Source organism: Capra hircus (genome assembly GCF_001704415.2).
Source record: "Capra hircus breed San Clemente chromosome X unlocalized genomic scaffold, ASM170441v1, whole genome shotgun sequence".
NCBI classification, from domain to species: Eukaryota; Metazoa; Chordata; class Mammalia; order Artiodactyla; family Bovidae; genus Capra; species Capra hircus.
In genome coordinates this window covers 40,319,306-40,380,253 of record NW_017189517.1, presented here as the reverse complement: position 1 = coordinate 40,380,253, position 60,948 = coordinate 40,319,306, and the positions used below count along the sequence as shown (strand labels likewise).

Sequence of the window (60,948 nt, the reverse complement as noted above, 5' to 3'; positions counted from 1 at the left end):
ACTGTGGAAAATTCTTCAAGTGATGGGAATATCAGAGCACCTTACCTGCCTCTTGATAAATCTGTATACAGGTCAAGAAGCAATAGTTAGAACTGGACATGGAACAACAGACTGGTTCCAAGTAGGGAAAGGAGTATGTCAAGGCTATATATTGTCACCCTGCTTATTTAACTTCTATGCAGAGTACAGCATGAGAAACGCTGGGCTGGATGAAGCACAAGCTGGAATCAAGATTGCTGGGAGAAATGTCAACAACCTCAGATATGCAAATGATACCACCCTTATGGCAGAAAGTGAAGAGGAGCTAAAGAGCCTCTTGATGAAAGTGAAAGAGGAGAGTGAAAAAGCTGGCTTAAAACTCAATATTCAGAAAACTAAGATCATGGCATCTGGTCCCGTCACTTCACGGCAAATACATGGAGAAAGAATGGAAACAGTGACAGACTTTATTTTTTGGGGCTCCAAAATTACTCCAGATGGTGGCTGCAGCCATGAAATCAAAAGAGGCTCGCTCCTTGGAAGAAAAGTTACAAGCAAACTGGACAGCATATTAAAATGCAGAGATATTACTTTGCTAACAAAGGTCTGTCCCAAAGCTATGGTTTTCCCAGTAGTCATGTGTGGATGTGAGAGTTGGACTGTGAAGAAAGCTGAGTGGTGAAGAATTGATGGTTTTGAACTGTGGTGTTGGAGAAGACTCTTGAGAGTCCCTTGGACTGCAAGGAGATCCAACCAGTCCATCCTAAAGAGATTAGTCCTGAATGTTCATTGGAAGGACTGATGTTGAAACTGAAAACTGCAATACTTTGGCCACCTGATGTGAAGAACTGACTCATTCAAAAAGACCCTGATGCTGGGAAAGATTGGGGGCAGGAGGAGAAGGGGACGACAGAGGATGAGATGACTGGATGGCATCACTGACTCAATGGGCATCAGTTTGAGTAAACTCAGGGAGTTGGTGATGGACAGGGAGGCCTGGCGTGCTGCAGTCCATGGGGTCGCAAAGAGTCAGACACAACTGAGGGACTGAACTGAACTGATATTAACACTTGAACTCTGGGCCAGCTTACATTTATCCTGTTAGAAATTTAACTCCCCCACCCCCACCCCCGCACAGAATGCTTCCATGTTATGACAGTTACCTTCTTTAGTCCTTTGTAAACACACAAAATGTTATATGGCTAAATATTAAAGCACCCATGTCAGCATCCTTTAAATTACCTAGTGATCATGCATACTGATTTTGTGGTAATAGAGAGAGCCGAGGAAGAATCTTTGTTAATAAACCAATTCCATAATTAAACTTTAAATATATTTCATTCTGAATTAAAGTATGACAACATGAAATCCAAGGTAGAGGGCAAGGGCAAAAAAGTTATTTCATGACAGATCAGTGAGGTGTCTCAGTCCATTCACGTGTCCTGGGTGTTTAAAAAAGTTACACATCAATGATCATGCACCATTAGGTAAATAGGCAACAACACAGAGTCTTGTGTTGGGAAAAAGGGATTACTTCCTCTTTCCAAAGTGAGGTCGTTCACCTGTTCTACCTCTTCCAGTTTTTGATTCACAGTTACTCCCACTATTCTTTCCCCCTCTGCTCCCTTCCTTTAATATTGGCACCCTACTCAGTCCAATACTGTGTTTAAATATTATGACAGTTGTAATTAACATGTACTGAGTTTTTCCCAGGCACTGGACACTGTGTTCTGAGCTTTACAAACATCATGTCTATTTAATGTTCTGCTAAGTGCTTTTTATTAATTATCCTTTATTAACTCTTGGAGCTACTCTATAAGGTAGATGCTATTATTATTTGCATTTTGCAGATGAAAAAGATGTGGATCAGAAAAAAAAATGATTAACCTGCCAAAGGCCACCTAGCTAGTAGGTGGTGGAGCCAGGGAATTGCCCAGGTCTTCCTAACTCTAGGGTCTGTACTCCTAAGGTCTCAAACTTTCTTTTGTCCCTACTGCCTACCATTTCCTGTTGCCTTATTTCCTGTTTTCCTTTGGACTCAGATTTACTGAATGGGTCTGTGCTCCGGCCAGAAGTCATCTCCCTTGGCCACCAAGCTCTGTTATCCCCTGATTCAACTGGGTCACCAGCATCTCCTCTTTCTTTCCAAATATTGCCTTTCTCCCAGGTTTTGTCATTTTGCTCTTCTCTTTGCTAAAAGCTCTTTTTTAATCTTGTAGACACTTGACCAAGTCTCTCACCCTGACTTCTCTCCTGAATTGTACTACTTCTTTACTTACTTGTTAGATGTTTCTACTTGGATGATTCCCTACCATTTCAAACACGTGCCTCAAACATGATTTTGCTTTTTATTGACCTCCGAGTTTCATCTTAATTTTTCTATGTAAAGACTCCATCAGCTCACAGTCGCCTTCACAATAAAGTCCACATTTTACTCAGGCATTAAAGTTCTTCTAGATAACCCTTTGGTGGAACTTTTCAACCTGATTTCCTCTGTTCCCTAAAATGAACTACCATTTTAGCCAGACTGATTGAGCCACTGTCCTCCAAATATCTGGTTCACCTCCCTGCCATCTTTTAAGACCCAGTGCATGGTCTGCTTACTGTGAGAAACCTTTCCTGAGCACTCATCAGGAACCAGGCATAAGGTGTTATTTCATCTTTTCCTGTGTCCATGCTTGATCTCCTAAATTACTCAATAGATTATGACCTTTGTAACCCCTCTGGTATCTAGTGTGGCACAGTGCCTGGCACATAGTCACTACTTACTAAATATTAGTTGATTGATGGGTTGTTTAGTAGGAGGATAGAATGAATGGAGAGGGACTGGCCACAAAAATGTATCCAGAGAGTTGAACCCTTTTCTGGAGGACAGATACTATCTTTTCCTCATCTTTTTATATTGGGAGCTATAGCTTGTGCCTGGAGCACAGTAATTGAGTTCAGCCAAGCAGTGACTCTGTGCCAGGCAGTGTGCTAGGTGCTGGGTAAAGTTTCTAAATGAATGAAGGACTTTTGAAGTTGTGCCTCTGTTTCCCAACTTCTATTTGTCCACCTTTCCTGCTGGTGAATTTCAGTGTTTCTGTGGTTGTCAGGTATTAAGAGTCCCAGTGCACAGCCCAAGATGCTTCCTCTCCAGAATGGGTCTCTTCTTTAAACTGGGGCTGTTCCCCTGGTATGCCAGAAAACCTCCAGGTTGGTCACAGCTCTTTCTGGGCTCAGCATGTAAGGAAAACTTCACCCAGGTGATAGCCAAGAAGCGTCAAAGAGGACAGGAAAGTCAGAAGAAACCAAGATATCTTGGACCACTAGATGATTCCTGGCAGGAAAGGTAAGGCCCTTCCCCTTAACAAGTCTGAATCTCTGGGCCTGTAGGCTTGACGTGCAATGTGGCATTGCAAGGACTCAGAGGGCACCTCAGGTAGGATACCCAGGACAAACTGAAAACATCTAAGGAATGCTGATGGAAATGCTTTGGGATTACAGAAAATATTCTTGCCTTTACGTGTGTTTTTGGCAGAAAGGGGATATTAAACTGCGATCCTGTGTCTATAAAGGTCCAGGATAGGTCTGCTGAAAACAAGGGACTTGGAGATGAGATGGATTAGAAATGAATAGTCTCACTGCAGTCATGCAAATACAAATATACCTCATTTTATGCAACAACTGTATTTTCTAAATCAAATTATATTTTAAAAGTGTTAGGGAGGTGAGCTATTTAAAGGAACCCAACAGTGAAGCCTTTTTGTAATATGATTAATTACCTCCTGATAAATCTGGATTTTTCTTATATTAGGTTTGCCCATCTGTTCAGCTTTGTTAAGCAGATAGCACCAAAACGGGCTCTTCTCCCAGACTCTTATCTCCCTGGGGGCCTGAGAGTTAGGTCTTCTGAATGACAAGTAAAATGCCGGAGCAAATGGCCGCAGGAAGTACTTTTGCAGAGTAAGACGCTTGGTACATATATAGATAATGAATTAGGTACCTGGTTTATTTTATTCAAGGCTGGCTGATGTTGTGATGCCACTCTGGAGGCTGAGCTATGAAGAGCAGCTCAAGGTAGGGACCCAGCTCAAGTCTTTACTACTCCATCCCATCAGGTACTAGACTTGTAGGAAGCTTGGCTGGACAGCTCTACCCAGATGCCCCAACAGGTCCTTAAAAAAGCAATATGCTAATGACTCTGAAACTTTCACTTTAGGCCAGTTATGTCTGCCAAACACTAGAGCCTTATATCCAAATGCCTGTTTCCTTTCTTCCTTGATTGTTGTTGTGTGTGTGTGTGTGTGGTACTTACAGCTCTGTGTATGTGTGTAGCAACTGTTCTTGCTCTATATATAGCTGCACTTTCCAACACGGGAGCCACTAGCTACATGTGGCTATTTAAATTTAAATACAGTCAATCCTGCTCTAATGCTTGTTTTGAAAATGAAAATTTGTTCCAACAGATTGAGGTCTTAGGGAACAATTTGAACATAATGCAGATTTCATGTTTGCTTAGGAATGACTTCATCCGTAAGAAACGCAAGATAAAAGGGTATCCATACCTAGCTGAACTGAGCTGGGTATGAATTCATAAAATGAACACGTGTACACATATCATACATCTCCCGGCTTCCTCAGTTCACTGAGTGTATTATGAGCCACACCCATTCACATCTGCTGTGAGAACTTTCTGTTCCACCCACATAACCCTCTTTTCACCATCTCATGGTAACTCACAAGTGGACAGCCACTTCCGCAAGCAAGTTTCAGGTCTTTGTGGTAACGTGCCATCTCATTTATACATTGCTTAACCATTTAACATGCATAAAACTGTGTTGTTTTTATTAGTTTCCTACACTTTCCGTGAGTGTAACTGATAAAGGTTTGAAATGTGAGTGTGCAACCCCATTTTCCCACGAGCCCTGTGATTTGTTTGGAGTACTGTGCATAGTATGGAGTAAGAATGCTTGTCATACATGAGAGCAGAGCCAACTGTTATTAAAATGAATTAAGATGAAAAATTCAGTTCCTCAGTTCCATGAGTCACTTTTCAAGGGCTCAGTAGCCACCTGTAGCTAGTGTAGGCTGCCATATTTTAGTGAACATAACACCAATAGAGAACATTTCCATTATCACAGCAGGTCTACTGGACAGCACTAACATATAGCTGGAGTGTTCAGTCTGAAAGGTCAGATAGAACAATGAGTTTACACAAGAGCTCACTTAACCTTTTCCCAATACCATGTTAGATCTGTGGCTGTCCCATCATTCTGAGTTCCTTATCTGCTGAGACCATGACCCAAGGATTCATGGGACCACTTTCTCTCATCCTGTTTGTTTTCTGTTCTTTGAGTTGATACTGCTGGAGTTGTTTGTGCCATTGCTTATGTTCTTTTGCAGGTGAAATTTGAAGCTCACAAGAAAATTTTACAGAGACTAGAATTTTACCTCCAAGGGCTAAACGGCGTCAATATGACAACAACTGGACCCAGATCCCAGGGGCTCGGTTGTTTTCTCCAGCCTATTATACCTTCTGTAAGTCCATACTGCCCTATCCTTTATCTGCTAAGTCTCCTTAATAGCTAATAATATCAGCCAGTACTTAACTGGGCACTTGCTGGGGACCAGGCTCTATGCTAAGTGAGTAACATGCATCCTTGTCTTGTTTTACTGTTTCCAGTCACACTGAGGGGTAGACACTATCATTTTACAGGTGAATACTTGAGGCTCAGTGATTTTATTATTTTTGTCTATTTTAAACTTAATTTTTGGCTGCACTGGGTTTTTGTTGCTGCACACAGGCTTTCTCTGGTTGCAGCAAGCAGGGGACTATTCTTTAGTTGTGTGGGTTTCTCATTGTGGTGGCTTCTCTTGTTGGCAGAGCACGGGCACTGGGGCATGCAGGCTTCAGGAGTTGTGGTGCATGGGCTTAGTTGCTCCATGCCGTGTGGAATCTTCCTGCAGGGATCAAACCCATGCTCCCTGCATTGGCAGACAGATTCTTAACCACTGCACCACCAGGGAAACCCAAGAGATTAAATGATTTACTGAAGGACACACATCCAAAAAGTGCCAGATCTACTTAAGTTGATCTGATGCAAAGCCACTTTTTCAACCAGTACACACTGTTTCCTCCTTAGAAGGATCTCAGACTTTGGAAAACTTCTAATGAACCTGTAGAGAGGCAGAATTTAATTTGTGGTTGACAAACTAGGGCCCAAAAGCCACATCTGCCCTGCTGCTTGACTTTGTAAATAAAGTTTTATTGGAACACAGCTGAGCTCACTTGTTTATGGATTATCTGTGGCTACTTTTGCACTGCCATGGCAGAGTTACATAGTTGTGATAGGGACCATACAGCCTGAAAAGCCTAAAATTACTTACTGTCTGGCCCTTTATTGGGTTTCCCAGATGGCTCGGTGGTAAAGAATCTGCCTTCCAATGCAGGAGACACCAGAGACATGGGTTTGATCCCTGGATTGGGAAGATCCCCTGGAGAAGGGAATGGCAAACCACTCCAGTATTCTTGCCTGAAAAATTCCATGGGCAGAGGAGCCTAGCGGGCTATGGCCAGGGGGTCACAGAGAGTTAGACAAAACTAAGCCCACATGCACACTTCCTTTATTGAAAAAGTTTTTCAGCTCCTGCTTTATGGAAGTATTGGAGCTCTTTTTCTTCTATAAAGTGTCTATGGGGTGCTTTTATCTTCTCAGCCATGGACTTTCATGTAGTCATACCTCCCAATCAAGCATCTTTTTTTTTTTTCTTTCTCATCCAGACAACACTCTTTTATTCTTTGTATTTGTCCTGCTTGGTTTTAATTGACCTATTGTCCCTATCCTGTCCTTCTGCCTTCTCCAGCCTGTCATTGATGGCTACTGAAATAAGTCCACCTTCTTTGTGAACTGAGGTCCAGGTGGCAATCCAAAGACTGTGGGGCACTACCTGGGAACTTGGAGAGGTCAGCTGGAGCCTGTGCCTAGTAGAAATAACAAACCCAAACACTGAGAGGAAAGGGGAGATTGCAGAGAACAGTGTCTGTGGGAGTGGAGAGGAGTGGAAAATATGGAGGATTTAAAGGAGAAGGTTGAATTTGAAGCCTTTGATGCCCCATGAACTGTAGCCCCACCAGGCTCCTCTGTCCATGGAATTCTCCAGGCAAGAATACTGGAGTGGATTGCCATTCCCTTCTCTAGGGGATCTTCCCAACCCAGGGATTGAATCTGGGTCTCCTGCATTGCAGGCAGATTCTTTACCATCTGAGACACCAGGGAAGCCCAAAGGAGAAGGTTAAATTGGAAGCCTTTGATTCAGAGCACGATCACAAGGTTAATTGGAGATGTGGTGTGTATATATACAGAATGGAATATTACTCAGCCACAAAAATAATGAAATAACGCCATTTGTAGCAACATGGATGGACCTAGAGATGATCGTATTAAGTGACATAGTTCAGTTCAGACCAGTCCCTGAGTCGAGTCCGACTCTTTGTGATCTCATGAACTGCATCGTGCCAGGCCTCCCTGTCCATCACCAACTCCCAGAGTTTACCCAAACCCATGTCCATTGAGTTGGTGATGCCATCCAACCATCTCATCCTCTGTCATCCCCTTCTCCTCCTGCCCTCAATCTTTCCCAGCATCGGGTCTTTTCAAATGAGTCAGCTCTTCGCATCAGGTGGCCAAAGTATTGGAGTTTCAGTTTCAACATCAGTCCTTCCAATAAACAATCCAGGACTAATCTCCTTTAGGATGGACTGGTTGGATCTCCTTGCAGTCCAAGGGACTCAAGAGTCTTCTCCAACACCACAGTTCAAAAGCATCAATTCTTCAGTGCTCAGCTTTGTTTATAGTCCAACTCTCACATCCATACATGACTACTGGAAAAACCATAGCCTTGACTAGACGGACCTTTGTTGGGAAAGTAATGTCTCTGCTTTTTAATATGCTATCTAGGTTGGTCATAACTTTTCTTCCAAGGAGTAAGCATCTTTTAATTTCATGGCTGCAATTACCATCTGCAGTGATTTTGGAGCCCAGAAAAATAAAGTCAGCCATTGTTTCCATTGTTTCCCCATCTGTTTGCCATGAAGTAATGGGACCAGATGCCATGATCTTAGTTTTCTGAATGTTGAGCTTTAAGCCAGCTTTTTAACTCTCCTCTTTCACTTCCATCAAGAGGCTCTTTAGTTCTTCTTCACTTTCTGCCATAAGGGTGGTGTCATCTGCATATCTGAGGTTATTGATATTTCTCCCAGCAATCTTGATTCCAGCTTGTGCTTCCTCCAGCCCAGCGTTTCTCATGATGTACTCTGCATATAAATTAAATAAGCAGGGTGACAATATACAGCCTTGACGTACTCCTTTCCCTACTTGGAACCAGTCTGTTGTTCCATGTCCACTTCTAACTGTTGCTTCCTGACCTGCATACAGGTTTCTCAAGAGGCAGGTCAGGAGGTCTGGTATTCCCATCTCTTTCAGAATTTTCCACAGTTTATTGTGATCCACACAGTCAAAGGCCTTGGCATAGTCAATAAAGCAGAAATAGATGTTTTTCTGGAACTCTCTTGCTTTTTCCATGATCCATCGGATGTTGGCAATTTGATCTCTGGTTCCTCTGCCTTTTCTAAATCCAGCTTGAACATCTGGAAGTTCACGGTTCACGTATTGCCAAAGCCTGGCTTGGAGAATTTTAAGCATTACTTTACTAGCATGTGAGATAAGTGCAATTGTGTGGTAGTTTGAGCATTCTTTGGCATTGCCTTTCTTTGGGATTAGAATGAAAACTGACCTTTTCCAGTCCTGTGGCCACTGCTGAGTTTTCCAAATTTGCTGGCATATTGAGTGCAGCACTTTCACAGCACCACCTTCCAGGATTTGAAATAGCTCAACTGGAATTCCATCACCTCCACTAGCTTTGTTTGTAATGATGCTTCCTAAGTGGCATAAGCTAGAGAGATAAAGAAAAATATATTATATTGCTTATATTTGGAATCTAAAAAAAATAATACAAATGAACTTATTTGCAAACCGGAAATAGACCCACAAACACAAAACAAATTTGTGATTACCAAAGGGGAAAGTGAGGGGAAAGGATAAATTAGTAGTTTGGGATTAACCTAGACACACTACTGTATATAAAACAGATAACTAAGAAGGACCTACTGTGTAGCACAGGTCCTTGTGCTATATATTAGACTCAACTGAATATTCTGTAATAACCTGTAAAGGAAAAGAATCTGAAAAAGAACATATATATGTATGTGTGTATATGTGTATATATCTGAATCACTGTGCTGTACATGTGAAAATAACACAAATTGTAAATCAACTATACTTCAATTTAAAAAGACATAAAAAAACTAAGGTTAGTTGGGGATACTTTTTGGTGAGTAATCATTCTATTATAGTGCTAGCAATCAACCTCCGCTCCCAGCTTTCTTCCTCTAAAAACCATATGCCTGAGACCTAGTAAGCACTTCATCAATGTTAATACTGGTACTGGTGCTCTCTCATTATCATCACTGTCGTCATCATTGTCGTCATTATTGTCTTCATTTTATGTTACTTTCTGTACTAACAGTGGTCTGCTGCTTATTAGAGAGATGCCTTTTTTATTTCACATCCCTAAATCCCTAAAAATCAGAGCTTTCTATGATAAATCTACCTTAAAAAGAATTGATAAGGAAGGTGAGTTCTGTGAGGGAAATCACAATGTCATATTTCTGATACTTAGTTCCAGTATCCATTCCCAGATTCCATTCCTGAACTTTCCATTTGCCCATTTTCAATAAATTTACTTGAAAAACCATCTTTTTATATTAGTCACACTGTTTAATATCCATATGCCTTAGACTACAGTTCATTAGGGCAGGCACTTGGGTTTCTTTTTTCCCCCTGTGTACTGAATTAAATGAGTATATGACGTCAGTGTTCTGTTATTCACTAACAGAAAAACAAAATCCATTACATTTTATTTCCATCTTAAAATCTGAACAGAAAGCATACATTGTCATATCATGCATTTGTGGCAGGAGAGAAAATATTGAGAACTAGCTTTGTTAAGAATAGGTGTTTTAATGGCTAGACCGGGAAGCAGGTTTTTCCTCTGAAAAATGCCCTTGAGCATGAATTAGGTACTTTGCTTCTTCACATCTGCATATGCCTCTTTGGAGGAGAGGATTTGAGTTGCCAGACATTTTCTTCTAAATTATCTTTTAGGAAGAAAACCATGTAAATCAAATTCTTTTTCTTTCCGTAGACAGGGACATAGTCTGTGTACGGTCTAACCGTCTGAAAAACATCCCCGAGAAACACAGTCAAGTGGCACAGGTAATAAAGAACAAAGAAAGGCTGGTTGAAGATGACCCGAGGCATTGCAGTCTAACTACAGCAACGCTGACATTTGAATAATAGAGCCGCATCTAGTGCTGCAGGGGAGGAGGGGTTCTGTTCTGAAAGTGTACCTCTTAACGTCAGAGAGAACATTGCTAGTGTTTCATTTCAGAGAGGATGGAGAGGAGAGAGAACTGCATCCATTATTGCAAATGTCAAATGTCCAAAGCATTTAATAGGGGGGAAATTTAGAACAGAGAGGTACTGATGAGGACAGGATAGCAAGCAGCATGTGTCTGAAATAGTGGGATGGCTAGTGTTTTCAGCAGAACAAGGTTGAAAACTATAATGAGAGATGTGGGCGTGGGCATAAGACATCTACATCATGACATTTTTACATCCTTCTGTTTCATGTACCCATTATTTACTGAGTACCTACTATGGGTCAGGCACTGTGGTACGTGCTGGGGATTCCGGGGTGACTCAAACATGGTGCCTGCCTTCCTGGGACTTAAAAAGGCCAAAGCCTTACTTATGAGGACTAAACAAGACTCCCAACTGACATACTTGTTCCCTATTTATACTTACCAGTATCCATCAGCTTTATGAGACTTGGTGGTTCCTTCTGATAGGATGCATCTTGATCTCAAAGATTTCCTGGCCAGGACATAGCTCTCATCACAGGATCATTCTCCAGAAATCTTCCTACATGACCCTTATCAGCATCTTCTCCCATTGTATTCAGTGACTATTCTAAATTCTTACCTGTCCTTGAATTTCCTATCCCATCACGTTTACCCTTGCTTTTGACAGATGGCTGTGCCTGGTTCTTTGCTGGAAAATTAAGACCATCAGATGAGAACTCTCTTAGCTACTTCCCCTACCATCTACCAATTTTGCTGAAACCATACCTGCCTTTTTCCTCCTATCAGTGAAATGCTGTCAGTTCTCCCTGTCCAAGGCTGTTCTTGAAATACCATCTTGGACTCGTCTCCTCTCTCCCCAGGATCCTTGCTCCTTCATTACATTCCCTCTTTCTCCTATTTCTTTACCTCTTTTTCCCCACTTCTGTCAGTTCTTTTCTTTCAGTTCATAAGCATGTTCAGTATCTTTCATCTTTTTTAAAAAAAATCTGATGGTTCTTGCTTCTGCCCCCAGTAATCCCTAGAAATCAATCTTTCCAAAGTTATCAGTGAGCTCTGTTTTGCCAGATTTAATGGAAACTTTCTGCCTGCAACTTATTCAACTTTTCTCTGCCTTTGGCACCACTTCTTATTCTTATTTTCCTCCTTGGGAACACTGTTTTTGTTTGGTTTCTGTGATACCATTCTCTGATGGTTTTCCTCCTGTTTCACTGGCCAAAATCTCTTAGTCTTTCTCATGGGATCTTTTTCTCATTTTCTTTCCCATGATAGGTGTTGGTGTCCTCCAGGACTCTGCCCTTGGCCTTCTTTTTGAATATATTCATGGGAAACTGCACAGCCCTATAGCTGATGATTGGAATTAGTCAGTTCAGTTACTCTGTTGTGTCTAACTCTTTGCGACCCCATGGACTGCAGCACACCAGGCTTCCCTGTCCATCACCAACTCCCGGATTTTACTCAAACTCATGTCCATTGAGTTGGTGATGCCATCCAACCATCTCATCCTCTCTCATTTCTTCCTCCTCCTGCTTTCAGTCTTTCCCAGCATCGAGGTCTTTTCAAATGAGTCAGTTCTTCCCATCAGGTGGCCAAAGTATTGGAGTTTCAGCTTCAGCATCAGTCCTTCCAGTGAACATTCAGGACTGATTTCCTTTAGGATGGACTGGTTGGATCTCCTTGCAGTCCAAGGGACTCTCAAGAGTCTTCTCCAACACCACAGCTCAAAAGCATCAGTTCTTCAGTGCTCAGCTTTCTTTATAGTCCAACTCTCACATCCGTACATGACGACTGGAAAAACCATAGCTTTGACTAGACGGATGGATGATTGGAATGACCACCTATAAATTGACAACTCCTAAACTTATATTTTCATTCCAGCTCCCTCTTGAGCATTGTCCTGCAGAGCTGTTCAAGTCAGCATTGGCCCACATCAAGATTTCTCAACCTCTACACTATTTACATTTTGAATTGAATAATTATTTATTGTTTGGGGCTGTTAGGTGCACTGTAGGATGTTTAGCAGCATCCCTGGCCTCTGCCCTTAGGGGCCATCAATCAGTTGTGACAGCCAAAAATGTCTCTAGGTATCTTTTGTGCAGTACAATCACCTCTGGTTGAGAGCATTGCCCTAAACTAAATATATCCTCTTCCCTTTCCAAGTGTGCCCTTTTTTTGTCACCTTAGTAAATGGTAGCAACGCGTACTAGAAACATACATCATCTTTGCCTTCTCTGTATTTTTTATGGCTGGGCCATGCAGCTTCCAGGATCTTAGTTCCCCAGCTAAGGATCAAACCCATGCTCCCTGCGGCAGAAGTGCAGAGCCCTAACCCCTAGGCCAGTAGGGAATTCCCCTAGATTCCTCTGTCTTAATCCCACCTCTTCCTCCTCAGCTGCATCTAATTTTCTCCAAGTCCTTTCAGTTTTCTTTTCCTTTTTTTTTTTTTTTTTGGTGCTGTGGGGCAGCAAGGCGGGGGGGTTGTTTGGCTTTGTTCTTATTTATTCATTGGGTTCAGTTTTTCTTTCTAAATTAAATAAATCTTGACTCCACCCTTTTCTTTCTATTTCCACCACCGCTATCACTATCATGATCACTACCACTCCAGTCCAAGCTTCCATCTTCTCTCAGACTGCTGCAATAGCTTCTAAATTGGTCTCACTATTATTTCGGGTCTGTTTGTTATGCATGTGTGTGTTCTCAGTCGTTCCAGTTTTGTTTGACTCTTTGCGACCTATGGACTGTAGCCGGTCAGGCTCTTCTGTCCATGGGATTCTCCAGGCAAGAATACTGGAGTGGGTTGCTATGCCCTCCTCCAGGGGATCTTCCCCATCTGGGGATTGAGGCTGTGTCTCCTGCATTGCAGATTCTTTACCCACTGAGCCACCTGGGAAGCCCCTATATTGTTATGATTCTGTAAATATTCACTCCTGAGCTAAGTAGATGTATTAAGATTTTGTTTCCTTTATTGTACTTTTTCTTTCATTTTGTATTATGGAAAGTTACAAACATATTAAAGTATAGAATGGTATAACAAACCACATATACCCATTACCAAGCTTCAATAACTATCAACACGTGGTCCAACTTGTTTTCACTATACTCTCACCCACTTTCCACTAACCCCTTTGGACTTGTTTGAGGCAAATTCTAGGCATTATATTATATAATATGCAAATACTGCAGGTTGAGTTTTAACAGAAAGAACTTAAATTTTTAAACATAATTTCATACTCTTGTCACACCTGAAAATAAGTATTTATCCCTTAATATCATCAAATACCTAGTAAATGTTCAGATTTGGCACTATATTATCTCATAAAAGGGGCTTCCCTGGTGGCTCAGATGATAAAGAGTCTGCCTGCAGTGTGGGAGACCCGGGTTTGATCCCTGGATTGGGAAGATCCCCTGGAGAAGGAAATGGCAACGCACTCCAGTATTCTTGCTTAGAAAATCCCATGGATGGAGGGACATGACTGAGTGACTTCACTTTTTTTCTTACCTCAAAAAGCTTGATTGTTATAGTTGGTTGGGTCAAACCAAGATTCAAGCAAGGTATACACATTGCATTTGATTAACATGTCTCTTTAGCTTCTTAATTTATAAGTACCCTTCCCTATTAATTTCTTTGTCCCTGCAGTTTACTTTTTAAAGAAACTGGTTTGTTTTCCTGTGGAGATTCTCACTTTCTGGATTTTGCTGATTGAATCTTCTTGATATCATTGAGTGTTCTTCCTCTATCCCCTGTATTTACTATGAGCTGGTAGATGTAGAGTGTTTATCAGAATCACGTTTGATTTTTGTCAAGAATGTTTTTATACACAATGTCTAATGGGCTGCCTTTTGGTGATATTAAGATTGAACCATTGATTCAGGTATCATCAGTCTCATCCACTCATTGAAAAGTTCCCTGTCAGCTTTCCACCTAATGGTTTAGCTGTCTTTGGTGATCATTGCCTAGATCCATTATTTCAGAAAGTGGTTACAGTGTAATGATATTCTAAATCTATCAGTTATTAGTGAAAATCCTTATAGAAATAACTTTTCCCTACCAATCCTTTGATTACTCTAAGGTACTCTTACAAGAAAGGCAGGATAAATCCTTGTTTCTTTGTCCTTCCTCAAAAGATGATCAGTTAAATGTGTTTGTTTGGTACCATTATGAATCATAAATTTTTTTAGCATACTTGATATATTTCAATCTACTACAGCTACTAGAGTTTTCCTGGTACTCAAAATATTCCATTTTTGGCCAATTGAAACCTCTTTACGTTGCTTATGAACCCTAGATGGCCCTGATAGTTCTAGAATGATATTTCTAGCACATCTAGTCCATTTTCTGTTTAGGAGCTGAAATCAGCCGTTTCTTCAAGGAATCCTTGTCTCGTTTAATGGGAAATGGTAGGGTGCTAGGTGGCTGCTTATTTATACTAAATTGGTCATATTTCAAAGCCTCTTAAGTGGACAGTGCTAGAAAATATTTTTTAGAAAAGAAAATATATCATGAATTTATAGCGATATACCCAAATCCAATTAAAAATTAGAGTTTTTACTTAAATTCTTTGATTTTATATTTTTATCTCCTGTCTCTTACAGTAAAAACTTTAGTCATGACAACATTAGCATAATTACAGTTTACCCTTGAACAAGGTCACGGTTAGGGGTGCCAACTGCAGTGCAGTTAAAAATCCACCTCTTATCTGCGATTTTTCATCTATGGATTCAACTAGCCGTGCATCATATAGTCCTGTAGTACAGGATTAGTGAAAAAAAAATCCTCCTATAAGTGGACCTATGAAGTTCAAACCCGTATTGTTTAAGGGTCAGCTGTACCTATTTATTCTATACAAGTCTTTATGTACAATTTCAGAACAGTTGTACTAATATTACTAACAAATGGTTACTGAAAAGAGTTTGAGATCTCTGTCCAGTTCTTTTTGTCAGATTATTGTGACTGTGAAGGAATTCATCTCTTTGTAGTTACATCACCAACTTGACACTTGATACATGGGTTTTGTTTTTTTTTTACTTTTTCCTTCTGATTGAATTCTTAAAATAATTTTATAAGATATTTACATGGTTTCAAAGTCAAATCTACAAAATGAAGGTGTATTTAGAGAGTTTTAGCTTTTACCTCTGCCCTGTTTACCCAGTTCCCTTCCTTCGTCCAAGGGTGACATTATTATTCACTTTTATTTATTTGTGAAAAATGGAAACATATTTGTATCTCCCCCTTTCTTAGCTAAAGGGTAGCTTAATGTGAACATGGTTCTGTATCTTTTAAAAAATTAATTTATTTTAATTGGAGGCTAATTACTTTACAATATTAAAGTGGTTTTTGCCATACACTGACATGAATCAGCCATGGGTGTACATGTGTTCCCCATCCTGAACCCCCCTCCCACCTCCCTCCCCATCCCATCACTCAGGGTCATCCCAGTGCACCAGCCCTGAGAACCCTGTCTCATTCATTGAACCTGGACTGGCGATCTGTTTCACATGTGATAATATACATGTTTCAATGCTATTCTCGCAAATCATTCCACCCTGGCCTTCTCCCACAGGGTCCAAAAGTCTGTTCTTTATATCTGTGTCTCTTTTGCTGTCTCACATATAGGGTCATTGTTACCATCTTCCTAAATTCCATATATATATGCATTAATATACTGTATCAGTGTTTTTCTTCCTGACTTACTTCACACTGTATAATAGGCTCCAGTTTCATCTACCTCATTAGAACTGATTCAAACGCGTTCTTTTTAATAGCTGATTCCATTGTGTGATATTGTAATATTCTATTGTGTATACGTACCACAGCTTTCTTATCCATTCGTCTGCTGATGGACATCTAGGTTGCTTCCATGTCCTGGCTGTTATAAACAGTGCTGTGATGAACATTGGGGTACACATGTCTCTTTCAATTCTGGTTTCCTCAGTGTGTATGCCCAGTTTTTTTTTTCCATTTAATAATGTACTTCCTTTTTTAAAAGAAAAATAGCTGCATAGTTTTATGTAGTGTGATGGATTTTAAAACTTTTGGTTTCATTGGCTTGATTAATTACATCATTTTCTCATTGGCTTAGTTTTCTATGAACCTGTTGCTTTTTGTTTCTTGTGAGTGCTCTAAGAGCTCTGTTGAACATTCATCAATATTATCCATATGGTCAAAAACTTGAGTTTAGTTTTTTTCCCTGAAGACCTTTCTTTCTGGAGAATCCATGCTAGGCTCCTGAGGGCTTCTGCTTGACTGTTACCTTGGGACTCCTTTTGCTGTTCTCCTCCTGTCCTTCCCCGTTTCTTAGATCCTCTGTCTTTTTCTGGTTTACATCCTCATTTGGCTGGAATACAACCTCCATTAGCTTCCTGAGGAAGGATACCCAGGAATAAGAGTCTTTGCATGTCTATAAATGTCTTCATTCTTTCCTGACATGTGATTGAGAGTTTTTCTAGATTTCAAATTCTAGATTTGAATCATTTTCCTTTATAAATTTGAAGACATGGTTTCATTGTCGTCTGACTGCTAGTGTGGTGTAAATTTAAATGCTACTTGAAGTTCTATTTCTTTGTAGATAATCTCTCCCCTCTTTTTCTGTCTAGAAACTTTTAGGAAATCTCTTCATCCCTGAAACTTCATGACCATGTGGCTCTTCTTTCACTCATGGTGGTGGGCACTTTGTAGCCTTTGTTAACCTGGAAGCTAGTACTTTCAGATGTAGGGAATTTTCCTGTGTTATTTCTTTAAATATTTTTTATTTTTATTTTTTGTCCGTGCCACTCAGCTCATGGGATCTTAATTCCCTGACCAGGGGTTGAACCCTGGCCTCTGCAGTGAAACTGCCAAGTCCTAACCACTGGACTGCCAGGGAATTCCCTATTTTTATTTTTTGAAGTATAGTTGATTTACAATGTTGTATTAGTTTCAGGTATACAGCAAACTGATTCAGTTATACATATATATTCTTTATCATATTCTTTTCCTTTATAGGTTATTATAAAATATTGAATATAGTTCCTTGTACTATATAGCAGATCCTTGTTGCTTATCTATTTTATATATAGTAGTGTGTATAAGTTAATTCCAAACTCCTAATTTATCCCTCCCCCAATCCTTCCCCTTAGATAAGTTTGTTTTTATATCTGTGACTCTTTCTATTTTGTAAATAAGTTAGATTGTGTCATTTCTTTGAGATTCTGCATATAAGTGATAGCATATTATATTTATCTTTTTTCTGTCTGATTTAATATGGTAGTCTCTAAGCTTATTCTGGAATGTGAAGTCAAATGGGCCTTAGGAAGCATCACTAAGAACAAAGCTAGTGGAGGTGATGGAATTCCAGTTGAGCTATTTCAAATCCTAAAAGATGATGCTGTGAAAGTGCTGCACTCAATATGCCAACAAATTTGGAGAACTTAGCAGTGACCACAGGACTGGAAAAGGTCAGTTTTTATTCCAATCCAAAGAAAGGTAGTGCCAAAGAATGCTCAAACTACTGCACAATTGCACTCATTTCACACGCTAGTAAAGTAATGCTTAAAATTCTCCAAGCCAGGCTTTAGCAATACGTGAACTGTGAACTTCCAGATGTTCAAGCTGGATTTAGAAAAGGTAGAGGAACCAGAGATCAAATTGCCAGCATCCTCTGGATCATGGAAAAAGCAAGAGAGTTCCAGAAAAACATCTATTTCTGCTTTATTGACTATGCCAAGGCCTTTGACTGTGTGGATCACAATACACTGTGGAAAATTCTGAAAGAGATGGGAATACCAGACCTCCTGACCTGCCTCTTGAGAAACCTGTATGCAGGTCAAGAAGCAACAGTTAGAACTGGACATGGAACAACAGACTGGTTCCAAATAGGAAAAGGAGTACGTCAAGGCTGTATATTGTCACCCTGCTTATTTAACTTATATGCAGAGTACATCATGAGAAATGCTGGGCTGGAGGAAGTACAGGCTGGAATCAAGATTGCTGGGAGAAATATCAATAACCTCAGATCTGCAGATTTGCCACCCTTATGGCAGAAAGTGAAGAGGAACTAAAGAGCCTCTTGATGAAAGTGAAAGAGGAGAGTGAAAAAGTTTGCCTAAAGTTCAACATTCAGAAAACTAAGATCCTGGCATCTGGTCCCATGACTTCATGGCAGATAGATGGGGAAACAGTGGAAACAATGGCTGACTTTATTTTTCTGGGCTCCAAAATCACTGCAAATGGTGATTGCAGCCATGAAATTAAAAAATGCTTACTCCTTGGAAGGAAAGTTATGACGAACCTAGACAGCATATTGAAAAGCAGAGACATTACTTTGCCAACAAAGGTCCATCTAGTCAAGGCTGTTGTTTTTCTAGTGGTCATGTATGGATGTAAGAGTTGGATTATAAAGAAAGCTGAGCACCAAAGAATTTATGCTTTTGAACTGGGGTGTTGGAGAAGATTCTTGAGAGTCCCTTGGACTGCAAGGAGATCCAACCAGTCCATTCTAGAGGAAATCAGTCCTGAATATTCATTGGAAAGACTGATGTTGAAGCTGAAACTCCAATACTCTGGCCACCTGATGTGAAGAGCTGACTCATTTGAAAAGACCCTGATGCTGGGAAGGATTGAAGGCAGGAGGAGAAGGGGACGACAAAGGATGAGATGATTGGATGGCATCACCGACTCAATGGACGTGGGTTTGGGTGAACTCCAAGAGTTGGTGATGGACAGGGTGGCCTGGTGTGCTGCAGTTCATGGGGTCGCAAAGAGTCGCACACGACTGAGTGACTGAACTGAACTAGGGTTATCCCTGTTGCTGCAAATGGCATTATTGTATTCTTTTCTTAATGACTGAATAGCATTACATTGTATACATGTATATATCGTATCTTTATCCACTCATCTGTTGATGAACATTTGGATTGCTTCCATGTCTTGGCTATTGTAAATAATGCTGCTATGGACATTGGGGTGCATGTATATTTTCAAATTATAGTTTTATCCAGATATGTGCCCAGGAGTAGGGTTGCTGAATCATATAGAAACTCTATTTTTAGTCTTTTAAGGAGTCTCCATACTGTTTTCCCTAGTGATTGCACCAATCATTCCTACCAACAATGTAGTAGGGTTTCCTTTTCTCTACACTGTGTCCAGCATTTACTATTTGTAGATTTTTTGATGATGGGCATTCTGACTGGTGTGATATATTATTATTTGAATTATCTCCTTTCTCTCATTTTATATGTTCTCTCTATACTGCTTGTTATTTAGACTTTGGACTTCACAAATTAATTCTGTAGTCTGCTACTCACTCTTCTATTTGCCATCTCTTTCCCCTTTTGTTCTTTTCATGAAAATTTCTTGACATAAATGCCAACATTTTTATTGTTTTTTCTACTACCTTTTAATTTTCGAAAGCTTTTCTTGTTCTCTCATTGTTCCTTTTGTATAGCATCTTCTTTTTTTTAGTAATATATGTGTATATATATATATATATATATATATATATATATATATATTTTGTTGTTGTTGTTCAGTTGCCAAGTCATGTCCGACTCTTTGTGACTCCATGGAAGCATGCCAGGCTTCCCTGCCCCTCACCATCTCTTGGAGTTTGCCCAAGTTCATGTCCATATATATACATATATATAAATATATATATTTTGCTTTTCCCCCCTGTTCACTGAATTATCTGCTTCCTTTAGGAATATATTTTTCTTGTTTGTTTTGGGCACTGTCTTTTGCAATGGAGGCTTTAATCAAATAGCTGGTTGGTATTTGCCTGACTTCATATTTTAAAATGAGGCCTTAAAAAATTGATTGGCAATTCATCTTGAATGGGCTTGTTGATTCTTGGCTTCACTGCTGGTGCTTATGGGTGGGGGCCCAGGTCTCTGTCTTGGGAGATCATTACTCTGAGACTTTTCAGTTTCTTGAGAGAATTTATATTGAATTTTCTTTTTTTAAATTTAATTTTATTTGTTTTCATTGGAGGCTAATTACTTTACAATATTGTATTGGTTCTGCCACACATCAACATGAATCCACCAGATGTATATTGAATTTTCCAGTGTCCATTGCTCTGCCACCACTCTGCCTGGTATTGCCAAATTCCGAGCTTTTATGTGTTCATTTTCTCCTGAGGAAAAAAGAATCCCCAATCTCCTGCTATAGAAGGATAGAGGTTTTTGGTAGGATGAGGTTACTTACCAGTTCTATGTCCAGACTTTCAACTAAATCCTGTGTTTAGCTCTATACCTTATTCCACCTCTGCCTCCTACAATACCTGTACTTCAAGTTTCAGTCTTTGCAGCTTGTGTGGAGCAGATAAGCTTTATATCTCATCAGATCCCTCTTTGTAGGTAGTCCAGATGTAGCTTCCTTCATCTTGCTAAGTCAGTTGCCACTACAGTCTGCTTTGCATCTTTTAAAACTTTATTTAGTTTGCTCTTGTTGTCTTCTCTCCCATTATCTCTGTTCTTTCTTTCATTTATTCATTCAACAAGTTCAGTTGAGTACCAAGGGCCAGGCACTGTTCTGGGTACTTAGGATATAATAATGAAGAAAATATCCCTTCCCTTGTGGAACTTATGTTTTAGTAGGGGGAGACAGATTTTTAAAAATAATAAAGTAAATCATATAATATATTAGAAAGTGATAAGTATGGCTGTGGTCTGAATGTTTATGTCCCTCCAAATTTTATATGTTGAAATCTTAACCCTCAGGGTAATAGTATTAGGAGGGTGGAGGCTTTGGGGGTTACTTAGATCATGAAAATGGAGTTCTCATGAAAGAAATTGTGCCCTTATAAAAGAAGCCCCAAAGACTAGGTTGTCCCGTCTGCCATGTGAGGTTACAGTGAAAAGACAGCCATCAGTGAGGAAACTGTCAGCAGACACTGAATCTGCCAGTATCTTCAGTTTGGATTTCCCAGTCTCCAGAGCTGAGAAATTTTTGTTCTTTATAAGTCACTTAGTTTATGGTGATTTTGTTTTAGCAGTCCAGACAGACTAAGATAAATGCCATGGGAAGCCTACAGCAGGATAAGGAGGATGAGAATTCATAGGTTTGGAGGAAATGTGGGTTGTAGTTTTAAATGGGATCAAGGCAGGCTTCATTGAGAAGCCTGAATACTTGGCATATATACTGATAGTGATACTTGACTAAATCAGTTTTCAACTAGGTATGTTAGTTGCCTAAAATGAGTAGCCCTTTCCTTCTCCAGGGGACCTTCCTGACCGAGGGATCAAATCCAGGTCTTCCAAGTTGCAGGCAGATTCTTTACCATCTTTTATTTTTTCATAGGAAACATTTAGCAGTGTTAGAGAAATTTTTGGCTGTCCCCACTGGGGGGTGGTTGGGCAGTGCTGCTGGTATCTGTTTAGTTAGTAGAGGCCAAGGATGCTGTTAAACATCCTGCAATGCAAGGAATTGGCAATAACGCCAAGGTTGGGAAGCTTTGGAATTAAGACTTAAAGGAAGTGAGGGTATCCGCCATGTGGAGGTGAGGGAAGACCATTCTAGGCAAAGAGAACAGCCATGGCAAAAGCCCTAAGGTAGGAGTGTGGCATGCTTTCTGGGGGAACTGAAAGTACACCCAGAAAAGGAACAGCAGATGAGGTAAGATGATATGGGCCAGAACATGTAGTACCTTAGAGGTCGTTGTGGGGACTTTGGCTTTTATTCTGAGCTATTGGAAGTTGGTGGGTCAAGATGAGGACTGCGAATTAACCATAGGGACCATTAGTGACTGCAGCAGAAGCTGTTTTGGTGGAGCAGTGGGGACCTGATTCAAGTGGGTGAACAGGAAGTGAGGAATGGGAGGCAGTGAGTATAGACAGTTCTTTTGAGAGTTTTGATTCAAGGAGGAACAGAGAGATGGAACAGTGGCTGGTGGGGAAAGTGGGGTCAAGAAGGTTACTTTTCTTTTTAAAGATAGGAGAGTAAGAAAGGCATGCTTGTATATTGATGGGAATGATCCCATAGTGAGGGGTGAAAATGATGCAGGAGAGAAAGAAGGGAGAATTGGTGGAGCAATGAGTTTAAAGTAGTTTATGTTTTTTATTCCTGTTTCATTTTAGTGGGATTTTTAAGAGGAATAGTCTGTTATTTTAACCAAAAGGCCCTTTTACTCTTAAAAAAATATTTTATTGAGGTATAATTGACATGCAGCATTGCATAAGTTTAGGGTGTACAGTGTGTTGATTTGATGCATTTATGCAGTTGACCCTTGAACAACACAGGGATTGGGCACTGACATTCTGCAGTTGAAAATCCACCTATAACTTTATAGTCAGCCCTCCATATCCTTGGTTTTCCCATATCTGTGGTTCCAGATCTCGAGTTCAACTAACCCCAGATTAAAATGACCACAGATAGTGTAGTACTTCTTAATTGAAAAAAAATCCACATGTAAGTGGACTCACATAGTTCAAACCCATGTTGTTCAAGGGTCAACTGTATATTGTAATATGAAACTTGGCATTCCCATGTAAGAATAAGAGTTTCAGCCTCTATTTTGTAAATAAACAAACCAAGGCCTTGGCTCATACAGTGGAGAAGCTGTATTTCATATTCACTTACCCATTATCTTCCAGGTCAGATTCAGCTTTTCAGTTCCCATCCTTCTAGGACCTCAACGACATTTGAATTTTGCCTCCAGAAAACCAGCAAGTAAACAGCAGTTGAACCAGTCTTTTTTTTTTTTTTTTTTAGCAATTTAAAAAAAATATTTATTTTTTGTCTGCATTGGATCTTAGTTGCAATTCGTGGGCTCTTCATTGCATCATGCAGGCTCAGTAGTGTGGCACTTGGGTTTAGTTGCTGTGTGGCATGTGGGACACTGGTTCCCCAACCAGGGATTGAACCCATGTCCCCTTAATTGGAAGGTGAATTCTTAACCATGAGGCTACCAGGGAAGTCCCTGAACCAGTCTTTCTTTAAATCACCAACTTCAAAATTTGGGAAAATATGTTCATTATAGTTAAGCATCTTATGTTGCATTTATATGAAATTATAGCAAAAGTAATTAAGTGCACCCTTAATTGATTTTTACCCTTTCAGGCAGTACTGGTTTCTGGTGTAACTCTCCTTTCCATGCACAATTTTGGGTTTGTTTGAAAATAGAGTGGACCCCAAACACATGTTTTATGAAAACAAGAGGACCTAGTAAATCAGATAATGTGTCCTGTTGTTGTAGCAACTGGCTTTTGTTTAAAGGTTGGCTTTAAGGATTTTTGATATCTCAACAACTCAATCAGGATTGCTTTTGACCTGTGTTTACCAGGACAAAATGAAGGATCTGACTAAGCTATGGTATAGTTGGTACCTGGTTACATGAAGAAATACAGAAACAATGGGCTTACATTAGGAGGTTATAATAAAAATGGAATTATAGCAGCTTAGTAGTATATTAGGAATTGCTGCCAGGAGGAATTCACAGAAATGGAAGATTACTGTATGCCATATTATGCATGCAATAAACTGAGATTCTGCATACAAATACCTTTCCTGTACTTTCATACCTTCTCTCAATAATAATTATTGAGCACCTGTTGTATGCTAGACTCAGGGTATAATTCTGTGTCTTCATGGAGCATACTATTTGAGCTACAATGGGTAGGATCCCTCTGTGAGGTCATAGGCAGGAATCGTATTTCTTATATCACTGCATTAGTTTGCTAGGGGCGCCATAACAAAATACTGCACAGACCAGGTGGCTTAAACAACATAAACTTGTTTTCTCATAGTTCTGGAGGCTGGAAGTGCCCAGATCAATGTGTCAGCAGGTTTGGTTTCTTTGGAGGCCTCTTTCCTTGGCTTTCAGATGGCTGCCTTTCTGCTGTGTTCTCATGTGGCCTTTCCTCTGTGCACATGTGCATCCCCAATGTCTCTGTGTATCCAAATTTCCTTTTTGTATGGAGATAACAGTCAGATTAGATTAGGGCCTACCCTAATTGCCTCATTTTAACCTAATCACGTCTTTAAAGGCCCTATTTCCAAACATAGTCACATTCTGATGTATTCAGGGTTAGGACTTCAATGTATGAATCCAAGGGAGACACAGTTTAGCTCATAATACTGTATCCTCTGGACCCTCAAAATTCATGTTCTTCTCATATGCAAATACAATCATGCCCATCCCAGCAGCCCCAAATTCTTAACCCATTCCAGCATCAATTCTTAAGTTCTAAATCTTATCTAAATGAAATATGGATGAGAGATACCAATCAAAGTATAAGTCATCCTGGGCTTCCCAGGTGGCTGGACAGAGGAGCCTGGCAGGCTATAGTCCATGAGGTCACAAAGAGTCGGATACAACTGAGCAACTGAGCATGCATGTGCAGCCCAGGAAGCCCTCACTTACATTGGGCTTCCCAACTGGCATACTGGTAAAGAATCTGCCTGCAATGCAGGAGATGGGGATTTGATCCCTGGGTTGGGAAGATGCCCTGGAGTAAGAAATAGCAACCCTGTCCAGTTTTCTTGCCTGGAAAATTTCATGGACAGAGGAGCCTGGCAGGCTGCAGTCCATGTGGTCGCAAAGAGTTGGACATGACTAAGTGAGCGCACACACACATAATTCATCCTAAGACAGAATTTCTCTATAGCTGTGAACCTGTGAAATGGAACAAGTTAACTGCTTCCCATGGGAAGCAGAGGATAGTCATTCCCATTCCAAAAGGAACAAATTGGAAACAAGAAAGGGGTCACAGGTCCCAAGCAAGTTTGAAGCCTAGCAGGAAATTCCATTTTAAGGCTCGAGAATAATCCTCTTTGGGTTAATACTGTCTTCCAGGCTCACTGGTGTAGTGGGCCCACTCGGGTGGCAGCCTTGCTGACTGAAACCACCGGGGTTCAGACACCCTAATGGCCTCATTTTAATCTCTTTAAAGACCTCATCTTCAAATCTAGTCACATTCTGAGGTACTGAGGGTTCAACATTTGAATTAAAGGGGAGGGATGTATTTTAGCCCATAGCAGTCACTCAGCATGAGTAATCAGCTGTCAAACTTTGTTAGTTTTGCCTGTGTTATAATACTGTTTTCTTCCAGTACTATGAAGTATTCCTTTAACAGTCCCCATTGGGGCCCTGCCTTCTGTTTCATGAAGGTGGGTACTGGCGTGAGCTCACAGTCTGCACCAATAGCCAAGGGCACACAATGGCCATCATCATTTTTTTATCCCCAGGAATTAATGCAGAGACTCAAGGAATGACAAGGGGCAGCTTCTATAATAATCCTTACTATCATTATGCTGTAGTTGGTGTTGAGAGGTTTCAGGGTAAATAGCAGATACAAAGCATCCATGGAATGTTTGTATGCATTAGAAGGGTTAGGGATGATGATGAGGAGGAGGTGGCCAGGATTCTCTTTACTATGCTGCTGACATAATCAAACCAAAGGGACAGGCTCCCTTACCAAGTTAGTTATCATGGAAGGACTCCTAAGGTTTTTCACAAGAACTTTGCCCACGGAAGTTATTAGGTGCTCTACCAAATTCAAAAAGCCAATTTAATAGAGACTAGAATATAGAGCTTCTCCAGTGGCTCAGATGGTAAAGAATCCACCTGCAATGCAGGAGGCTTGGATTTGATCCCTAAGTCTAGAAGATCCCCTGGAGAAGGAAATGGCAACACACTCCAATATTCTTGCCTGGAGAATTCCATGGATAGAGGAGCCTGGAGGGCTATAGTCCAAGGGGTCGCAAAGAGTCAGACGTGACTGAGAGACTAATACTTTCACTTTTTTTTTTAAAATATGGTCAGGATTTCATAATCCACATGATACTTTTACATTTGTAATACACTTAGAACGTTCAAACATTCCAACATGAAAACATTCTTATGTGATCATCTCAAGTAATTTGTGAAGTAGGCTAGAGAAGGAGAGGGTGGCATAGAGGTACCTGAGGTTAAAGGGCCAGTAAATGCCAAGAGCCAACTCATTGGAAAAGACCCCGATACTGGGAAAGATTGAGGGCAGGAGGAGAAGGGGGTGACAGAGGATGAGATGGTTGGATAGGATCATCAAATTGATGGACATGAGTTAGAGCAAGCTCTGGGAGATGGTGAAGAACAGGGAAGGCTGGCATACTGTGGTCCATGGGGTTGCAGAGTTGGACACGACTTAAGAGACTAACAACAGCAGAATAGCAAGGCTAAGGCTTGAACCTACACCACTGATTCCTGGCCTTTTAGCTCTATAGCTCAAACACTGCTTATTATCGTTAAGTCCTGGTGTCAAGCTAATGGATAGGGCTCTCTGTAGTGATAACAAGAATTTTAAAACATTTGGGACTCGAAGAAAGGATTTAGTTACTATGGTCATTCTCTTCCATTCCCTTTCTTTCCTTTCTCCTAGGATGCATGTCTTCTGAGATGGCATTTGGATGGGTGGGTGGGATATTTGAAACAGAGAAGTATGAAGCGAATTGAAAGGTCATTGTTTACTTGAGATGGAACAAAAGCTTAGTTTAGCTCCTTGGTTACAACAAGAATAAGCATCACAGTTTCTTTAGAGAATTATTAAAGATGTTCAAACCAGAGAAAGTGCCATGTCTATGGCACTTTAGGATTTGTCAAAACCCAATAAGCAAAGCAATGCTTCTGCTGAAATGGGAAAATAACATTTTTTTTGGTTCTACAGAACATTGCTTTATGTTAAATGTTATTTATAATAGGATTTGAGAAATGTACCTTCTTGTCTGACTGCTGCATGGCTGATTACCATAGAGCTTGGAGAGAAAATTATCAGAGATGAGTTTTTCTTGACTCCTGATTTTGTGCTGTGGGCATGAGGAGCTCTCTGTTCAGGAGGAGCTCTCTGTTCAGAAGGAAGCTGTAAAGGAGTTTTTCACCAAAGGGGCAGGGGCAGTCTGTGACTTAACATCACTTTACTTCCAGGAAAGGTAAACCTGGGATAGCCCCACAGCAAGCTGGAGGCTGATGGCTTGCTATATCCTGGGTTGTGGATTAGTGAGGCAGAGCTGCTGATGGCTGAGTGCCTGCACGCACCTCCATCCCCTGAGAGGGGAACACCAGCAGAGCTCTCCGGGCCATGCCATGGAGGCTTTGTCTCCTAGCTGAGATGCTGGGGGCTCCTTCTCCAGCCAACCACAGAGATAGGTTGGCCTGCCATTCCAAAGGGCTGTCTTCTTTTATTCTTTTGTAGCACAACGACCCATTGCAGCCATCAGCAGTCTCCCTACTAGTTCCTCTTTGGGGATCCCCACATCTTTGAAGATCTCCTAGGCTTGAAGATCCGCATGTCTCTGGATGCCTTTTTCCAGGTCAACACTGCTGGTGCAGAGATGCTGTATCGGACTGTGGGCGAGCTGAGGGGAGTGAACTCTAACACCATCCTCCTCGACGTCTGCTGTGGAACTGGTGGCAGCCCAGGGCAGAATCTGCATGCAGCTTATCTCCCTAACACCATCCACCCTGCACCCAGGGCCCTTGCAGACTGGGAGGTTGTAGTAGTGGTGTAGGCATAAGCTCACTGGTCTCATACCCTAAAATACCCTCCTCTTATTCTCTCCTACTTCTTCAGGTGTGATCGGCCTCTCTAGCCCAGTATGCCTCCTAGGTCCTTGGGATTGAGTTGGTGGAGCAGGCAGCAGAGGATGCCAGGTGGACAGCAGCCTTACCTTCTGCTTACCTTCTGGGGAGAAATTTAAGAGTTGTTGTTGTTCCTCTGCCATGGGAAAGAGCATGCGCTGTATCCACGACTGTGGGGAGGAAGGGAAAGTATTCTGGAATGGTCAGAGTTGGATCCTGATGGTTTTCCAAAAGAGGTCCCAATAACTAATCCCCCCCCTTTTTTTTTAATTGAAGTATAGTTGATTTATGTGATGTGAGTGAAAGTCGCTCAGTTGAGTCCGACTCTTTGTGACCCCATGTGCTGCAGCCCACCAGGCTCCTCTGTCCATGGAATTCTCCAGGCAAGAATACTGGAGTGGGTTGCCATTTCCTTCTGTAATAGTTGATTTATAGTGTTGTGTTAGTTTCAGGTGTACAGCAAAATGATTCATATATATATATATATTCTTTTTCAGATTACTTTCCCTTATAAGTTATTATGAAATATTGAGTGTAGTTCCCTGTCCTAAACAATAGGTCCTTGTTGGTTACCTAGTTTATATATATAGTAGTATGTATCTGTTAATTTATCCCTCCTGAATTTATCCCAAATTCCTAATTTATCCCTCCTGAATCATTCTTTTTTTCTATCCAGAAAAAGCCTAAAGAAAGGAATAAGCCTAGTTGATAGAAAGGGAACTTGGCAAAGCTTTAATATAAAAAAGCCTTCTTGACATTAGACTTACGAGGCATCATAACATAATACAGTCAGTTTCAAATTATTTTTAGGAATAAGATCTTTTCTTTGAACAAAATCTTCTGCCAAATGCAACATAGAAAAAAGATTTTCTCTCCCCCTCTACCTCACCTCCAGACAGTTCCTGAGGCTCTGTGTGAAAGCCTCCAATATAGCAGAAAGAGCACTTGAGTTATAGTCAAGGTTCTCTTCTTGGTATAGGTCCTTAAGTACTGTGTGAGTTGCTGAGCTATAAAATAATACATCTAGTCTCTCAAGGTGAAAGTCTCACTGAGATACTGCAAGGGAAGTGCATTGGAAAAAATGAAGCAGGTCCAAAGCATTTCTTTCATTGTTAGGCAGAAATATGCTAGATCCAATGGGAAGATCCTTGGCTTCTGCATGTTTCCATAAAGCTGAAGCTCCCCACCCCCAACTGCTGGGCTTGTTCTCTTTTTTTTTTTTTTCGTTTATTTATTTTTATCTGAAGGATAATTGCCTTACAGTATTGTGTTGGTTTCTACCAAACATCAGCATGAATCAGCCACAGGTTTGCCCATGTCGCCACCCACTTGAACATCCCTCTCACCTCCCTCCCTGTCCCACCCCTCTAGGTTGTTACCAAGCCCTGGTTATGGCATGTGGGCCTCTCTTTTGCAGACATCACCAACTGTGAATTCCACCCTGGTCAAGCAGAGACGATTTTGCCACAGCTACTAAAGTCAAAGGAAGATGGGCAGTTGATTGTTGCTGTGGTGAACCCAGCCTGGGCGGGACTGTGTAAGGATGACTAGCTTTCCTGCTACAGAGCAAGTTAGGCGTTTCCATGATGTCCACCAGCTTTGGTTCCTCACATCTACACCTTGGTAAGGCTGCTCTTAGTAGGCTGGCTCTGAACCTGCTTCTCCTCTTTATTCCTAACTGGTCCTGTGTGCTCACCAGTTGGGAGTTTGTGATAACCTGGACCATGATAGTTTAATTATATTAATAGCAACCTGTTTCCTCCTTCAGACTACCAGGTAGTTCAAGCCAATTGCAACTGTGGGGCCATCCACACTCTAGTTTTTGCTTCCTGCAAGCCCCATGGTGAAATCACAAGGAACATCATTGAGTGAGTCTTGACTTCATTTTCAGATTATCTTTTCCTGATGATCCTTATTGTTATGTTTATTGTGCAGAATTTGGAAAGCATAGAGAAGTGAAAAGAAATTTAAAAGTCATTATTCTATCATCAGGCATTAGTTATGGGGCCAGATCTTGGATGAGGCAAGTAAAGCAACCCACATTGAGTATAAAATTTAAGAGGATACTCCAAATCTTAGTAATCAAGATACATTAAAAAATTATTTATGTATTTATTTATTTTTGGCTGCACTGGGTCTTTGTTGCTATGCAGGGGCCTTCTCTTAAGACAGAGCATGGGGCTCTAGGTATGAGGGCTCAGCAATTGTGGCGCACAGGCCCAAGTGCCTTGAGGCATGTGGAATCTTCCTGGACAAGGGATCGAACTGTTGTTCCCGTCATTGGCAGACAGATTCTTAACCACTGGACCACCAGGGAAATCCTCAAGAACATTTTTAATGCAATATTTTTTAAAAAATTAAAATTAGTCCAAAATAGCTGTGAACAAAATACGAAGTTTTTTACTAAGTGAAATTCATTCCTGTACTTGCTAAACCATGCCTTATTCATCTTACTCTAGTCCTGGCCCTACTTCCAATAAAACTTTATTTATAATAGCAGGCAGCCAGTCTGCAGGTCATAACTTTACAATTTGAAGATATCATTTGTCTTGAGTACTGAGTCTGGGGCACCGTTTTGCATTTTGCACCCACAGTGAATGCCTCCTGCCTTATTCCCAGTTCTGACCCTGGTCAATTATTTTGATCTTTGAAATGTTCTTTTCTTGTAATCTCTTTCTCTCTTTTTACATAAGTAACATAACTTCTTTGTAATATTCAAACGATATAGGTAGGCATAAAGTACAAATGAGGGAATTCCTTTGCAGTCCAGTGATTAGGACTCTGTGCTCTCACTGTCAAGGGCCCGGCTTCAGTCCCTGGTTGGAGAACTAAGATCCCACAAGCTGTATGGTGTGGCATAAATAGATAGGCAGACAGATAGATAAATTAAAGATGATATACCTAGATGAAAGTATGAATTAAAAGGAAATAAATTGAGCTTTCAGGTTAGTGAGCTAGAAAAGAACAGTGACTCTAAGAAGAACTGAAGGAAGAAATCACTAACATTTTAAAATTCCAGAAAGAAAGAACTGCAAAACAAAAAAACCTATAGACTTCATCAAATAAGCCAGAAGGTATTACTGGAAGAAGAAAATGAAATAGATAGGTAAACCTAATCAAGAATATAGTCTTAAATGAGAAAAAGAGTATAACTATAGGTATGAAGACATTTTTAAAGTTTTAAAGAAATACTTTGTATAGCTCCGTCCTAATACTTTGAAAACCTAGGTGAAATGGAAGATTTTCAAGAAGAATGCAAATGGCTAATATGAATTCTAGAAGCTATAGTAAACTTTAACATACCAGTACCCACAAGAAAAAATTAAGAAAGTAGTTAAAGAGCTTCTTCTACCCAAAATAAAGTCATGAAGCCCATATATTTTCACAGTCTTATTTCCTTCTCTTTTCTTGAATACTCTTCCAGTTGTCCTTTATTTTCATTATACAGTTTAAAAATGTTTATGTATATGTTTATGAAGATGGGACCTCAAATCACTGAGGAACAAATGAACTACTTAATAGATTAGGTGGTGGTTGACAACTGGGAAGCCCAGGCAAAAAGAAAAATGATTGGATCCATATCTCATGCTGCAGACCAGGATAAACTATGGAAGAGTTGAAGATTTAAGTGTAAAAGGAAGAAATCATAAATATACCCTAGGAAATCAGAAAATTTTAAAAAATAATCTTCAAATGTAGAAACCCTAACTATGAAAATTCAGAAGACATATAATAAAAGGTTAAGTGTGGCTACATAAAACATAATTTCGTTTCTTACACAATACACAAAAATGATTTCAAAATGGATTTAAAGAACTAAATATAAGAGCCTGAAACATGGGAGTACATCTCTTTGACCTTGGGTTAGGCGAAGCCTTCTTAGAAATAACATCAAAGACCTAAGGAACAGCTACAAGAATGTGTGTGTGTGTGTGTGTGTGTGTGTGTGTGTGTGTGTGTGTGTGTGTGTGTAATTGAACATCATCAAAGGTAAAAAAAAAAAACTTTTTGTGCTGCAAATGATACCATCAACAAAGTGAAAAGAACCCACAGAATATCAAAATAGGAGAAAATATTTGAAAAACCATTTACCTCATAAGGGACTGGTATCCAGAAGCCAGGCACAGAAGGTCACATGGTATATGATTTCATTTATAGGAAATGTCCAGACTAGGCAGATCTCTAGAGACAGAAAGTAGATTTGTTGCCTAGGCCTTAGAGTCGGAGAAGGCAATGGCACCCCGCTCCAGTACTCTTCCCTGGAAAATCCCATGGACACAGGATCCTGGTATGCTGCAGTCCATGGGGTCGCTAGGAGTTGGACATGACTGAGTGACTTCACTTTGATTTTTCACTTTCATGCATTGGAGAAGGAAATGGCAACCCACTCCAGTGTTCTTGCCTGAAGAATCCCAGGGACGGGGGAGCCTGGTGGGCTGCTGTCTAAGGGGTCGCACAGAGTCAGACACGACTGAAGCGACTTAGCAGCAGCAGCAGCAGCAGGCCTTAGAGTGGGGCTTCCCTGGTGGCTCAGCAGTAAAGAATCTGTCTGCTAATGCAGGAGACTCGGGTTCAATCCCTTGGTTGGGAAGATCCCCTAGAGAAGGAAATGGCAGCCCACTCCAGTATTCTTGCCTGGGAAGTCCTGTGGAGAGAGGAGCCTGGTGGGCTACAGTTCATGGGGTTCCAAAGAGTCAGACACGCTTAGTGACTGAACAACAACAGGGCAGAGGATCGGGGGTTTGAGGAGAAATGGGGGTGACTGCTAAGGAGTTAATGAAAATATTTCAAAATTGATTGTTGTTATAGATGCATAACCCTGTGACTATACCAAAAACCACTGAACTGAGTAAATGATTGTGCTTTATGGTATCTGAATTATATTGCAATAAGACAGTTTTAAAAAATCAGTAACTTGCTTGATAAAAAGCATCAAAAGCAAAGAGAGGAGAAAACATACAAACTGGAAAAAATTTGCAGTTCTATCACAAAGGCTTTTTTCCTTAATTTATAATGAACTCCTGGAAAGAGATAAGAAAAAACACAATAGCCTAAAAGGAAAATGAATGCACGATATAAAAAGAAAACATAAATGTGTTTACGACCCATGAGAGGAAATTCAGTCTCTTCCATTACAGCGAAAATGCAAATTAAAACTACCCTGAGATACCATTTTATATCTTAGATTGGCAATTTCATAAATTTGATAATATACTGTTGGCAATACTGTGGGGAAGCACAAATCCTAAAAATTTACCAGTCAGAGTGTAAATTAGTACTATCTCTATGGAGGGAAATTTAGCAATATGGATTAAGATTATAAATGTATATATACCCTTTGACACAGTAATTCCATTCCTGAGGCTTTGTCCTACAAATATACTGACATACGTTGATTGATTGATTGCAATATTGTAACAGCAAATGATGAAATAGCCAAAAAGCCCCATCAGTGAGGAACTAAGTTAAATTAAATATGCTACATCCCATATAATGGAATACCATTTTTTCCTAACTTCCTAGCCCTAGGTAACCACTAATCTACTTTGTCTTTATGGACTTGCCTATCCTGCACAATTCATACAAGTGAAGTTCTTTGCAAATGTGGTCCTTTGTATCTGACTTCTTTCTCTTAGCATGATATTTGTAAGGCTCATCTGTGTTGTAGCATGTAGCAGTACTTCATTCCTTTTTATGGCTGCATAATATTCCATTCTATAGCTATACCACATTTTATTTATTCACTCGTGAGTTGATGGGCACTTAGGTTGTTTCCTTATTTGGCTATTATGAGTAGTATTGCTATGAATATTCATGTGCAAATTTTTGTGAGAACGTATGTTTTCGTTTCTCTTGGGAAGATACCTAGTAGTGGAATTGCTGGGTCATATGATACCTATTTTAACCTTTTGTGGAACTGCCAGGCTATTTCCAAAGCAGCTAGCCCATCTTATATTCCCACCAGCAGTATGTGAATGTCTCACTTTCTCTACATCCTTGTCAATTCTACTGTCTGTGTTTTTTATTATATACATCCCAGTGGGTGAGAAGTGGTATTTCCTTGTGGTTTTGATTGCATTTCCCCATGGTTAATGATGTTAACCATGCATTTTCCTGTGGTTAATGGTGTTCAGCATTTTTTCAAGTTTGTTGGCCATTTGTATATATTCTTTGGAGACCTGTTCATTTAGATGTTTTGCCCATTTATCAGTTGGATCATCTTTTTATTATTGAGTTTTAATAATTCTTTTAAAATTATAGATACAAGTTCCTTATCAGATACATGATTTGCAAAAATTCTCTACTATTGTGTGGGTTGTCTGTTTACTTTCTTTGAAGCACAAGATTATTTAATTATGATGATGTCCAGTCTGGTTTTTCTTTTCTTTTTTTTTTTTTTAGTTTTTTATTTTTTAAATTTTAAAATCTTTAATTCTTACATGCGTTCCCAAGCATGAACCCCCCTCCCACCTCCCTCCCCATAACATCTCTCTGGGTTATCCCCATGCACCAGCCCCAAGCATGCTGTATCCTGCGTCAGACATAGACTGGCGATTCAATTCTTACATGATAGTATACATGTTAGAATGCCATTCTCCCAAATCATCCCACCCTCTCCTTCTCCCTCTGAGTCCAAAAGTCCATTATACACATCTGTGTCTCTTTCCCTGTCTTGCATACAGGGTCGTCATTGCCATCTTCCTAAATTCCATATATATGTGTTAGTATACTGTATTGGTGTTTTTCTTTCTGGCTTACTTCACTCTGTATAATTGGCTCCAGTTTCATCCATCTCATCAGAACTGATTCAAATGAATTCTTTTTAACGGCTGAGTAATACTCCATTGTGTATATGTACCACAGCTTTCTTATCCATTCATCTGCTGATGGACATCTAGGTTGTTTCCATGTCCTGGCTATTATAAACAGTGCTGCGATGAACATTGGGGTACATGTGTCTCTTTCAATTCTGGTTTCCTCGGTGTGTATGCCCAGCAATGGGATTGCTGGGTCATAAGGTAGTTCTATTTGCAATTTTTTAAGGAATCTCCACACTGTTCTCCATAGTGGCTGTACTAGTTTGCATTCCCACCAACAGTGTAGGAGGGTTCCCTTTTCTCCACACCCTCTCCAGCATTTATTGCTTGCAGATTTTTGGATCGCAGCCATTCTGACTGGTGTGAAGTGGTACCTCATTGTGGTTTTGATTTGCATTTCTCTAATAATGAGTGATGTTGAGCATCTTTTCATGTGTTTGTTAGCCATCCGTATGTCTTCTTTGGAGAAATGTCTATTTAGTTCTTTGGCCCATTGTTTGATTGGGTCATTTATTTTTCTGGAATTGAGCTGCATAAGTTGCTTGTATATTTTTGAGATTAGTTGTTTGTCAGTTGCTTTCTTTTGTGGCTTCTGATTTTGGTTATAAGGTATGTTACTACATGGAAATAGCAAGGTATTCATAATATCTTTGTAAAAAAGGGCAAAAGATGAACAGAATATTGATTTATATTTGCTGTATATGCATAGAGAGATTGGTAAGTTTTATAACAAACTGATAATTGAAAAAAATTAAAATGAAAAGGACTTCCCTGCATTCTAGTGGTTAAGAGTCTGCATTTCCACAGCAAGAGGCACAGATTTGATCCCTGGTCAGAGGACTAAGATTCCAAATGTCATGCCACATGGCTGGAGGGGGAAAAAAAAGAAACTGATAATAGTAGTTACCTACTGTGGAGGAAAACTACAGGGATGGGAGTCAGAGGTAGGGAGAAACTTCATTATATATCTTTACATGTTGTTTCACTTTTGAATAAAATGAAAATATTTTGCAAAACAATAGATTAAAAATGCAATGATTTAGAGTAAGCCTAGGATTCTGCTAATGGTCAGACTGAGTAAAACGAGCAACTTGGTGTCAAAAAGGCAAGAAAATTTTATTTTGAAAAGATGGTATGTGCACGTGGTAGAAAAATTAAAACAATATAAAAAAAAGTGCTTGTGCATGCAGTTAATGAATCTTTTTTATTTCTAGCTCCTAGTGCTTCAGATGTCACTACTCTTATTAGTTTCTTGTGTAGCCTACCAGAGATATTCTGTGTGTGTGTGTGCATGTGTGTGTGTACACATCCTTCTTTATCTCTTTTTGAAACAAGTAGAAACAGACTATAAACACTGTTCTAAAGGACCTAGAGATTATCATATTAAGTGAAGTAAGTCATACAGAGAAGGACAAATATCATATGATATCCCTTACTTCAGTCAGTTCAATTGCTCAGTCGTGTCTAACTCTTTGCAACCCTATGGACTGTAGCACGCTAGGCTTTCCTGTCCATCACCAACTCCTGGAGCTTGCTCAAACTCATATCCATTGAGTTGGTGATGCCATCCAGCCATCTCATCCTCTGTTGTCCCCTTCTCCTCCTGCCTTCAATCTTTCCCAGCATCAGGGTCTTTCCCAATGAGTCAGTTCTTCACATCAGGTGCCCAAAGTATTGGAATTTCAGCTTCAGCATCAGTCCTTCCAATGAATATTCATGACTGATTTCCTTTAGGAGTGACTGGCTTGATCTCTTTGCAGCCCAAGGGACTCTCACGAGTCTTCTCTATCACCACAGTTCAAAAGCATCAATTCTTCAGTGCTCAGCTTTCTTTGTAGTCCAACTCTCACATCCATACATGACTACTGGAAAAACCGTAGCTTTGACTAGACGGACCTTTCTTGGCAAGGTAATATCTCTGCTTTTCAATATGCTGTCTAGGTTGGTCATGGCTTTTCTTCCAAGGAGCAAGTGTCTTTTAATTTCATGGCTGCAGTCACCATCTGCAGTGATTTTGGAGCCCAAGAAAAAAATCTGTCACTGTTTCCATTGTTTTTCCATCTATTTGCCATGAAATGATGGGACTAGATTCCATGATCTTAGTTTTTTGAATGTTGAGTTTTAAGCCAACTCTTTCACTCTCCTCTTTCACTTTCATCAAGAGGCTCTTTAGTTCTTCACTTTCTGCCAAAAGGGTGGTATCATCTGCATATCTGAGGTTATTGATATTTCTCCCAGCAGTCTTGATTCCAGCTTGTGCTTCATCCAGCCCAGCATTTCGCATGATGTACTCTGCATATAAGTTAAATAAGCAGAGTGACAATACACAGCCTTGACATACTCTTTTCCCAATTTGGAACTAGTTCATTGTTCCATGTCCAGTTCTAACTGTTGCTTCTTGACCTGCGTACAGGTTTCTCAGGAGGCTGGTCAGGTGGTCTGGTATTCTCATCTGTTGAAGAATTTTCCATAGTTTGTTGTGATCTACACAGTCAAACTGTGGGGCTTCCCTTATGGCTCAGCTGGTATAGAATCTGCCTGTAATATGGGAGACCTGGGTTTGATCCCTGGATTGGGAAGGTCTGCTGGAGAAGGGAAAGGCTACCCACTCCAGTATTCTGGCTTAGAGAATTCCATGGACTGTTTTGTTTATGGGGTTGCAAAGAGTCGGACACGACTGAGTGACTTTCACACTCACACAGTCAAAAGCTTTGGCGTAAATCGATGAAGCAGAAGTAGATGTTTTTCTGGAATTCTCTTGGTTTTTCAGAGAAGGCGATGGCACCCAACTCCAGTACTCTTGCCTGGAAAATCCCATGGACAGAGGAGCCTGGTAGGCTGCTGTCCATGGGGTCGCGAAGAGTCGGACACGACTGAGCGACTTCCCTTTCACTTTTGACTTTCATGCATTGGAGAAGGAAATGGCACCCCACTCCAGTGTTCTTGCCTGGAGAATCCCAGGGACGGGGGAGCCTGGTGGGCTGCCGTCTATGGGGTCACACAGAGTCGGACACGACTGAAGTGACTTAGCAGCAGCAGCAGCTCTTGCTTTTTCTATGATCCAACGAAATCACTTATATGCGTAATCTAAAAAGGTGATATAAACAAACTTATTTGCAAAACAGAAATAGACTCACAAACATAGAAAACAAAATTATAGTTACCAAAAGGGTTAGCAGTGGTTAGTGGGGAGATAAATTAGGAATTTGGAATTAACATATATACACTACTATATATAAAATGGGTCTTCTCAAGTGAAACTAGTGGTAAGGAACTTTCTTACCCATGCAGGAAATGAAAGAGACGTGGGTTCAATCCCTGGGTCGAGAAGATCCCCTGGAGGAGGGAATGGCAATACCCTCCAGTATTCTTGCCTGAAGAATCCCACGGACAGAGGGGCCTGGCAAGCTACAGTCCATGGGGTCCCAGAGAGTCAGATGAAACTGAAGTGACTTAGCACACAGCATACACATATGTAAAATAGGTAAACAGCAAGGACCTACTGTATAGCACAGGGAACCATATTCATTATCTTGCAATAGCCAATAATGGAAAAGAATTTAAAAAGGAATATATATATTGTATATAATATATATGTATAACTGAATCACTTTGGTGTACACCTGAAACTAACACAATATTATAAATTAGCTATATTTCAATTAAAAAAAAATTAAAAACCACTGTTCTGCACCATGCTTGCCACTCAACAAGAGACTTTGGAGATTGTTCTACAATGATATAGAATCTATATCAGTACTTATAGGTCTACTTGATTTTTTAGTAGAGGCTATATAGTTTTAACTTCCATAAATATGTCATTTAACTTGTCTGTTGCTAATTAATTTTAAGGTTGTTTCTACTTTATTGTTATCATAATGTTAGTGAATGTCCTTGTACATATATCTTTGTGTATTTGTGCAATGACTGTATATATGTGATGAATAAGTGTATGTGATGATATATATATATTTGAGATAAATTCCTAATAGGGAATTTCTGGGTTAAAGGATATATACTGTTAACATTTTCATGTATTTTCTAATAGAGCTCTAGAATCAACTTATCAAAAATATTTTGGGGCTTGTGATTGGAAGTACACTGAAGTAATTAATTCATTTAAGGAGAATTGAAATTTTTACAGTATTTTTTTCTGTTCAGATATGTGACCTGTCTCTTAAATTACTGTAGGCTTATGTGATTCTTGATTTTTTTCCAATATAGGTCTTTTTTCTTAAGATTAATATAAGATACTGTAAAGTTTTTCATGCTATTATGAAAGGGACCATTTTCATGATATTTGCTAAGTAATTATTGGTGGCTCAGATGGTAAAACGTCTGCCTACAATGCGGGAGACCCGGGTTCAGTCCCTGGGTCGGGAAGATCTCCTGGAGAAGGAAATGGCAACCCACTCCAGTATTCTTGCCTGGAAAATCCCATGGATGGAGGAGCCTGATAGGCTACAATCCACGGGGTCTCAAAGAGTCCGGACACGACTGAGCGACTATCACTATCACTATCACTATTGGAGATTTTGGGTCAAGCTACCTATTCTTTGCTTTGCTTTATACATTTTCCAGTTGATTCTCTTGCATATTCTTGGTAGCTGGTCATAAAAACAGTTTTGTCTCTTTCCTTCAAATACTTTTTTTTCCCTCATTATATTGGATAGAAGATGTTCCCATGTAGGAATGATGGTGCATATCTTGTCTTGTTCCTTATTTCAATAGGGCAGTGCTTGAAACTACTGAGTGTTAGCCAGGGAAACCAGAACTCTTCTTCTTTGTTGGTTTGAGTGTAAATTAGTACAACATTTACAGTTTTAGTTGATTGATTGATTTTGGCTGTGCTGAGTCTTCATTGCTGTGTAGGCTTTCTCTAGTTGCAGCAAGTAGGGGTTACTCTCTATTTGTGGTGCGTGGGCTTCTCATTGTGATGGCTTCTCTTGTTGCAGAGCACAAGGCTCTAGGGTGCAGGCTTCTGTAGTTGCCTTGTGTAGGCTCGGTAGTTGTGGCACGTGGGCTTAGTTGCTTCAGAGCCTGTGAAATTTTCCTAGACCAGGGATCGAATCCATGTCTCCTGCATTGACAGGCAGATTCTTAACCACTGGACCACCAGGGAAGTCTAATATAACATTTTTAAACAACTGTTTAGTCATACATATCTTAGGGCCTTAAAAACATACAGACTCTTCAACTGAGCAGTTCTACTATATAACTAACAATGTATGCAAAAATTTTACTGTCAGAGTGTTGATGAAGAGACTTTTTGAAATAGCAAAAGGTTAGAAACAACTTATATTTCCAGTGGTAAGGAATTAGATAAATAAGCTACATTACATTTATTTAATGAAGTACCATATAGCCAATAAATAAGAGATAACTACATATAATATAGTAGAAAGATGCTCATGATATATTATTACTTGAAGAAATTGTTGTAAAGCAATATGTATAATATGTACAGTGTGATTCCACTTTAAGACACCAATTTAAATGTACGTACTTGGGAAGATACATCCTAAAAAGTTAGCAGCAGTTATTCTTCACTGACTGGTGAGCTTATAGGTGAATTTTTGTTCTAAATTTTCAATAGAGTAAGTCAGTAATATATGTTAATTACCTAGTGGTTGCAGATTATACAGAAATATGTGATGCTCCATTTACCATTGAACCCCTACTTTGTGTTACACACCAAGAACTCAGAGATGAATAATAAGCAGTTTTGGCCTCATTTCTACCCTTAAAAAGATTATATACTCCCGTGAGGAAGATGGTTACAAAAAAACAAACCCAGGTAGTTGCATTAAATATGATAAGTGCTATTATAGAGAGAAACATGGGGCTGTGGGAACACAGAGCGAGGGCTTAAATTATAAGGAACTGGATTCCTGTAGTTTCTCCTTGGTTTATTAAACTGGTACTAGGATTGGTTTCTACAGGTTGTGCTGTCCCCCAAACTCCACTAAGAAGTTCCTCGGCAAGCCTTTCATCCCGAGACAAGCTGTGCCCATGGATCTGTTCTCCCGCAGCCCTCACTGCGAACTGGTGCTTCTATTCACTCGATAAGCAGCCTCTTACAAGCCTGTCGGCTCTTTGTTAAGGCTGAAGTGTCAGTAACTTCCAGGTTTGGCATATTGTGACACCACAGACCCTGAAAACATTACTGAGGAAACCAATCTTTGGATCTTGAGCAGGAAGAATAAGTGGGCCTCCTTCCCGAGGCAGATTTATAACCTTAGCTTTCAGGTTAACTGGCTCTCATGCATATTTGCCTGGTTGTGACCATTCTTTGGATGTGGATCTGGACTATTCCTTCCTTTTGCTGTCAGCCTGTCATGGCTCCCTTGATCCCAGTTTATAGCCTGTCTCCTCCGTCTGGTTCTGCCTGTGGTGGGGTGATAATTGAGCTTTTCTCTGTATGTGGTCATAATTTCACATTGACTCAGGTATCTCTATTTACCCAGAGATTTTACTACATGTGTTCTGCATTCATGAGGTAGCTGTGGATTAGAATTAGAAACAAGTCTAGCTTTTTAAAAAAGCAGAGTAAGCTATGAATTGATCCCAGAGTGGCTGTGTGATCTCAGTAGAGCTTCATTCCTTTGGGTTTTTTAGGCTAGAACAGCCTTTAAAAGTGTGGTTACCCTTAAGAGCAATACCCCCAGTTACCTCTCACCTATGGAAGGAGAAGTGATTGTAGTAGAGACCCTATGGGAAAGGAGAGCTTCAGAGAAGAAACTGAATACGTATAATTGTGCTGTGTAGTTTGGAGGCAGAAAGTTCCAGAATCCCCTAATGATCCAGTATATACTATAACAAACTGTATATTGAAACTGACATTCTCTAGTCATGATTTCTTCTACTCTGGAGTTGTTCTTGGATATGTGCCCAACAATTTTTAAAAAGTTTTTAATTGAAGTGTAATTGCTTTACAGAATTTTGTGGTTTTCTGTCATACATCAACAAGAATCAGCCATAGGTATACCCATGTTCCCTCCCTCCAAGACCTCCCTCCCATCTCCCTCCCTATCCTACCCTTCAGCCTGTTAGAGCCCCTGTTTGAGTTCCCCGAGTCATACAGCAAACTCCCATTGGCTATCTATTTTACATATGGTATTGTAAATTTCTATGTTACTTTCTCCATACATCTCCCCTTCTTCCTCCTCTCCTCCCACCATGTCCTTAGATCTGTTCTCTATGTCTGTTTCTCCATTGCTGCCCTAAGAATAAATTCATCAGTGCTATTGCTTTAGATTCCATATATATGTGTCAGTATACAGTATTTATATTTCTCTTTCTGACTTACTTCACTCTGTATAATAGGCTCTAGGTTCATCCACCTCATTGGAGCTGGTTCAAATGCGTTCCTTCTTATGGCTGAGTAGTATTCCATTGTATATATGTACCACTGCTTCTTTATCCATTCATCTGCTAGGTTGCTTCCATGTTCTAGCTATTGGAGATAGTGCTGTAGTGAACACTGGGATACATGTGTCTTTTTCAATTTTGGTTTCCTCAGGGTATATGCCTCAGAGTGGGATTGCTGGTCATATGGTGGTTTTATTTCTAGCTTTTTAAGGAATCTCCATACTGTCTTCCATAGTGGCTGTATCAATTTACATTCCCACCAGAAATACAAGAGTGTTCCCTTTTCCACACACCCTCTCTAGCATTTATTGTTTGTAGACTTTTTGGTGGTGGCCATTCTGACTGATGTGAGGTGGTATCTCATTGTGGTTTTGATTTGCATTTCTCTGATACTGAGTGATGTTGAGCATCTTTTCATGTGCTTGTTAGCCATCTGTAGGTCTTCTTAGAAGAAATGTCTTTTCATGTCCCTTTCCCACTTTTTGATTGGGTTGTTTGCTTTTCTGGCATTGAGTTGTATGAGCTGCTTGTATATTTTGGAAACTAATCCTTTGTCAGTTGTTTCATTTGCTATTATTTTCTCCCATTCTAAGGGTTATGTTTTCACCTTGTTTGTAGTTTCCTTTGCTCTGCAAAAGCTTTTAAGTTTAATTAGGTCCCATTTGTTTATTTTTGTTTTTATTCTCATTACTCTAGGAGGCAGGTCATAGAAGATTTTGCTTTGATTTCTGTCATCGAGTGTTCTGCCTATGTTCTCCTCTAAGAGTTTAATAGTTTCTGGTCTTACATTTAGGTCTTTAATCCATTTTGAGTTTTTCTTTGTGTATGGTGTTAGGGAGTGATCTAATTTCATTCTTTTACATGTAGCTGTCCAGCTTTCCCAGCACCACTTATTGAAGAGGCTGTCTTTGCCACATTGTATATTCTTACCTCCTTTGTCAAAAATCATGTACTCATAGGTGTATGAGTTTATCTCTGGGCTTTCTATCTTGTTCCTTTGGTCTGTATTTCTGTTTTTGTGCCAGTACCATACTGTCTTAATGACTGTAGCCTTGTGGTATAACCTGAAGTCCAGCTCCATTCTTCTTTCTCAAGACTGCTTTGGCTATTCGGGGTCTTTGGAGTTTCCATATGAACTGTGAAATTTTTTGTTCTAGTTCTGTGAAAAATGCCATTGGTAATTTGATAGGATTCACATTGAATTTGTAGATTGCATTTGGTAGTATAGTCATTTTCACAATATTGTTTCTTCCTACCCAGGAACATGGAATATTTCTCCATCTGTTTATGTCATTTTTTATTTCTTTGATCAGTGTCTTATAGTTTTCCATATACAAGTCTTTTGTCTCCTTAAGTAGATTTATTCCTAGATATTTAATTCTTTTTGTTGCAATGGTGAGTGGGATTGATTCCTTAATTTCTCTTTCTGATTTTTCATTGTTAGTATATAGGAGTGCAAGTGATTTCTGTGTATTAACCTTGTATCCCGTGACTTTGCTGTATTCACTGATTAGCTCTAGTAATTTGCTGATAGTTTCTTTTGTGTTTTCTATGTATAGTATCATGTCATCTACAAATGGTGAGTTTTACTTCATCTTTTCCAATCTGGATTCCCTTTATTTATTTTTCTTCTCTAATTGCCATAGCTAGAATTTCCAAAACTATGTTGACTAATAGTGATGAGAGTGGACACCCTGGTCTTGTCCCTGATCTTAGAGGGAATGTTTTTAGTTTTTCATCATTGAGAATAATATTTGCTGTGGGCTTTTCATGTATAGCCTTTACTATGTTGAGGTAGGTTCATTTTATGCCCATTTTTTGAAGTGTTTTTTATCGTAATGGATGCTGAATTTTGTCAAAGTCTTTTTCTGCATCTATTGAGATGATCTTATGGTTTTTATCTTTCAGTTTGTTAATATGGTGTATCACATTGATTGATTTGTGTATATGGAAGAATCCTTGTATCCCTGGAATAAACCCAACTTGATCATGATGTATGAGCTTTTTAATGTGATGTTGAATTCTGTTTGCTAGAATTTTGTTGAGGATTTTTGCATCTATGTTCATCAGTGATATTGGCCTGTAATTTTCTTTTTTCATGTTGTCTTTGCCTGGTTTTGGTATCAAGAGAATGAGTTTGGAAGTGTTCCTTTCTCTGTAATTTTTTGGAACAGTTTCAGAAAAATAGGCAAATTATGTTTTGAATCTTAGCCTAATTTAATTAAATTTAATAATTTAAAAATAGTTAAATTATGTTTTGCATCTTAAGAGCCTAAGGACATGTAACTTAGCAAGCACTTTCTGATTTACAAAGTGATATCAGGTCACCTAGTGTTTCTAATTCTTGTCGACCATAAATACCTCTAGAGAAGCCTCTTTGTCATAAAAATATGGGTTTTAAAGCTACTGTGTGAAAGGAAAAAGCGAAAGTCACTCAGTCGTGTCCGACTCTTTGCGACCCCATGGACTATACAGTCCATGGAATTCTCCAGGCCAGAATACTGGAGTGGGTAGCCTTTCCCTTCTCCAAGGGATCTTCCCAACCCAGGGATCAAACCCAGGTCTCCTGCATTGCAGTTGGATTCTTTAACAGTTGAGCCATAAGGGAAGCCCCATTGTATGAATATCCATATAAAAATATTAGAAGGAAGTAGTCTCAAATGATAAAGAGTATTGATTAATGGTGTCAAATAAGTTTTATTTCCATTTCCCTATTTCTCATTTTATGAAAATAATATATGTTTATATATTATAGATATATATTTCCATTTCCCCATTTTTATTTTATATAAATAATATTAATATATTATTTTTATAATTGAAAATTTTTAACATAAACATAAATGTAAAATGACTTATTTTCTCCTTCTTTGTTCCCTTTCTACTAAATGTAAACTGGAAGTCAGAGTTATCTTTCTCATTCTCATATTCAACTGCCTACAAGGTAGGTTCTACCTGGATATCTTCTGGGTACTCTGAACTCAAAGTATCTAATTTATGTACTTTGTATCTTTGCTCCAAACCTGTTCTTGCTTCTGTGTTTTCAATCTTGATGAATATAACAATCTACTCAGTCACTCGAGCTAGAAGCCTAGGAATTACACCTGAGTCGTTTTCCTGTGCCCTCTGCCCACATGCAGCTGGCCAGCAGGTCTCTGTCCTGCAGGTTGCATCATCTTGCAGCAGCTTATTATTGAAAGGGCCATCTTCCCAACTTGTGCTGCTGTATTCACGCTTGCCCCCATCCATTCCATTCTCTGTAGCCAGAGTGAGTTTTCTAAAATGCCATTCTCATTGTTTCTCCAGTGCTTGAAATCTGTCTGTCATGGGCTTCTTGTTTTTAAAATAAGATCCTAAATAAAATAAAGACCCTTCTTCATAGAGCCCCCAGCCCTTTCATCATCTGGGTAGCCTCATTTTTCTATATACATTGAATTCCTTTCCTTGAAAAAGACAAATTTCTTCCATTCTGGTCCCTTCTACATTCTGTTTCCTCAGCATGGAATGTGCTTTTTTCTTTTGGCTAACGTATTTTTCTGTTTTTAACTTAGCTATTCCCTGAGGAATATCTAATGAATAAATATAGGATTAGTTGTAGATGATCAGCTTAGTGCTAATTGTGTTAGTGTACATTGTGTAAGTAATATGATTTTAGAATTTGTGCTTTCATCATTTTTATAATGCAAACTTTTAAACATACAGGAAAGTTGAAAGAATAAGTATTGGGTTGGCCAAAAAGTTTGTTTGGGTCTTTCTGGAATATCTTATGAAAAAACCTGGATGAACTTTTTGGCCAAGCCTGGTACACTGTAGTCCATGGGGTTGCAAAGAGACATCACTGAGGGACTGAACTGATCTGAATACAGTGAACGGCAGTATACCCACTGCCAGGATTCAACAAATGTTAGCATTTTGCTAAGATAAGGAGCTTGCACCAGAGTGTGCATCAGTGCACCACATCCTTCACTGAGGAAGTTTCATTTCCAGAAATATGACAGACGGATTAAATACTGTGCTTAGTGACATGGTTCATTTATATCTCTGGGCTGCCTGAGTAGTACTGCTTTATATTCAGATTTCGCCAGCTGTCCCCCGAATGTCTTTTATGGTCGGTTCATATGTTGCATTTGAGTATGGTCTCTCTTTAGTGCCTTTTAATCTAAAACAGTTTGCCCACTTTTTGTTAATGGCATGGACTTTGAGACCAGGTCTGCCCCACTTATGAATCTGTCTGATTGTAGTGTGTGTGCCCAACCATCCTGGTTTGCCTAGGATTCTCCTGGTTTAACACTGACCCTACATCCTGGAGAGTCCTCAGTCCTGGGCAAACCGGGATGGTTTGTTTTCTTAAGAAAAGCTAAAGTGTTTAGCTTTCCCTTCCAGCCCCTGAATTTCCTATAAACTGGAAATTGTTGGGTTTAGAGGCTTGATTAGATCCAGTTTTTTTTTAATTTATTTTTAAATGGAGGATAATTGCTTTACAATGTTGTGTTTACAATGTTTCTGCTGTACAACAACGTGAATCAGCCATAATTATATATATATCCCCTCCCTGATGAATCTCCCTCCCCTCTTCCCATCCCACCCCTCTAGGTTGTGACAGAGTGCCAGGCTGGGCTTTCTGTGTTATATGGTAGCTTTCCCATTAACTGTTTTACACCTGACAGTGTGTATATGTCGATTCTAGTTTCTCAATTCATCCTACCCTCTCCTTCCCCTACTGTGTTCACAAGTCTGTTTTCTACTTTTGCATTGCTGTTCCTTCCCTGCAAATAGATTCATCAGTACCATTTTCCTAGATTCCATATATATGCATTAATATCTCAGCTGGTAAAGAATCTGCCTACAATGCAGGACATCCCGATTTGGTTCCTGGGTCAGGAAGATCCCCTGGAGAAGGGATAGGCTACCAACTCTAGTATTCTTGGGCTTCCCTGGAGGCTTAGACAGTAAAGAATCTGATTGCAGTGCAAGAGACCTGGGTTCGATTCCTGGGTTGGGAAGATCCCCTGGAGGAGGGCATGACAACTCACTCCAGTATTCTTGCCGGGAAAGAATCCCCATGGTCAGAGGAGATTGCCGGGCTACAGTCCATGGTGTCACAAAGAGTCGGACACAGCTGAGCAACTAAGCACAGCAGATGATATTTTTTTTCCCCTTTCTGACTTAGTTCACTCTGTATAACAGGATCTAGGTTTATCTACCTCACTAGATTCAGTTTTGATAAGAATGCTTCATAAATATTCTGCATACTTCATGTAGCATTCCATTAAGAGGTACACACTAACAATTGTCCACTCATAGCAAAGGTGGTGGTTAAGGTCATGGCCCTCAGAACTCTCCATGTAATTTTAATTTTCTCTTCCTAATTAACAATAAACCTGGAGGGTCGGACACGACTGAGCGACTTCACTTTCACTTTTCACTTTCATGCATTGGAGAAGGAAATGGCAACCCACTCCAGTGTTCTTGCCTGGAGAATCCCAGGGACGGAGGAGCCTGCTGGGCTGCCGTCTATTCGGTCGCACAGAGTCGGACACGACTGAAGTGACTTAGCAGCAGCAGCAGCAGACTGTCCTGTTCCTCAGTTACCTCTCATCTAAAAAATTCAGCATCCATCAGTTATTGTTTCCTGACTCAGTAATTTTTTCTTCTAATTTTTAAAATGTATTTTCTGATTTTGTGATTTAATTGGGGTTGCAAAATGATGATTTTCTAATTCAGTCGTCCAGTCTACATTTATTAGCTGGCATTCTTCTGTAAAAATGAGCTTTTTCTTATCCATAGGATATGACCCAAAAGGGCCAGGTAAAAGCCAGATTCTTTCCCCTCAAATACCGATTTTCAGAGCAAGTTGATATAATAGTTGCTTTCAATAGTGGAGAGGTAGATTTATTTATTTTTTTGGATATCACTTAATTCAGTGTTACTTAATGTTTTCCGTCCAGTTCTGTCAATTTCTTTGTAATGCTCAAATTTTTTCCAGTTTGGCCAATGGAAGTCCCTTTAGTCCTTTAGACATGCTTCCATGAGTCTTTGATCACTAACTTAAATTCTGACAGAAAATTCCTGGGTTTGTCATCCATTTCTCTGCCTTAGTCCTGAAATCAGCCATTTCTAAGGAGCCCTGATCCCTTTTATTAGAGAATGATATTTAGAAACCAAGATCTGGATGCTGGATGTTAAAAGCAAAATCTAATAGCACTGTATTCCAGTCTGTGAGCTACGAAACATAACTGTAATAACCAACTATCCTGATTTACTTTGAATCTGGGATTTTCAGTGCTAAAAGCAGAAGTATCCTAGGCAAACCAGACAAGTTGGTCACCCTAAATTGGTCATGTTGATTTTTATTATTATTTTTTCTTGAAGTATAGTTGATTTATAGTTCATGTAGTTAATACCTAGTAATGATTAAGGAAGAATAGTAGAAATTGGGGTTTGTGGACCAGTAGTAGCTAAAGTACCTCTAAATTCTCAGGAAATTCATCAAGGGTTTATACTAAATGATCTCTTGCAACTGTAAAATATCTAGGTCTAGGATAACAAACTTCAGTGCACATTCAGTTCAGTTCAGTTCAGTCACTCAGTCATGTCCGACTCTTTGCGACCCCATGAATCGCAGCACGCCAGGCCTCCCTGTCCATCACCAACTCCCGGAGTTCACTCAAATTCACGCCCATCGAGTCAGTGATGCCATCCAGCCATCTCATCCTCTGTCGTCCCCTTCTCCTCCTGCCCCCAATCCCTCCCAGCATCAGAGTCTTTTCCAGTGAGTCAACTCTTCGCATGAGGTGGCTAAAGTACTGGACTTTCAGCTTTAGCATCATTCCTTCCAAAGAAATCCCAGGGTTGATCTCCTTTAGAATGGACTGGTTGGATCTCCTTGCAGTCCAAGGGACTCTCAAGAGTCTTCTCCAACACCACAGTTCAAAAGCATCAATTCTTCGTTGCTCAGCCTTCTTCACAGTCCAACTCTCACATCCATACATGACCACAGGAAAAACCATAGCCTTGACTAGACGGACCTTAGTCGGCAAAGTAATGTCTCTGCTTTTGAATATGCGATCTACGTTGGTCATAACTTTTCTTCCAAGGAGTAAGCGTCTTTTAATTTCATGGCTGCAGTGCACATTAATATCACCTTTAAAGATACTGATCCCTGGACCTCAGATATTGCAGTTTAATTGGTTTGGGGGGGGACTCAGGTATCTGTATTATTAAAATGCAACCCCACCCCCGGTAATTCTCATGTGCAGCCAAGGCTGAGAACCAGTGGTCCATGTGGGGCTCTACCTTTCAAGGTGTGGTCCCTAGACCAATAGCATTGGCATCACCTAGGAGCTTGTTTGAAATGCAGACTTCGAGGTTCCACCCTAACTGGATTAGAACCTCTGAGGGTGAGACCCAGCTTTTTGTGTTTTACTGAATGTGTGTGATTCTAATGTACACTCAAGTTTGAGAACCACTGGTTTAGAATGACAGTTCGCAGCCTTGGTTGTGTCAACTGAAATAAAAACACACAACCTGTGAGCTGTGAGTTCAGTTTTATTTGGGGACTTACTGAGGGCTGTAGCCCAGGAGATAGCCTCTCAGATAGCTCTGAGGAACTGCTCTGATGAGGTAGCCGGGGAGAAGTCAGCATGTATGTGATTACGGAGGAGGGGGTATGAGCGATGAAGCACACATCCCAGTAGAAGGTTGCTGGTTGTCACGAGGAACAGATATCTCAGTTAATGATTTTAGTGCTTTTCTGGGTATGGGAAGATGCAAAAACCTGAGGACAGAAAATTTTTTCCTGAAAATATCTAACTATAAGCCTTTTTTTCCAAGAGCACAGAGTGCCTCATTCCTGACCTTTGCCCTGAATTCCTTTCGGGGTACTTTAGGTAGGAGTGGATGGTGGGCAACATTCTTCGTTTTATGGTTGCAACATTAGAATCATCTGGGGACCCTTTTTTAAAAGAATTTTAAAGCAATTTTTACTTTTAAAAGTATTTTTAATCAAGGTATGTGTTTTAATTTTTATTTTTATTGGAGTGTAGTTGGTTTACAGTGTTGTGTTAGTTTCAGGTGTAAAGTAAAGTGATTAAGTTACACACAATACACATACTATATGTAAAACAGATAATCAACAAAAACCTACTGTATAGGTAGGTATGTGTGTGTGTATATATATATATATATATATATATATACACACATATACACATATGTGAAAGTGAAAGTTGCTCAGTCATGTCTGACTCTGCGACCCCAATTACTATACAGTCCATGGAATTCTCCAGGCCAGAATACTGGAGTGCGTTGCCTTTCTCTTCTTCAGGGCATCTTCCCAACCCAGAGATCGAACCCAGGTCTCCTGAATTGCAGGCGGATTCTTTACCAGCTGAGCCACAAGTGAAGCCCATATATACATATATATATGTCTATTTTTTTTCAGAATCTTTTCCCATATAGGTTATTACAGAATATAGAGTTCCCTCTGCTATACAGTAGGTTTTTGTTGATTATCTATTTTACATATAGCATATATATATATATATATATATAGTAAATATATAGTGTGTATATGTTAATCCCAACCTCCTAATTTATCCCTCTCCCTCACCTTTCCACCCGGAGATATTTTAAAACAGATTTCTGAGTGTCATCCCCTCAGAGATTCTGATTTAATTCACTTTGGGTGTGGCCTTAGCATCATTATTTTAAAACCTTCTCAGATGGCTCTAATGTGTAGGTAAGGATGAGAATCATGTGCTAGAGTTTTTTTCCCCCCCTACAAGCCCAGCATTTGGCTTGATGACTAAAAATGCACATCAAGTTGCAGATAAAAACTAACTAGCTGAGGTATATGTATAACAGATTCACTTTGTTGTGCAGCAGAAACTAACACGATATTGTAAATCAACTACACTCCAATAAAAGAATTTTAAAACCTAACTAGTTGGGTAATGTGTAGGCCAAATAACTTGCTTTTGTGGTTTCTCCTTGTCTATATCCATGCAGGGTCTCTGAGCACTGGTTTGCAGTCCTTTGCAAAGGTTTTCATCCCTTTAAAGCACTTCCTTTCTCATTCTCTCTGCAGTTATTTTGGTAGGTGTGGTAGGAAGTCAGGCATAGAACCTTCAGTTGCTAGTGGTCTTAGATAAGCCTTAAAGTTGACTCGCATACATGACAAGAAAAGATGAGCTCATTTTATTGATATTAAAGTAGGACAGTTATTCTAGGGGTTTGCCCTCAGCCTGCTTCCTACCTGGTGTCTAGAACTGGCTTCTCATTAGGCTCATCTTAGAGTTGCTGAACCTCTGAGTGCAAATTTTACCATCGCCTTTACAGGTGTGAAGTTGCACCCACAACCATGCTTCCCAGTCTTGGCTGCACATTGAATTACCTCTGGGAGCTTTTCAGAAAATCCTGGTTTCTGGGACTTGGGCGCTATCCCTGCTGCTGCTGCTGCTGCTGCTGCTGCTGCTGCTGCTGCTGCTGCTGCTGCTGCTGCTGCTGCTGCTGCTGCTAAGTCCCTTCAGTCGTGTCCAACTCTGTGCAACCCCATAGACGGCAGCCCACCAGGCTCCCCCATCCCTGGGATTCTCCAGGCAAGAACACTGGAGTGGGTTGCCATTTCCTTCTCCAATGCATGAAAGTGAAAAGTGGAAGTGAAGTTGCTCAGTTGTGCCCTACTCTTAGTGACCCCATGGACTGGAGCCTACCAGGCTCCTCTGTCCATGGGATTTTCCAGGCAAGAGTACTGGAGTGGGGTGCCATTGCCTTCTCTGGGGCGCTACCCCTAGATCTTCTAATTTAATTAGTCTGGGATGTGGCCCAAGCATCAGGATTTTTAAAATATTCCCTGAACGTGATTCTAATGTGAAGCCAGTGTTGCTTACTTGCTTGCTTGCTTTCTAAGTTACTTCAGTTGTGTCCAACTCTTTGTGACCCTACGGACTGTAGCCCACCAGGATCCTCTGTCCGTGGGATTCTCCAGGCAAGAATACTGGTATGGGTTGCCATGCTCTCCTCCAGGAGATCTTCTTGACCCAGGGATCGAACCCATGTCTCTTACATCTCCTGCATTGTGGATAGATTCTTTACTGCTGAGCCACAGAGGAAGCCCACATCCAGGATTGCATGTGTGTGCTAAGTTGCATCAGTCATGTCTGACTGTGTGACCCAATGGACTGCAGCCTGCCAGGCTCCTCTGTCCGTGGGATTCTCCAGGCACGAATACTGGAGTGGGTTGCTGTGCCCTCCTCCAGGGGATCTTCCCGACCTAGGATTCAAACCTGTGTCTCTTCTGTCTACCCACAACCACTAGCGCCACCTGGAAAATCTGCAGCCAGGGTTATGATCCTCCAATAAGAGCCATTGTTCCCAAATTTGTCTGCACATTAAAATCCCCTGGGGATCTTTTAAAACTTCCAAAACCCAAGCCACACCCAAGATAATTAAATCATTTCAATCTCTGGGGATGGACACAGGTATTAGTAATTTTGAAGTTACCCCAGTGATTCCCATATGCAGCCAGCATTGAAAACCACAGGGTTAGGGTATTTGATGTTTGGAGGTTGGGAGAGAGGAGAGAATGATTGTCATTTGCTGAGATTTAACTTTCAGCCCTTCACTTTTAAAATCACATTTCCAGTTTATAATTTACAGGGTCATCATTGTCATTTTTCTGAGAAATATATTTCAAAATGGCATGCCATAAAGTACAGTCATGAACCAATTGAAGCTCCCTTAGAGCTCACCAATTAATGCAAGTGCAAAGGACAGTTGAAATGGAGTATAATTATTATATACCAGACTTAAGCATTTCCATCAGCTGATGTGGTTTCATTGTTATATGCATTTACATATATAGTTTTCCTCAAAGGAGACTAAGTGGGTGGGGAGGGATGCTGACACCTAGCCCAGAGCCACAAAATGGAAGAATATGTCAATATCCTCTAGTTCATTTCTGTCAGAGATCCTCAGGGTACACGGAGGGAATTTAAATATATAAAGGTGTGGGGATTCACTGTTCGCATTTACTGCTCACCTTGTAACCAATCCAAGGAATACCTAAAGAGAAGAGAGAGCTGTTATTTAGCTCTTTTAGGGTCTCTCTCCTTCAACTAGAATAAGATTTGAGGGAATAAGGACTGTCCACTATTCTATTTCTGTCCAGCACCCAAGCCAGTGTATGAAATGCAGCAGGTGCTCAGAGCAACAATATAGCAGACTGGCCAAGCTGACCAGCTGTGGAATCAGGCTGACCTAGTCTTGAATTCTGGCTGCATCTCTTAGGTGCCGGATGACTTTGGGTGAGTTACTTAGCCTCTGTTCCCTGCCCCTCTATCTGTAAAAGAATGGTAATGGTACTTACTTCATGAGACTGTTGTGATTTATTCAGTGAAAGAATATTTGTGAAGCACTTTGCAAACTGCCTGGCACCTAGTTTGCATGGATTAAGGGGGGAATTATTCTTAATAATCCAATTATTTGTTGAAGGAATAAAGGGATATCATAGCCTCATTTCCCTATCCTCTCTTGAGATTAACAAAGAGTCGAAATAACCTATTCAATTTGGTTTCTGTAAGATTTCAATACTTCATTTCAGGCAAACAAAACCAAACACCCATTGGAGAGAGTCCCTTCTGTGCTGGTGTGGGTGTTTCTCAGCATTTATGTTACAGTCAAATATTACAGCTTCTAGTTAGATGCTTAAATACAGTCTGAAGAAAAATGACGCATAGGCAACAGATAAGGCCATCCTGCTCATTTTGTCATCCTCATAATATTGGTTGCTAAAATAACCCACTTGTCAAATGCCTTTGTACTACTGTGAGAAGTGCTGATGTAAGACATGTTTTCTGAAAATAACCATGATGAGAGGTGTCACAAATTCAGAGCTTTGGTACAGAAGTAATAGAGTTCCTTCATGAGTTTCGTAGAATAGCTCAGGATCGTAAATTGGCCAGACACTTACTGGCTTACCTGTTTCACCTCCTAAAAGGAGAATCGTTTCTAGGTTTGTTTGTTTTTTAAACTAAACTACTATAATCACTGCATAGGATCCTGGATTAGACCCTGCACAGAAGAAGGACATTATTGGAAAAACTTGTGAAATCTGAATTAAGTCTATAGTTTTAATAAATAGTATTGTGCTAATGTTAATATCATAGTTTTGATCAATCTACCAGAGTTATATGCATCTTAACATTAGGGGAAGTTGGGTGAGGAGTATATGGGAACTCTTCATACTGTATTTACGAATCTTCCATAAATCTAAAATTTCAGAATACAAAGTTCTTTTTTTAATAAAGAAAAGTCTACACATAGTCTTTTAAAAACTAGATGTACTGATTGAAAGCTAATTCTAAAAAAAAAACAAGTCTGGGCAGGGCTTGAGGCCAGGGCTCCAGAAAGAGAATAGTGCTTACCCAGACACCCGTATATGTGCTAGATGTTTGGCTAAGTGTAATAAACACTACCGGAGACAAGGGTGGGGCTGGGGGAAAGCATTTAGCAATTCTTCAATAAGGGATTTCTGGAAGCCTATCCAAAAATAGTTCCTTTCTCTCCTTATAAGCTAGCTTAGTTCAAAACCCAGCAATCCCACTTAAAAGAGGTCCAAACACATGTTTCCTTAAACTCCCATATTGGAGCTTGGTGGACTAGGTGTTTTGAAGGAATTTTTCACTGGAGTGCTAAACCTGAAATGGTGTATATGTGCTCAGTCACGTCCGAATCTTTGCGACTTCATGGACTGTAGCCCACCAGGCTCCTCTGTCTGAGGAATTTCCCAGTCAAGAATACTGGAGTGGGTTGCCATTTCCTACTCCACGGGGTCTTCCCAACCTAGGGATCAAACCCATGTCTCTTTTTGTCTCCTGGATTGGCAGGCAGGTTGTTTACCACTGTGCCACCTGGGAAACCCATTTTAAAGCATCAGCCCCCTTAGCATTAAATTCTTATTTATTTCCTGAATCAAATAATTCGCAGAGTTAACTCCTATGTCACTTAAAAGGCAGATGCTTTAGTAACCTAGCATAACCAGCACAACAATTTTAAAAAGTGCATTATAATTCATATTGATGTATGGCAAAACCAATACAGTATTGTAAAGTAAAGTAAAATTAAAAAAAAGAAGGGGACGTATACAAATACGGGAAAAAATAAAAGACTGTGATATTAAAAAAAATACAAGGTGTTGTTGGGGGTAGGGGTGGAAACTCAAAGGACTCTGGTGCTCTTCATTCTCTTTGGTACTTTAGGGATGAATTATTCGATGTTTGTTTTCCATACTTCTGATCAGCATGTGTCCCTATTTCCTATTGTGCTGTTTTCGTGTAACATTATTTCACATTCTGGTTCCCACCTGCACAGTGCACATAATTGGCATCTTTAATGGCTGTGTAATATTCCATTATATCAAATAGCAGGATAGTCCTTAAGGCTGGGCTCATTTTTTTGAGCAGATATAAAAGGCCTGCTGTCTCTTAGCACCAGAGGTCTATTTTAATTCCTGGAAGTGGTGACTAGCAGGAGCGTGGGATTGTGTGGGATTCTTGAGTCATCATCGCCCAGCACAGTTTGAGCACTTTGTTAACATCGCTTTGCCCACCACCAACCAGCAGAGCCTCCTGGGCTCCTGGGACCTGAGCCAGGCACTCCAGGAGCACTGGAGTGGAAGTACAAGCCCCCTGACTCCCACAGCCCTCAGCTGATACGGTCTCCCTTCCCAACAGCAGGAAGTTTCTGCTGCTTTCTCTCTCGCCTGGGATAATAACTCCACCTGTGTTTCCCATAGAGCTTAATATAGAGAAAAAGCCAGGGGAGTGGGAGGATGGATTATTATAGTTAAAGGAATAGGCGTGGGTCAGAGGTGCCACGGCTGTAGTTCTTTTAGGCACACCTGTGAAAATGAAGTGGGATGTTGGGATGGTGGGCGATAGAACACCTATTCTCTACACCCTTTCCTGTCAGAAATCCAAGTTTGGGCTATCCAATGAAGAGTTTACAGGGATGAATGACAAAGCAGTGAATCCTGACTTGAGCCCTACCCTAACCCATAGCCAATGGTGTTTTATAGTTAAGAATGCTAGTTGGCAAAATTCTCCTGAGTGGTGTATTTAAGTCTTGCCAGTTGCAACTGCCTTGAAGATGAGTGGTTTTAATAGGATACTGGGAGGAAAGAGTGATATTTGAAACACAACTGGGATGGTTCAAGCACCAAAAGCTCAAATTTCCAGGGGATTTGTGACTAGGTTACCTGTTCTTGGTTTCCATATCCAATCCCAAATCATCACAGTTCTTCCTTAACAGTGTACTGAATCTCTGACCCATGTTCTGCAGATCATACTGGATACCAACCCTACTGATTGCGCACTAGGCTGGGCAGTAACAGTATATGGAGAGTGGTGACAAGATTTCAGGAGTTAAAACCATTCAGAACACAGCATCTCTACCTATACACATGGAATTCTCTAATCCAAAAGCCCAGGCCTGTCTTGCAAGACGAAATGGACAAGTACCCAGAGCCACACAGGACTCGTTGAATGATGAGCCAGGGTCATATATTTGAAGTGTCTCTGACAGGAGCTGGACTTTAAAAGTCCTGGAGGAGGCAGGCCAAGACCTTGACAATGAAAGGAGAGAAACTCCAAGGCAATGACTTGCCTGAAAGAAAATTTGCCCCCAAGGCTCAAGAAGCTCTCATTAATTTTGGTCCTTGGGCTGCCACACTGAGACAGTTTGTAAGACCTTTGTTTTTTGGCAAATTTTAGGATTCTCAAAGACAAGGCTCTGGGAAGTGGTGGTTGGCAGTGGTTATAGTCACCCTGTGCTGTGCTATATACTTAATCGCTCAGTCATGTCTGACTGTTTGTGACCCGATGGACTGTTACCCCTCAGGCTCCTCTGTTCAGGGGTTCTCCATGCAAGAATGCTGGAGTGGCTTGCCATGCCCTTCTCCAGGAGTTCTTCCCAACCCAGGGATCAAACCCAGGTCTTGCAAGTGGATTCTTTATTGTTTGAGCCACCAGGAAAGCCCATGAATATTGGAGTGGATAGCCTATCCTTTCTCCAGGGGATCTTCTCAACCCAGGAATTGAACCAGGGTCTCCTGCATTGCAGGTTGATTCTTTATCAGCTGTGCTACCAGGAAAGCCCTATAATTACCCTAGATTCCCTATACTCTTTGTACTTTAGAATCTAAGACGTCTCTCCTTGGGTTATTCTTTGCAGAAAAGAGGATACTTCTTCCAGTATGGAAGTATAGCTATCTGATGATCTAAGATCCTCCCCTAATCATAATAATAGTAGGTAACATTTCATGAGCTACTTATTATGTGCCAGGCACTCTGCCTAGCATTTTGGCCCTGGCTTGTCCTCTTTGATCCTCAAAACAAGCCTGTGAGGTATGTGCTCTTCTTCTTGTCTTCACTGGGGGTAATTGCCAGGTCATCCAGCTTGATAAGGGGTTTGGAAAGTATGGCAACACCCTGCAGCAACCAAATTATTCACTCAAAATAAATAAGGTTTTCCTGGCTGTATTGAAGGGATATTCTTTAAATATTTTTGATTAATAGACTTTCTGTAGGAAACTGTGGTTGACACCCAGGAACACATATATTGTAGAAAGGAAAGTATGCCAATATACTGAAATTCAGTTTTGTCAGAGGTTGTTTCAACCTAAATTCTCCACCCTGCTCATATTTATAGATAGCACTCCTAATCCCTTTTAGCCATACTTTCTTCCCCTCTTGGCTGAGAAAGTATGCCTGCCTCAGACATAATGCTGTAAAGAGCAACATGAGTGAAGAACCTTGGTTTGTTGAATTATAGTCTCCTGTCTGGTAAACTCCTCTTCAGTAAGAGACATCTGCTACATCCCTGGGCTGGAATGACTGTCAGCAGAATTTTCCAGTAATATTTATTGGACAAATTGGAGGGAATGTAGGTGGGGTCAAGATGGGCTTCCCAGGTGGTGCTAGTGGTAAAGAACCCACCTCCCAGTGCAGGAGACGGAAGAGATGTGGGTTCGATACCTGGGTTGGGAAGATCCCCTGGAGGACGGCATGGCAACCAACTCTAGTATTCTTCCCCAGAGAATCCCATGGACAGAGGAGCCTGGTGGGCTATAGTCCATAGGGTTGCACAGAGTTGGACATGACTGAAGTAACTTAGCAATTATGCAAGCACAAGTCCAAATGGGTCAAGAGTGTCCAGAGAGGACCCAGAGAGGGTGTAGTATATTGGGGCAGGGAAGATAGCACACTGGCTCAGGTACACAGGAGATCTGGATTTTAGGAACATGTCTGTCAGTAGTCAGCTCTACAGTCTTCAGCAAGTCACTTAACCTCTCTGTACCAAATGCCTAATCTGTATAACAATTGGGATTGGACTGGAGGTTCTTTAAGATTGCTTCCATCGCCATGACTAATAAGCCGGACCATAGAATCCTGTCAAAGACCCACGAAGTGCCTGAGGTGGTCCCCTTGGACATAAGGCCATATGAAATGCATAATAGCAAATGCTGCAGCCTTAGACAGTGTCTGGCCCTCCAGATGGGGTTGTGAGACAGATGCTTATTATGTGCCAGGTTTCTCTCTCTCAGAAACAATTATAGGCTAGTTGGTTTATACTTCCTGGTGAGACCATATAGGGTAGGAGTTAAGACCATGAGTTATGGAGTTGGAACTTGGTTTAGTCTGAAGAGCAGTTCTGTCATTTCCTAATGGGTGCCTTGGGACAAATTGTTTGGCCTCTTTAAACATCAGTTTCTGCCTCTGTAAGATGATGGTATAGTAGAACTGACCTCAAAGGCTTGTGAAGATGAAAGGCAGGAATGTACGCAAACCGCTTAGCCTAGTGTCTGGCAGAATGGAAGTGCTAGCTCACTTGGGTCTGCCACTGCCATCAGTGTGCTTACTGCAGTCAACCTAATTCTTCTAACATGGGCATGATGAAGCATCAACATTTGCCCTGGATATAGCTTTCTCTTCTGGGTAAAGTTTGAGAAAAGCATAAGAAGATCTTTCTGGCCTAAAGTAGCTTCAGAGTCAGATCTGGGTTTGGTTCCTTGTTCTGCATCTTACAGCCTCTGGGACCTTAGATAAGTTATTTTTCTCTGCCCCTTAATTTCTTCATCTGTAAAACAGAAACAAATATGCTGCCTACACCCATGGGTTTTTGTGAATAAAATAATGAACGTGAAGAGCTTAGTGCTATATCTGACAACCAGAAGGCACTCAGGAAATGGGGCTGTGGTACTGATGGTGAAGTAGCAGCTGTAATCATAATGAATGATGATTCCCACCACTAACACTGCCCTCTCTGGGATGGACAGTTGAATGTTTTTAAGCTCATGCAGTTTTTGCACACCTAACCTAAATGTTAGGAGAGACATCAGTTGCTGTTCCTGAAGGGACAGCAAAAGAATTGTTGCCAGGCTTCACAGACAGTGGCTGGGAATTTAAAACCGAGTTGTTTTCGGAGGCGTGACTAAAAATGATTCCGTAGAGCATAATTCTCAGCAGAATAATGCCAGTCCCCTTCCACCCAAGAACACAAGGGGAGAAAATGTAGTTCTAAACTGACCCTGTACTTCTAAGACTCAATTGCAGTTGGTTACCCTTGGTATGTTGCTCACAGGCTTCATCAGGAGCATCTGGGTACAAAGATCTTCTGATCTTCTTTGCCAACGTTGTCTTCATTCTTAAACTATTTCAAACTATTCTCAAACTATTCACTCCCCCTAACTATTTTTGAGCCTCTTGGTGGGGATAAGATTCAATTGATGGCTCGAAGATTTATATATGGGCACAACGGGAGTTCTAAGGGATATTATGTTAGAGTAGGTGGAATTATAGGGGACTGTGGAGGTATTAACAGACAGAAATTTGAAAACTGAAAAATCTTAATGGTTCTGCAGATGAACCCATTTATAAAGGAGGGATATAAGGTGTTTCTTTTGATGTTCCTTCATTTTTCTCTTTAGCTCTCTGTTAAAAGTCTGCTAAAAGAAAAAGAAAACAGGCGTCACTGCAAGCGAAGCCAGGCACCAGACTTCCTGTCCTTCCAGGTGAGGAGAGTGTTGCCTACTTTCCAAGGGGTGTAGATGGCATCCCACCAGGTGTCCCTCTCTGCCCTGACCTCATACTTGCTCTCCCTCTTGCTCTCTTCCCTTCACCTAAGGAATACTAACCACGTCAAAGGCTTCAAAGGCTTCATCAGGGATTGTCCAGTAACATCTCTGAGTCCCAGGTGTCCATTATCCTTTTTGCCCTTGGCTCTGAGGTTATAGAAATGAAAAATGAGTTTCAATTTTGGACAGAGACTTAGGAGTAGAATCAGACATCTAGAAAGACACTTCTTCCACTCTGCTGCTGGATTCCTGCCACTCAACTTGCATCCTCCTTCTCAGAGCAGCACTTCTGTCCTCAGTGTTCCTGTCCAGGTCATCTTCATTCTTAAACTATTTCAAGCTATTCTCAAACTATTCATTCCCCTTAACTATTTTTGAGCCTCTTGGTGGGGATAAGATTCATCGGGATATTATGTTAGAGTAGGTGTAATTATAGGGGGACTGTGGAGGTATTAACAGACAGAACTAACAGCCCCCCTGTGTAGGTATAACAACCCAAGACTCTGAGGTAGCCTGAAGGGCCAGATTCTTTGGAGAGCAAAGGTGACATTGTAAAATCGACAGTTTACCATCATGGAAACTGGGGCCAAGGAACATTTGAGATGGAGTAGCCATTAACAACAATGGGCCTTTAAATCCTCACAGCTTTCTTTTTTT

General features: G+C 40.4%; 1 protein-coding gene across 1 annotated transcript; it reads left to right on the top strand.

The window, feature by feature from the left end:
- The first annotated feature begins 1,341 nt into the window (after positions 1 to 1,341).
- Positions 1,342 to 40,948, top strand: TRMT2B (tRNA methyltransferase 2 homolog B). The gene is given in 14 exon segments (XM_013976140.2): positions 1,342 to 1,353; positions 3,075 to 3,310; positions 3,984 to 4,038; positions 5,365 to 5,499; positions 6,826 to 6,925; positions 10,225 to 10,295; positions 25,466 to 25,591; positions 27,205 to 27,320; positions 27,584 to 27,798; positions 27,962 to 27,971; positions 27,973 to 28,052; positions 29,378 to 29,506; positions 29,738 to 29,837; positions 40,730 to 40,948. Coding segments are annotated over 14 exon segments (1,512 nt in total). The 3' UTR covers positions 40,857 to 40,948.
- Positions 40,949 to 60,948: the final 20,000 nt, after the last annotated feature.